Below are 60,948 nucleotides of genomic sequence, written 5' to 3' on the forward strand. Positions count from 1 at the left end.
GGTAAAAATGCAGGGAAAACGCATCAGTGTGAAAGGGCCCTTTGGGTAATAGTGGAAAACTCACTGCACAGCTGCCCCTAAATGTGTGACTGGACGAATGGGTATTCTTCACCTGTTGTAACTGCAATCATAAGTGAACTGTAGAATCACAAAGGCACAGGAAAGCATCAATCATGCACAACTGTGCAGTGCTGCAGTCTTTACTACTCTGCAGTATTGCTCTCTGCTGCTATCTATTTCAATGCTAAAGCTTTAGTAAGGGTCCTTTCACACGGCCGCTCCGTGTGTCCGCAAATCATCCTATTTTTTTGCGGATGATTTGCGGACATAATGTAAGTGAATGGCACTGCGGATGTCAGCGGAATACCATCCGCTGACATCCGATTTTCCTCCTTTCAGTTCTGTTCCGTTTTTTGGAACGGAACAGAACCCTATTTTTTCATCCGTGTAAAAAACGGAAAGGAAGGAAAATCGGATGTCAGCAGTGTCATCCGCTGACATCCGCAATGCCATATACTTACATTATGTCCGCATATCATCCGCAAACGGATGGGATGATATGCGGGCACACGGAGCGGATGACAGAAATGTCATCCGCTCCGTGGAAAAAAATAAAAAGTCCCTCAGCGGACTAAAGAAGTGGAGCGGCCGTGTGAAAGAAGCCTAAGGGATCAATTCGTAGCAGCAGAAACTAAATGTGTGTACCTAAGTCCAAAGTAAGCAAAAGCTATGGAAGATTGATTAAAACAAAAACACAGTGTTAATTTCACAAAAGTAAAAAAATGCAGCAAACCACCGTTCACCAGTGAACTATAATTTACAGCACAGAAGATACTAAGGAGAGCGCTTTAGGGTCACGGTTCACATCGGATACTGTCCCGATCTGTTTTTATTTTCCTGAAAAATAGGAACTAAAAGCTAATGGCTGGCAGTGTGCAGCCAAAATTGGCTATGCTAGTTTTTTTTAGTCAATCCTAATATAGGCGCCAAACTAAGTGCTCAGCACACTATATACAGTGTAAGAATGCATTTATTAACCAGTATTCTGAATTGGCAACATACTTCTGCTTTCATCCATCTGCTTAAAAAAAAAACAATCACATCCTAAAGAAATGTCCAGAGAGGCAACATAGTTCCCACTCACCAGCTGTACTGGTAAATCATTTTCCCAGGCCTTTTAGGTTTTGAGCACTAATTTAATAACATAACAAAATCCTTTAACATAAACCTGTCATTCATTTCAAATGTTGAACGTAAAATCCAAATTCTAAGAACACGCAACACAAAATGAATACTTTAAAGTGGAATTAAACCTAAAACCAAAAATGTAATATATTGCTGCTTAGTAATCAGTTGAGGTAGCTGCATTCATTTTTTTTTTTTTTTTTTTTTTTTTTTTTTTTTTTTTTTTTTTAGGCTTTCCCCCCCAATGTTTTCACCTGGTGATTTGGACATTAAACAAGCCTCCCATATTCGAGTACCCCCACTCCGGATGAATGAGTACAGGAGGCCCCTTTGCACAGCAGCATTATTTATCTAGGGGTTAGAGAGTGTTAGATTTAGATATATTAACAAATTGAAGCTAACACTTTATAAGCAGTTACAGCAAACTGCTTCTTCCTTTTGGGATGAAGGTTTTACATTAATAAGTAAAGGCTGCCCATTGTAATCTCCCCTGTCAGTAGTTAATGGTATGCCTCAATCCTGTAAATGCTGCATTTGCAGGACGGCTTTTTTTGTTAAGAAAAAAAAAAAAACAGACTCACTGGCCAGATCACCAGGTGAAAAAGGAAAGCAAGCTTAAAAAAAGAGAAGGAATGCAGCCATCACATCCACGAATTGGTAAGCTACAATATGATAAATATTTGCTTTTGGGTTTAATACCACTTTACATTTCTCTAAAACTAGCTAATCCTGTTTCAGTGATTTTAGACACTTCTGAAGAACTGACTTGAAAAAAAGTCAGATTAGGATTCCCAACTTTTCTAAACTGGTTACCAGTGTCCCAAACAATAATAAAAGCCAAGCATGATGGGCAACTGCTTCAGAAGTTGTTTGTTTTCTCTCATACAAGTCAATGGGAATGTAAAAACGTAGGAACTATTCAAAAGCACCTCTAAGATCTTAGAAGCATCTCAAATACGCACTGAATGCACCTGTTGCATTTTACCATCTACAAAAGCACTTAGGAGGTAGGACAACAATGGCCGCCCCAACATTTTTGTCACTACAGATTTCCTTTGGGGAACTTTGAAGGTTAACAAGGTGCCCCTTTAGTGAGGAAAAGAATGGTCCAAAATTGCCCAGACATACACAGGACCTCACTCAGTGGTAAAAACTCAAAGCTACAAATGAGATGAAGCTATTCTAGAATAGTTGGCATAAGTACAATTGTACAGATTACAAAAGGTGGACCAGTTCAGAGTTTAATTCTGTAAATCATATAGAAGATTTGGGGGGGGGGGGTATAGTATTAGCCATAATAAATGGTAAGATCTTAAAATTTCTCCCTGTACAGGCTAGAATATGAACGCAAATGTATAATTTGCTGCTATAGTCAACATCACACCTCAATAAATATTACTGAAAAACTAAGATGGCAAGCTTGACCCGACTCGGCCTGTAACTCAGTGTTTACAAAGATATATTTAGGGCAGCCAATCACATCTGATCAATAAAGGAAGCCATTTTCTTGGAATCAATTGGTAAGCATATGGGAATTATAAAACATCACACGTCAAGGCATGTGCGACTCTTGTGGTGATGCTTCTTTTAGTCTTATTATGAAATAGAAAATGACTATTTCAGGTAATCTAATTTACTTTTTTGACCTCTAAACTGCACAGAATACAAGATTTGGCCCAGATTCATCATAAATTTTAGGGCGCTTGTCAGCAGAGAACCACATTTTAGCATTGCAGGCATCAATAGTGCTGTAAATATAAAGAACTGTGTTTATAAATTACATTTTTTGTCACGTGTAAGCTAAAATAAACCAAGATGCTTTTTTTCTAACCCCCAATTACACACATTTTCATGCAGCGAAAAGGAGTTTAATATTCTTTTAAAGAATTATGCAAAGGACTATTTCACACTGTGGCCCAGCCATCATACTACATATTATACATATATATTTTTTTGTATAATCTTTTTTTTTTTTGTTATAACAACCTCTGAGCCATCATGAATGATCCATGGGCTCAGTTACATTGGCTATTTCTGCATCCTGGCTGTCCATCTCTTCTAGATCATCTCTTGAGGCTGATGGTTGAATTTTAGGCCTCACAGCTGATGACGTTGATAGGGAACCTTCCTTGCTACTGTCTGAAGCTACACGACTTGTGTCCACAGTCACAACTGAAGGACCGGTCACAGACGTTGAAGAAAGCCATTCTTTTTTTGGAGAGATTTCAGATGACCCAGTCAATGGCTCTGGATTTTGATCCCGTAAGTGCTTATCCATTGAAGCTTGGATGGAAGAAACCATTTCTTGCAATTTTTTCCGCTGAGCCTCTATTATGCTAGGATCAAGTTGCCTGCTATCTCTCATTGTAACTACACCAGGAGCTACTCGGATCAGTTCGCCGTCACTAGCTGTTGAAGTAAAAGAAGGATCATATATTGGCGTACTGTTGAAGCTTGTTGTAGTGCTAGGCTTAGATGGAGCTCTTGTTCTTTGACTATGTTCTGGACTACCTGAAGCTGTTCCTAGTGAGTGCCCTTTGCCTTGAAAAGCTGTTACATTATGATGCTGCTCAGACTTCTTCTTCACCACACCACCGCTGCCCAGCTTCATTAAGCCATGTGAGGGACTAGATTCTCTGCTTCTAGAAGATGCTTCAGAACGTACTTGGTTCAGTGCTTCTTTGACCAAATCTTCCACTTCAGGACCAATAGGGAAATGCCCTGCTGCATCCACACAAAGTTCCAACCTGTCTTCAGCAGCGTTGTAGACAAAAGTTTTATTAGGCAGGTAGGGAAATGTGCAATGCTTTCCGTCCACCACTCCTAAAAAAAAAAAAAAAAAAAAAAATACTTATATAAGAATAATATAAAATTCACGTTTCCAGAAAGGAGGAGATGAGATTTCACATTTAATTCAGCTGTATAATTAAATTTTTAGTACATCTTATACTTTTTATATTTTGAAATGGTGGATGGTCAGGTACATTTCCTTTGAATTAAAACAGCACTTATGCTGTGAGAAGGTAGCTTTTTTTATTGTAAAAGAATCATGCAATGTCTCTTTTGCAATAAACTACACCTACTTGCCTGCTCACAGCAATCCCCGAAATGTCAATTGAGCTGCACATACACAAGCTCAGCTTACAGCGGCCGGCCTTATCCCTGTGTGCCAGAATGACTAGCTCCTCTGCATGAATGACATTCCCATGCCAGCCAATGAAGATGGGGGGAAACCAGCTACAAGAGAAGATGTCGGCACAGGACAGTTGGAAAGCAGAGCATTGATCCCTTTAGTTCTAATTTAATTGTGTTGTAGGCTTTAATTAAACCATGGCCTCCCATTAAAAAAAATATGCGATGCAACACCTAATATAAGGGCACCTGCATGTGCAGTTTTTTTCTTAGTCCCCCTACAAAGTCCCACAAATGCTTGTTGACCCTGCCAGCGACCATTAATGATTAGAAAGATGCCTGAAGGTTTTGAACAGGGGTTTTCAAACTCTCTAAACAAAGTGCCAGTTTAATATGCTTCAGACTTTAGAGGGGCTTGACTGTGGCCAGTGGGAGTATAAAATGTCCTGGTGTAACAATACCCCATCACTGGTGTCAGAGGGAGGAATAGTGCCTCGTCGTTGGTGCCAGTAGAAGGATTGGTGCCCCATTGGTAATGTCAGTGGGAGGAATATGCCCCAAAAACTGGATAAAGGCAAGCAAACGGTCGCATCTGGCCCCCAGGCCTCAGTTTAGAGACCATTGTTTAGATACCCGACTGTTTTTCTTCAATTGTCTAAGTCTTCATCTACAGCAAGTGTGATGTCAGATGGGCGATTCTGCAGCTGGCAACACATCTGAACAAGCAGAATTACATAGGTAAGGGGGGCACTTCCCCTGATGTAATTGCCTTCTTGCTAGCCCACAAACCTGCTGAATTTTGCTTGCTAGTAGGAAAGGGACATCTTACTTCCCTGGCAAGCTAGGAGGTAACACCCTAGGACAACCTGTTAGTGATCCTGTCACTGGCAAAATGTCACCAGCAAACATGATTGTACATCTGACCACAGTTAGGGAGGTCTGAACCAAAACCTTATGTATGAAAGCAGTACACAATGGACTTTCAGTAGGAATATAATTTTCTGTTAAAGCATTCTTCTCCCATTTTTCTGCATATAAACTGTAATTACATTACCACTCAATTACCTATAGCACATGCTCTATATCCATGACAGCTTTAGTATAATCTAATAGAACCCATGGTACAAGAACTCATCACCTTGTGACTGCTGCATGAGACTCCTGCTGAAACAGGAGAAATATTATTGTCTCGTTTTCCCATTGTAACACAATTTTTTCCTGTTATATAGAATCATTTAGAAAACCAGATGCAGGCTCATTTCAGGTAACTGGATGTGTTCTTAAAGCTAGCATCAATATAAGTTAGAGAGCATACAGCTGCAGCTTTAAAATAATCATTTCCCCAAGCCTAACACATAAAAGTTGCACAGTTGTGCAGGTTTATATGAGTTACAGTGTAAAGTGCTCCTGTCATTGTGGAACAGCCAATACAGTTGTTAACCATAAGAGGCTACCCCGATGGAAGCTTGGTCCTGCAAAAATGACAGTTAAACTTCTGGCATCTAATTTCTATGAATACATAACCAAGAATGAGATGGTTGGCAGATGCAACCACTGCAGGATTCTTCCATAGAACACACATAGTGATATTAACACAGAAAACACTGGCAACAGGTTTAAACCAAGGGAATTAGGTTGCCAACTCCATGAGGGTCTTGAACCAACATGCAGCAGAAGCTGGCATCAGCAGAGGCCTGGACATTCAAGTTAGTAAAATTTCACAAATGCATTAACAGAAAACCAGGTGGCAGCCTTGCAACTCTAGGAGACAGACACCTGGTGCATAGGAGCCCAAGAGGCACCAAGTGAAGAAATCAAGTAAGCCTTAAAGGACAGGAGGATTCCTATCTTCAAGGTGCAAGCCTTAAAAGATAACCTGCTAAATCTATCTAGACATGGTTGAACAAGATGCTGGATGGTCCTTGAGAGAGTCCTCAGGGATGACAAACAGAGAATCCAATATTCAGATGGAAACAGTGGCCAAGAGATAAACACTGTGGGGTTGATTTACTAAAACTGGAGAGAGCACAATTTGGTGCAGCTGTGCATGGTAGCCAATCTTCTAACTTCAGTTTGTTCAATTAAGCTTTGACAAAAAAAAAAAAAACCTGGAAGCAGATTGGTTTTAATGCAGAGTTGCACCAGATTTTGCACTCTCCAGTTTTAGTAAATCAACCCCTGCGTGTACTACATCTAAAATATAGAGGGATCTCCTTGATCTGCTCAGCCGAATCGAGCGGAGAAAGCCCTGGTGACCGGCACATACTGGAATGTGAGGGTAAGCATCCTTGATTTCGATAGAGGAAAGAAAATCACCCTGATGCAGGGATGCCACCACTGTGCGAATGGACTCCATCCTGAACTTCTGCACCTGCACAAAGCAGTTCAGCCCCTTGAGGTCCAAGATTGGATGCACCCTGCCTTCCTTCCTGGGAACTATGAACAGATTTGAGTAAAAACCCTGAAAATGTTCAAAAGTCAGAATCGGAACAATCACTTCTTGAAGGAATAGGTCTTGCACCGCCCCAAACAGACCCTGTAAGCGGTCCGGGACAGGCACAAGTTGGTAGGAAAGAACTTTGCCGGGGGAACAGAGCGAAACTCGATCTTGTAGCTGGACGGAATGACTTTGTGGACCCACTTGTCTTGTACCAGGGAAGTCCACAAATCTGGAAACCAGCAAAGACATCCCCCCACCCCCGATACAGGTGAGGGCGCACCTGCACGCTGAAGGAGCCTTGTCCGCGGGTCTGGAGAAGCCCGCTCTCGGCTTGCTAGACAAGGTTCATTTGGAGCATCCAGAGAAGGCCCTGAAAGGCTTAGAGCCCTTGTCAGTTGACCCTGAGGGACGAAAAAAAACTTCTTTTGAGCCAAGAAGTAGAACCCATGTCTACAATGAGGGTCCTTGCCCTTAGTAGCCTGTGGAAGAAAGGTACTCTTTCCCCCTGTGAGACCTTTAATGAGGTCATCCAGGATAGTTCCAAACAGGTGATCTCCTTGAAAGGGAAGACCAGTCAAGGCCTTTTTTTATTTTTTTTTTATTAAGTCTGGTCCTGCAGACCAGCATTCGAGCCAAAAGACACCCTGAAAGACCACTGCCGAAACAGAGAGCCGAGCAACTAGAGGAGCTTCATCCAAAGAGGCATCACAGATAAACTGCAGCCCCTGGATCAGCTGGTCTGCCAGGTCAGCAAAGGCAGTGGGGAGCTGTTCTCCCTCCAGGTCACGGCGTGAAAGGCTTAGCCCATTCAGTCAGCATTTGCAACACCAGGGCAATGGTGAATACCGGCCTCAGTGCCGAACCAGCCAGAGTGTACATGTTGCGAGCTATAGCCTCCGCCTTCCTGTCAGCCGAATCCTTAAAGGCTGGGGACTCTTCAACCGGAATCATGGTTGCCTTGTTCAATCTTGGAACGGGGGGTACACCACCAGTGGAACAGTCCACTTCTTAAGAAGGGACTTCTCATAGGGGTATCGCCTAGCAAATCGCTTAGAGACTCCAAGGGGACGCTTTGGTCATCCTCACTCTTTAGCGACAATTCTGTCAAAATAGGCAGGGAAAGGAAACACCTTTGCTGCTCTGGATAGCTTGTGAGTGCCAAAAGGAACATGCACCTCCGTCGCAGCTGCCTCCTCCATTTTTACATGGTTGAGGATTCTGGGTGTGTGGTTGCAGACCCAGCAGGGTGACCCATGTCCGCGGCGGGCCGAATCAGATTTAGGATCTGATGAGACAAATGAGGCAGGGGAAGGCGGGGGAGGGGGAAGCTTTTTTCTAGCCTGTCACCCGAAAACCACCTCCACTGGGGACACAAAGGACTCCAGGACCGCCGTCAGTGCATCGATAGGTAGTTGGGACCCGAAGGGCCCTGCAGTCCCAGAGAGGGGATCAGGAGGGGAAGATGTGCTCCAAAGACTCCATGAGTCACCAGGGGGACCCCAAAAAAAGGATAAAGGGACAACCCCACCACGCTGGCAGCACCACCCGGTTGCCAGGCACAAAGCAATCCTCAGCAGAGAGGGAGAGGACCCACCAGACTGCCCACCCAGCAGAAACAGGCACCCGCAGCCACCAGGATATTTTGCACTCCATGTGCGGTGATCAGGAAGTGAAAAGATCAGGAGTCAGCACTAGGCAAACCACCGCAAAATGGGCGTTGGACTACACAAACATGGCCGCCAAGCGTTGAGCACACAGGCTAAAACAAAATGGAGGCCCTGCGCAGCACCAGGAGGGATCCTTAGGCCTTAAGGACAAACAGCCCTGGCAGGAGCCCCCACTAGGTAGCCCCCCCTCCGCACAGCCGATTGTCCATTTGGCAGCGGCGCACCCCCCCCCCCCCCCATCACCAGCAAAGCGCCCTGCCCTCACCGCAGGAGGTGGACCAGAACATCTATACAGCCCCAGCATAAGTGGAGGGGGGTAAAATGGGGAGACAGATGGAGGGTGCCTGACGGGAAGGAGGGGAACACGGGGGTCTGACTGACCCAAGGAGGGGCCCACGTCCACCCCAAAACCCTACAGGGGAGGGGGGGGGGGGGACAGCTAGTCACCATACCAGAACACCGTTCCAGACTCCAGACAGAACCCCTCGCCATCTAAATGGAGGGGCTGTCAGCCAGGAGGAATGCTGCGACTCGGGCCGAGACCTAGTCGAATGCGACCTCACGAGGCGTTTAACTCACAGGCCAGCCCCCGTCTGGTGGGACTATGTCGTAGCTGACCTAGTGCGGAGCTGAGGTCTGCGAGTGCTCGCTGGCCAGACTGGGGTGACCACTGGATCTAGATAATCCAGCCCATCACCCAGACCAGCAGTGGATTGTAGATCTCACAGGAAAAAAACAGGAGAAAAATGTCTAAGAAGAAAAAATTGCCAGGACCAAAGATCCCAACAAGGAACTAGATTTTTACTCCGGACTAGGCAGAGAAAAACTGAGTACCTATAGCAGAGAGAGGGAGTATATCCCCTGGGACTGCCCATAGGCGTAGCCTACTTCTGAAGGGGGCACAATAACCCAATGGTAAAGAATATCAGGAGCTGTGTCTTTCAATGAACGAAAGAGAAAATGAGATTATGTAAATAAGCATCCTTTATGTCGATCAGTGCTAGAAATTCCCCTTGTTGCAACGATACATTTATAGACCACGCCAATGCCATCTGTATTATTTGGATCAGGAAGAAAGTGCCGAGGACCTTCAAGCCTAGGATGGGGCAAACGTCACCACTGAACTTTGGAACCATAAATAGGTTTAAATAAAAGCCCTGAAAACTGGCTCAATCACTCTTGAAGAGCAAAGTTCCTGCAATGCAGTCTGAAGAGTCAGCAATCTTATTAGGGAGGTGGGCAGGTTTGAGGGTATTAAGCAGGGAGGCATTAGGGAGCTCGACTCCAGCCTTTACCCCTTGGACACCACACCCTGGACCATTAAATCTGAAATGCTCAGAGTCAAGGCAGCGGAAAAGGCTGTCCCTGCCCCACAGCCAGAAGATCCTGCACATCTGCATTACAGGAGCTGCAGGTGAGAACTTTAGATGCAGGGTCGAACTGCCTACAAAGTAACACAAAACCACTGAGAGGAGCACCAGTTTTAAAGTACTGAGGCATCCATCAGGATTAATCAAAGGTTGCACATCATGCACTTGGCCCAGACTGCTAGAGTTTGGCAGTTGGCCATATCCACCCTAAATGTTTGCACAGCCAAGCTTAACAGGGCAAAAGTGACTTTGAGGAAGGGTGCAAATCTTTTGTCCACTGGGTCTTTGAAAGCTTGCATTTCCTGAACTTGAAATGTAAGGGAAATGTTGAGGCTGGAATCAGCCACATCCACCCCAAATACTTTCCATTTTTTTTGTAGTAGGCCTCCTCCACTGGGTACTGCTGCACAAACACCCTGGGGAGTGTATACACTCTGGTTGGCCTTGGCCAGTCCAGGTTTAAAACATCTTGTAAGTGATCTGGAAAGGAGGTTACTTGGACTAGTAGGTTACTTGGACTTGAGAAGAGATTCCGTACTGGTGACCTTAGGTTCTGCAGGTGGGGACAGATCTAGTATCACACAGCAGCGCACCTCGTCCACCAGACCTTAATGGTTTGTTTCAGCTTAGGAGAAACCATGGATGACTGCCCATCCTCCCAGGAGTTCTCAGACTCCTAAGATTCACTTTCCACTTCCTTATCCTCTTCCCTGGATTCACTGGGCAGTCGAGCATGTGAATCTAGGGCAAACCAGCATAACAGGTAAGGGAGGCAAAAATAAAAACACAAGCGAAGATTGAAGTTCCTCTTTAGGCACCCCTAGCAGAGCTGCACGATTCTGGCCAAAATGAGAATCACGATTTTTTAGCTTGGAATAAAAATCACGATTCTCTGTGTAACAAAAAAGAAATTGGGATAACTTTACTGTTACGTTTTTTTTTTTATTCATTAGAGTCTATTATTGCGTTTGAAAGACTGCTGCGCAAATACAGTGTGACATAAAATATTACAACAATCGCCATTTTATTCTGTAGGGTCTCTGCTAAAAAAATATATAAAATGTTTGGGGGTTCTAAGTACTTTTCTACAAAAAAAAAAAAATGATTTTAACTTGCAAGCAGCAAGTGTCAGAAAAAGGTCTAGTCTTTAAGAGGTTAAACTTCCTTTCTCCCTGGCAGAGGGAAGGAAAAGATACAATGTAATCATTTTGTTTATAGTTACTGGGAGTTTTCCACAGCGGTTTTCTCTGCTCCCTCAACTATGCAAAGAATCGAGCATATGTCAGGTTTAGATCGTCAGGGGGGGTGAATCGAGATCGCGATTTTCATACGATTAATCGTGCAGCTCTACTAGCAGTGCTTGTTTGTTTTAACCATTTGTTCCGTGAAAAATCCATACCCGTGAGAAAACCATACCCTCGTCACTTCCGGTTCCGCTACGGAGGGTATGGATTTCTCACGGTAGTTAAACTTGCGGCGCTTACATTAAAACAGCTCCTCTGAAACGTAAATCATCTCCGCTCTTCGCCCTGTCACTGCCCTCATCTCCGGTAATAAATATAAAAGCGGATCACGGAGCCGCGATTGCCGTCACATTTACATCTCATACACCCGCCGCCGCTTTTATATTTATTACCGGAGATGAGGGCAGTGACAGGGCGAAGAGCGGAGATGATTTACGTTTCAGAGGAGCTGTTTTAATGTAAGCGCCGCAAGTTTTACATTAGACACAGTGCCGTGAGAATTTCATGCCCACCGAGCATGCGCACTTGTCTAATACTTTAATGTTCAATCACGTATCCGGGGCTCTGAGCATGCGCACTGCTGCGCTGCTCAGCTGTTTCAGCCCGGAAGTGACGAGGGTATGGTTTCTCCACGGGGTATGGTTTTTTAACGTTACACCATTCCCTATCTCACTTTTAGTCGATAGTTTTCTCTACACTAAAGTGTATAATAACCACAAGGAGGGTAAAAAAATAGTTACTGTAAGTATAAGTTACCACGTCTGATCTCTGGATATCTTAGCTGCCTAGCTGTCTCTGGCTTTAAAGCTCAGATACAGTTAAACCATTAAATTATAATAAATATAAAGTAGGTGAAATGTTTTACTTAGCAGAATGTGTCATTTTGTTCAGCTAGTATTGTGATCCTGACACCCCTGCTAGACAGCAGAGACTTGGAACTTACAGAGGATTACCCTGCTGTTAAGCCATTTAGCATGGTCCACGATGCACCATAGCCTGTGATTGAAGAGGCACAAGGATGTCATCACAGTTGTCTTTCCACCTTTGGCATGTTTTACTAAAATTAAAGCACCTTACAAAGCAATAGAGAATGACTGGCTTAGTGTCTCAAGTGCAAGTAAAATATAACTAATGGCAATTTTTTTTTCCATTTTGGATAGAGTGGAGAGGGATTAGAACGCCTTTCAGTTTTTATTGCTGTCTGTGCCCCCATCAGGGAGATTCACCCTCCCTAATTGTCGATTCTACCATTATCATTGAAAGTGAAAGTAAAAGAAAACCCCAAATTTTGGGTTGTCCCAGAAAAGTAACAGAGGGGAAATCTTCCAATGGGGAAACACTAGTTCAGGTGACCTGGGGGTCCCAAGGAATTCCCTTAATTTGCAGGTATTTCTTCTCATTTCCTATTTGGCTATGGGACAAGAAGTGAAGGAAAATATCCGCAATGGGACACAGATGGTGAAAAATAATCTGACAGAGGTTATAACCCTGTCTTGCTCTATCCAAAATATATAAAAAAAAAAAAAATTGCCTATAGTTTTACTTTAAATTTCTAACTGAAATATGTATGCAGCATGTGAGGGCAGAGCTCCTGGTCTGCTCACTTGTTCCAGGTCAGCAGTAACTAAAGAGGCACTGAATCCAAAGGCATAGGATGGCAGCTAGACAACCAGCACTTGGAAGTCTGCAAGAAGGCATCCTGGTTATTTTTATAACAAGTTTCCTTTCAGTAAAGCTAGTATTCATCATTAAAGTGGTAGGATACTCCGCTTTTTAACGTTTACCTACAATAAGCCTATAATAAGGCTAACCTGTAGGTAAAATTAAATATCTCCTAAACCTGCACGGTTTAGGAGATATTCACCCTGCATGCAGCCGCTGACACCAGCGGCGCATGCGCTCTGAAGGTCTGGCAGACCTTCAGAGCTCCTTGCCAGAAAGTGAACTCCTGTGCGTATGCGCGGGAGTGACGTCATCGTGGCTCCGGCCACTCTCAGCACCGGAGCCGCCGAGAGAACATGACAGCTCCCTTAGCGGTGTCTGGGCGACCATGTGGGGGCTTCGTTCTAAGGTAAGTATTTCATAATGTGCTAGTATGCCATGCATACTAGCACATCATGCCATTGTCTTGCAGGGTGTTTTTTTTTGTACTCAGGAAATACTACCGCTTTGATGAACAGAATCCAGAAGCATTATTAAACCCTCAATGTTTTCCCTATCTAAAATGAGTAACATCGCACACTGTAAGAAATATCACCATACCCATGTTTTTCTTCATAATATTGTAAAATACACCTCCCTGCTGGAACAGATGTGGGAGTCCTTTAGCATAAGACCAAACATCTTCCCCTGCAAGAGAAAAAGAAATACAAAAATGAGTAACAGCACTAACACAGCGACCTGTTCACTACCACGCTTAAGTATATAGAAAAGTATTCTTAGAAAAGAAAAAGGTAGACACCACTACCAATATTAACTGACATTTACAATACAATCTCTTTCTCCATATTTTCATTTATATACCTGCCCAATCAGACCATTGAGCAAAACTAGGAACACACAGTATATGCCTTAGGGGAAGAAAAAAAAAATAAAACACTGCGTTTGAAAAAATCACTCTCAGATTTAGAAATATTTGATGACCTGATGCAGTATTTTAGCAGGAAATTATCTAGATTGCTTTGAAGTTACATTTCTGTCATCAAATGACCAGTCAGTCAAAGGGTCATTAGAGAGTACCAAGTCATTTAAAAATGAGCAAAATCCCATTCTGCACAAAGGTAAAAAACTTTCAAACACACTTTCACTGGTCACTTGTTAAATACGCAAAATATTACTACACTGCTCCAAAAAATTAAATGAAGACTTTTTTCAGAGTATAGCATCAAGTCAATTCAACTCTTGGAATATTGATCTGGTCAATAAAATAGCAGAGGGGTTGTTAATCAGTTTCAGCTGCTTTGGTATTAATGAAATGAACAGGTTCACTAGATGGGCAACAATGAGACAACCAAAACAGGAATGGTTTTACAGGTGGAGGCCACGGACATTTTTTTTCCCCTACTAATTTTCTAACTATTTTCCACTAGTTTTGCATTTGGCTAGGGTCTGTGTCAATACTGGTAGCATGTGGCGATACCTGGACCCTATAGGAGTTTGCACAGGTAACATCTCCAGGATGGCACATCAATACGTGCCATTGCCAGGTTTGTTGTGTCTCCCAGCACAGTCTCAAGACCATGGAGGAGATTCCAGGAGACAGGCAGTTACTCTAGGAGAGCTGTATAGGGCTATAGAAGGTCCATCACCTATCAGTAGGACCGGTATCTTGAACAGGATGAGCACTGCCAGAGCCCTACAAAATTACCTCCAGAAGGCCACTGGTGTGAATGTCTCTGACCAAACAATCAAACAGACTTTATGAGGGTGGCCTGAGGGCCCGAAATCCTTTAGTGGGCTTGTGCTCACTGCCCTGCACTGTGGAGCCTGAATGGCATATGGCATTTGCCATTGAACACCAAAATTGGCATGTCTGCCACTGGGGCTCTGTGCCTTCATAGAGGGTAGCAGGTTCACCCTGAGCACATGTGACAGATGTGAAAGGGTCTGGAGAAGCCGCGGAGAATGTTATGCTGCCTGTAACCTCGCTCTGCATGACCAGTTTGGTAGCGGGTCAGTAATGGTCTGGGAAGGCATATCCATGGAGGAACACACAGACCTCTGCAGGCTAGACAATTGCACCCCGACTGCCATTAGGTATCAGGATGAAATCCTTGGACCCATTGTCAGACCCTACGCTGGTGCAGAGGGTTCTGAGTTCCTCCTGGTGCATGACAATGCTCGGCCTCATGTGGCGAGAGCATGCAGCTAGTTCCTGGAGGATGAAGGAAGCGATACCATTCGATGACCCCCACCGTCACCTGACCTAAATCCAATAGAACACATCTGGGAAATAATGATCAGGTCTATCTGATGCCGCCAGGAGCTCAGCGATGCCCTGGGTCTAGATCTGGGAGGGTTTACCCAAGGACACCATCTGTCATGCAATGAAAGTTCAGCAAAATAAACTAGCCTGCTGCATCATTTTCTCACTTTGATTTTCGGGGTGTCTTTGAGTTCAGCCCTCTGTAGGTTGATCATTTCCATCAAACGATGTGGCATCCATTCATTCCTAACACATTACCCAGTCCATATCAGTATAGATATTCAGCAAGATATTTTTCTCCATTGAGATCTGATGTGTTTTAAAGTGTTCCTTTCATTTTTTTTTGAGCAGTGTAAAAGAGATACTCATTTATCCCACTGGTTAAAGCAATACCAAGGACAAAAGTGAAACATGCCAGTGGCTGTGCCAATCTCCATCCACCTACATACACATATATTTCTGTCACTATGTCCTCATGGCACAATCCCTGCAGTAGCTGAGCCAACCTCACAACTGCAATGCAGACATCTCACCACCAGAGTTTGAGAGAAGCAAGAAACCTTTACATAAATTACCATTCTAGTTTCTACCAAAAATGACATCAGTTTTTAGTTGACTGAAGATTTAGGTTGCTAGACAAAACAATCTTTTATTGCTAACCAAAGAATGTTTAGTAACAGCTTTACTGATTTTTTTTTTTTTTATCCTTAAAGAGGTTGTAAACCCATACATTTTTTTTTCTTCAACCTGAAAGAGAAACACATAATGAGCTAGTATGCATCGCATACTAGCTCATTATGAAATACTTACCTTAGAACAAGCCCCCGCCGTGCCGCCCGCTTACCTGTATGACGGGCGACATGTGCAGTCGCCCGTTTTCCGGGATCGCGGCATCCGGCCATCTGATTGGCCAGAGCCGCGGTGACGTCACTCCCGCGCACGGGAGTCGATGGTCACGGCACGGGGCTCTGAAGGAACGGCACCAGCGGCCGTTCCTTCAGAGCACATGCGCCAGCGATGTCACTGGCTGCATGTAAGGTAAATATCTCCTAAACGGTACATGTTTAGGAGATATTTACAGTACCTATAGGTAAGCCTGATCATAGGCTTACCTATAGGTACAACTTGCAGAGGAGGGTTTACTTCCTCTTTGAGGGCCGGTTTCCACTAGTGCGACTTGCTGTGCGACTTGACACGTGTCAAGTCGCACAGGCAAGTCAAAAGCCATTCGTTTCAATCGGGTCCATTTTCACTGCCGCGACTTCCGTTGCGGCGACTTCAAAAGTAGTTTGTGCAATACTTTTGAGCCGACTTCCCTCTATAATGAGGGACAAGTCGCACTGAAAGCCGCAGTTTACTTTCACTACGAAGTCGCGCTAGAAGTAGCACGACTTCGTAACCGTGGTAGTGGAAACGGAGACTGAGTGAACTATCCAGCTTTTGAAAATTGCTCAGGCCTAGAAATACAGCTGCTACTTTGCAAAACAAGAAAAAAAACTTTAGATATTTATTGAATAAAAAGAAATAAACCAACATCTTTAATTCCATTGAGACTTTGCCTACAGAATTTAAAGTGTGCACAGCAGTTTCCAGAAAGGCATAATTATTTAATGTAATATAAAACAGGGAGATTGTCGGCAGATGATGTACATTATACTGATGGATTACTCTACATAAAACTGTACAGTCATCATCAAGACACTTAATGTGGCTGTGTTCTAAGACACTTTTGGAATAGAATCTGTACTTTGGTTTTCTCCAAATAGAATACACAGATTTCTGAATACTGTGGCACTGGGAAGATTATGCTCACGTGGTAGGTGCTTTTTCAAGGGGGCCTCCATTATGCCCCACCACGTAAATGAGTACCCCTACTCAATCACCCAAAAAAAAAAAAAGTTTTTGAAAATTCCTTTTATATAGGTAAGGATGTGGCCACCTGGCAATGTCACCTGGTGACCCTAGCCCCCTTGTGACATCACAATGGGCGGGGCCACCTGACGATGTCACCTTTTGGCACCGCTCCTTGCCTATATAAGAACTGTCAAACGGCAAGCCATGCATTCGGGGGTTTGCCTTACTAGAGGGCAGAGCGATTTTTTTTTTCAGCGGTGTGGCGGTATTGACGATAGATTTACATCAGGAGGCACAGTTTTTTTATTTTTAAATAAATTGTCAAAAACAGTTTTTTTTTAATTTGACATGTTTTTGGTGAATAGGTACTCCTTCACATGGGGGGGGAAGAATCTGGGGGCCCCCCTTGTTAAAAGGGGCTTCCAGATTCTAATAAGCCCCTTGCCTGCAGACCCCCACAACCACCACCCAGAGTTGTGAGGATGAGGCCCTTGGGGGACAAGGTGCTTTGGGGTGGGGGTGCCCTCCCCCCCCCTTCCCGACCTGCTGGGCTGCATGCCCCTAAAATCCATACCGGACCCAAAGGGTCCATACCGGACCCAAAGGACCCTGGTGGTAAATATTGCATTATTTTTACCTTTTAGGAATTGGACTTAAGAGCTTACCGTATGGTTTTTATTCAATATTTACTGGCATGTTTTTCATTTTGCAGTAAATACCCCATTATTATTTTTTTTTTAATTGGACTTAACCACTTTACTACCAGTCACGTAACCTCTACGTGATCAGACTTTGCGGGGTTATACCGGGATGATGCCTCTAGCTAGAGGCATCATCCCGGTACCGTTGTTTGAAGCCGACGGTCGGCTTTCCGTCGGTAACGATCGATGCGGCTCGGGAGCCGCTCGATCGTTACCCGGGGGGGCGGGAGGGGACGTCCCCCCCCTCCCGCCGCCTTCCGCGGCTTTGCTCGGGGCTACCGTCCCACCGGGAGCCCCGAGCACCCAGCCGGCACGTCCGCCGGCTGGATGGAGTCCCGATGAATGCCGGAAACGGCATCGATCGGGTCTCCGATGACGTAACCCGGAGGCGGCGTCCATGACGTCACGTCCGGGTTACTGTGCTGCAAAAGGCGGCAGATTTGAAAAACGGCTGTATGCAAAAATGCCGTTTTCGGCGTTTTGCATACAGGGAAGTGTAGTGGAGGGGTCCAGGGTCTTTTAGACCCTCGATCCCTCCATAAAGAGTACCTGTCACGACATATTGCTGTCACCAGGGATGTTTACATTGCTTGTGACAGCAATAAAAGTGATCAGATTTTTTTTTTTTTAAAAACCTGTAATAAAGTTTAAAAAAAAAGAAAAAATAAATAGGAAAAAAAAAAAAAAAAAAAATTTAGCCGTCCCCGTCACCGTTAGCTCGCGCACAAAAAAAAACGTATACGCAAGTCGAGCCGCAAATGAAATCGCTGTTCAAACCACACATGTGAGGTATCGCCGCGATCGCCAGAGCGTGGGCAATAATTAAAAAAAAGAGCTACACTCTAACTCTAAACTGGTAACCGTTAAATAAATTTAAAGCGTCGCAGATTGAGATCTCTATTGACCGTAGTTTGTCGCCATCCCACGGGGGGGCGCAATTTTAAACCGTAACATGTTTGGTATCTATTTACTCGGCGTGACATCATCTTTCACAATATACAAAATGGGCTAACTTTACTGTTTAGTATTTTTTAAATGCAGTGAAATGTGATTTTTCAAATTTTTTCCAAAAAAATGGCGTTTTAAAGACCGCTGCGCAAATACCGCGTGACAAAAAATTTTGCAATGACCGACATTTTATTCTCCAGAGTCTTTGCTAAAAAAATATATATAATGTTTGGGGGTTCTAAGTAGTTTTCTAGGAAAAAATACTGGTTTTAACTTGTGAACAAAAAGTGTCCGAAATAGGGCTGGGGCTAAAGTGGTTAATTTACCACATGCAATAATTTATGCAAATGAGTCACGTGACCACATTATCACATGCAGTAAAGGTTTATGGACCACAATATGTCTAATCTGTTCACAAGGGGGTCTCTGAAGAACAAAGATCACCAGTTTAAGATCCCAAGGTGACACAGGAGGTAAAATCAGGGGAATTGAATGAGAAACTCCATGTAGAAAAGTTTTATAAGGGATTGAGAGGCAAAAGGATAGATGAGGCAAAAAGCTGTCCCTTGAGGGAACTTAAGGCCAGATGTTGGTCAAGACTAAACTGAAGAAATGCCAAAACACGAGTAATAAGAGTATTCCTTAGGGTTAAGCCTTCTGTCCTCGCAATATGCAAAGAAAGCCTTCCATGTGTGATGGTAAATCTTGTGGTAGTTGCATTTCCTTACTCTGAGTAAGATGGGAATAACCAAGCTAGCGATACTTCTATCTTTGAGGACTTGGTTATCAACAGCCATGCTGTTAAAGCCAGTGACTGAGAAGCGGGATGGAACAAGGGGCCATGGACCAGTAAGTCCAGTCATTGTCACATTCCAAGTACTGTGAGGAAAGAACTTTTCAAATCACAGGTCAGGATTGGAGATCCACAACGCTTGAGAGATATTTGGCTGGATAGAAACAAAGTGTTGTGACCGGAGGGTCCAAGAGCTAGACCTGTAGAAGGCAGTCTTCTCTTAAAAAGGAAGGAAGATTATGGCTTGGGCTGTGTCCAATATTAGACCCAGGTACTCCAGTTTTCATAATGGCTGGAGAGCAGGCTTTGGAAAGTTAAATTATCCATTCAAAGGTTTGAAGGAACTAGGTGGTCCTTTGGGCATGGACAGAAAGCCAGGCCTGAGGAGTCCTCCGACCGGAAGTGCTGGTCTCCCACAGCAAAATGCAGAAAGCTTTTGTGTCATGGTAAATAGAAATATGAAGTTAGGCAACATGTATGTCTACCAAAGCAAACAATTCCCCTTGTCTGAAGGAAGCAATGACACATCTTGTAGATTCCATGCAGAAAACGGTTTAGTTTTGTAAAGAAACTCAACCACACCTTTAGCCTGAAGTTGGTGCAAAGGGGTCAATAAATCAGCCTTCCTTTGGTCTGAAGCTGGCAGAATGGAAAGAAAAAAAAGGGGGCAGGGATAGATTATATTTTGTACCCCTTTAAAATATGACAGGCTGGACCCTCAGGTCCAGGATGTCTTGGATCCAGAATAGTGCAAATGCGTTACGACTTGCAACAAAAAGAGGTTGTTATCCTTGGTTTTCAGGTTGATGCCCAGAAAGAACAAAAAGAGCCCTTTATTTGAATAAAAGTAGAAGCCAAGAAGGAGAAGAAAACCTAGGCTGGCCATAGATGGTTTGAATCTCGGCCGGAGTAGCAGGAGCATTCAAACCATGTATGTGCAAGGCTGATTGTACCCAAGTCAATTCATCGGTCGACTTGGGCACAGCCAGCATGTCCAATTTTTGCATGAGATTGCCAGTCGCTATAGCTCCCCCGCCGGGAGAACACATTACCTCAGTGGGAGGTATTTTTCTATCAACACTGCCTACATTGATGGGGGAATCGAGCAATTTTCTTTCCTGCAGGTTGAGCTGCACTGTGCGTCAATGAATGCACACAGCCCAACTCTGTAGCGAGTCGCAGGTGTGTGACAATATAAGAAGCGGCTTCCTATTGGTAGTACACCGATTAGAGGAGGAGACAGGAGCGTCGGCAGAGGACCCCAGAAGGAGGTTTTGGGGTGTTCTGTGCAATAAAACTACACAAAGCATGTAAGTATACCCTGTTTATTATTTTTTGTGGTTCAATATATTTTTAGAATAAAAAAAATTAAAAAAATAAAATAATAAATATATATTTATATACACACATATACATACATACATACACGGTATCTCATAAAAGTGAGTACACCTCTTACATTTTTGTAAATATTTTATTATATCTTTTCATGTGACAACATTGAACAAATGACTCTTGCTACAATGTAAAGGAGTGTACAGCTTGTATAACAGTGTAAATTTGCTGTCCCCTCAAAATATCTCAACACAGCCATTAATGTCTAAACCGCTGGCAACAAAAGTGAGTACACCCCTAAGTTAAAATGTCCAAATTGGGCCCAACTAGCCATTTTCCCTCCCTGGTGTCATGTGACTCGTTAGTGTTACAAGGTCTCAAGTGTGAATAGGGAGCAGGTGTAAAATTTGATGTCATCGCTGTCACTCTCTCATACCAGTCACTGGAAGTTCAACATGGTACCTCATGGCAAAAGACTCTCTGAGGAACTAAAAAAAATAATTGTTGCTTTACATAAATATGGCCTAGGCTATAAGAAGATTGCCAAGACCCTGAAACTGAGCTGCAGCTCGGTGGCCAAGACCATACAGTGGTTTAACAGGACATGTTCCACTCAGAACAGGCCTCACCATGGTCGACCAAAGAAGTGGAGTGCACGTGCTCATTGTCATATCCAGAGGTTGTCTTTGGGAAACAGATGTATGAGTGGTGGCAGCATTCCCGTGTTTCCCAGCCTGTCAGTGCTCAGACCATATGCCACACACTGCATAAAATTGGTCTGCATGGCTGTCATCCCAGAAGGAAGCCTCTTCTAAAGATGATGCACAAGAAAGCCCACAAACCGTTTGCTGAAGACAAGTACAGTGAGGACATGGATTACTGCAACCACGTCCTGTGGTCTGATGAGATCAAGATAAACTTATTTGGTTCAAATGGTTTCAGGCATGTGTGGCAACAACCAGGTGAGGAGTACAGACACAAGTGTGTCTTGCCTACAGTCAAGCATGGTTTGGGGCTGCATGAGTGCTGCCATCACTGGGGAGCTACAGTTCATTGAGGGAACTATGAATGCCAACATGTACTGTGACATACTGAAGCCCAGCATGATCCCCTCCCTTCGGAGACTGGGCCACAGTGCAGTATTCCAACATGACAACGACCCCAAAGGCAGCTCCAAGATGACCACTGCCTTGCTAAAGAATCTGAGGGTAAAGGTGATGGATTGGCCAAGCATGTCTTCAGTAGGGATGATCGAACTTTTGAAAAGTTCGGTTCGACCAGAACACCCGAACTTCCCGAAAGTTCGGCCCGGATTTCAGAACCCCATTGAAATCAATCGGACCCGAACTTTGGTAATCAAAAAACACCATTTTGAAGCCCTAAAACCCAATAAATGCCCCTAAAAAGTGCCTAGGGTTCTGGGTCATGCCCCAGGGACTATTAATCACACAAAAAAAAGTTCTTAAAAATTGTCATTTTTGATAGAGAGCCAATTATTGAAAAAAAAAATGAGATTTTTGGATTTAATGTCTAGGGGGTCTAAAAATCGTACCTGTGAAGTTTCAGCTCTGTAGCATGTCCAGAACCAGAAAAAAAAGTTTGTTTGTATTAGAATTGCAGTAGAACAGGATAGTGGCTTTGCTATTTTCACACCCGGCATTTTGTTGCAGGCGTTTATAGGGCTTTTTTGTGGACGAGTTTGGAGGCAGGCATGACATCTGAACTTGTGTATAGGGGTATATATACACACACATATGTATTTATACACATACACACATATAGGTGTGAAAGGAGCGAAGTCCTATGGCTGTTAATAATTTCATTAGCGCAGCCATAGGGTTCTGCTACTTTCACACCTATATATGTGTATGTATATATACATACATAAATACATACATACATACATGTGTGTGTGTATATATACCCCTAAACAGAAGTTCAGATGTCATGCCTGCCTCCAAACACGTCCACATAAAAGCCCAATAAAACGCCTGCAACAAAAACGGCCAGGTGTGAAAGGAGCGAAGCCACTATCCTGTTCTATTGCAATTCTAATAGAAACAATCTTTTTTTCTATGGCTTTCTATGGCGGTCACCCTGACATGGAAGGGTTTGGTCACCCTGCCATAGCAGTCAGAGTCAGTTAACCCTACACTACACTCCCCTGACACTTAACACTTTCCCTACAGAAACTAGATTATTAAATCTAACTATAGTGGAAAATAGTACCCTAACTACACTAGATATCCCTTTCCTCACACTAATAATTGCTAAATGACACTTTGAAGCAGGAGTAACAGAACTGCTTCCACTCTCTTCCACAGCCCTGTATTACAATGCTAGAGATTTGGCGGGGCTATCTTATATACTGGGGGGCGTATTCACTACTGATTGGCCTCTGGACCCCCTAGTCACTCCAATCACATTTTACTGATGGTTCTGGTCCAATCACGGGCTTTTAAAGCACAGTTCCTGTCCCATTGCATTTTGGTCAGTTCTGGTTGCCGAATTCCGAACTTTTTCAGCAAAAAGTTTGAAATTCGGCCGAATTTCGAATAGTCAATGTTTAGGTCGAACCGATGGTCGACCCGAACCGTTCGATCATCCCTAGTCTTCAGACCTAAACCTTATTAAACATCTGTATGTCATCCTCAAACGAAAAGTGGAGGAGCGCAAGGTCTCTAACATCCACCAGCTCCTTGATGTTGTCACGGAGGAGTGGAAGAGGACTTCAATGGCAACCTGTGAAGGTCTGTTAAACTCCATGCCCAAGAGGGTTAAGGCATTGCTGGAAAATGATGGTGGCCACAGAAAATATTGGCACTTTGGGCCCAATTTGGACATTTTAATTTAGGGGTGTACTCACTTTTGTATCCAGCGGTTTAGACATTAATGGCTGTGTGTTGAGTTATTTTGAGGGGACAGCAACTTTACACTGGGGTCTTGGCAATCTTCTTATAGCCTAGGCCATATTTATGTAGAGCAACAATTCTTTTTTTCAGATCCTCAGAGAGTTCTTTGCCATGAGGTGCCATGTTGAACTTCCAGTGACCAATATGACAGAGTGAGAGCGATACCACCAAATATAACACACCTGCTCCCCATTCACACCTGAGACCTTATAAGACTAACGAGTCACATGACCCCGGGGAGGGAAAGTGGCAAATTGGGCCCAATTGGGACATTTTAACTTGGGGGTGTACTCACTTTTATTGCCAGTGGTTTGGACATTAATGGCTGTGTGTTGTGTTATTTTAAGGGGACAGCAAATTTACACTGTTTTACAAGCTGTACACTCAATGCTTTACATTGTAGCAAAGTGTAATTTCTTTAATGTGTTGTCACATTTAGGCCCCGTTCACACTGGGGCGATCCGACTTGCCGGGGCGACCTCACAGGTCGCGGCGCGCAGCTCGCACCGTGACCTCAGAGCGGCCGGCATGGTCTTCATAACATTGAAGTCAATGCAGGTCGCTCCAGGTCCCCTCAAAGAAGCTCCGGACCCTTTTTCTAAGTCGGAGCGACTTGTGTCGCTCCTATTAGAACGGGTCCACAGCTTCTCTATGGCAGGCGACCTGTCAGGCGACCAGGTCGCCTGACAGGTCGCCCCAGTGTGAACGGGGACGAAAAGATATAATAAAATATTTACAAAAATGTCAGGGGTGTTACTCACTTTTGTGAGATACAGTATATACATTTATACAATAAAAAGGTATTGATATTTAGACATATTGGGCAGAAATCAATTCTGTGAGGTGCTGGCCAAATGTCATGAAGAAACTGCAGTGATGCAAATACATAAAGATAACAGAGAAAAAGGAGAACCAAGAAGATCATTGAGCCCACGTTCAAACCCGCATTACAGTGTGAGTTCTGGGGCGATTTCAAAGACATCTGTGCGTGTTCATGCATAGACGTCTATTGAAATCTCCCCTGAAGACAACAAAAGTAGTGCAGAAACTACTTTTGGGAATCGGTGCGGCGCCACAAAGTCCGTGGCGCACTGATTCGGGTGGTGCCGTTGCCGGCAATAAGCTCCAATTTGGCATGCAATTTGACATGTCAAATCGGCCTGATGCGAACAGGGGCTGAAAGACAGACCAAAATATCAAACAGGTTCATCAGAGTACAGAATGAATCAACAACTTTTAATCACTCAGCAAACATCCGGCCTTGTAGCAGTAAGTTGAGAGATCGCAACGTCAGACTTTACTCAATACAGCCTGCAACCTTCATCTAGAACAGCCAGACCTTCAAGTCAACTTGAATAATGAATACAAACCTATGCTGCACTGATCAAACATTTTGTCAATATCATCTTAATCTATTCCAAGTTTACAATGTTTGAGACCCACTCTTATAGTGGTCAAAATATCTAGTGAGATGTTGTGTGCTTGGACTTCCAGCTATGGCTATTGCGTTAGGTGGTGAGCACAATGAAGCTGTTGTGAAGCACATTATACAATATTGATATGAGCGAGGGACTTGACCGTATGCCATTTTAAACTGCTGATATGGTACACTAGGGATACTGTTTGGAGCACTGGACACACTTGCTATTCTGCTTATTTGGAGCGCTGGACACTATTGTTGATGTGAAGCGCTGTACACTTGGTTATATCGTGTTATTTAAAAAATGTATACTAGCAGCCTGTCCAACAGAAGCCAGTCGAATGACCAGCTTTTATCGAAAGAACATGCTGGAAAAGCAGCATCTGATCAGCGCTGGTAGCCAATGGTTGCGACGGGAAAAAGGAGAACACAATAGCACAGCAAGGAGATGGCTGTACTTACACTGCTTTTGTGTTGGTAAAGTGATCGGTTAGATTTTTTTTTTTTTAACCCAGCGGGCTGAACAAAAATAAATGCCCCATGTGTGCCAGGCATTAGATTAATTTAAGTAGTGCTGTGTTTATTCGGTTGGGTGAAAACACATTTGGACTGACAGCCCTAAAGACAAAAACAGGCTTCAAATGGCCCACTGTACCAGTCTTCCCATGTCAATCTGAGTTTGGTGTGCAAGAACCATGGAACGCTAATATAGAACACATTTGAGGTAGTTGCACTATATCATAGAATTACCTTACATTTTAAAACCCCACAACTGGAATAAAGGGTGTTTTTGTGTAGCGCTTTGATTAACACAGGAGCCCGCAAGCTTTAAATCACGAGCAGGTGATGGGTTGAACACAAAACCCCCCTGCCTTGCTGACCCTCCAGTGCTTTCCCCCAGAGCTACAGAGCGGTGCAGGCTCAGCCAATCATAGACTGCAGAGGCATTCCCCATAACACAGTTGAACATATGGAAGGGGCTTATGCAAGCTTGTGGAATAGCTTGGACGGCTTCAGGCCCTTCTCCAAACACACCTGAGCTCTGTAGTATACTCAACCCACCAGTTTAGCATAGTATACTCAAACCCACCAGCCCTCCTCTCCAATTCATCCAAGGCGCTTGTGGGTGATATCATGTGGGATGGACAAGAGAGGAGGCCGGAGGGGATCAGCATCAGAAAAGGTAGATCTGCCACAACCACTTCCCTGTACCACTCTGCAAAAGAAATCAACTTCTCTGACCACCCGACACCCTCCCCCCCTCCCCCCGGTACCGTGCTCTCCTGACTTGCCCATACTGGGCCCTCCTGATCCCCCTGCAACCTACTCTCCTGACCCTTTCCTTGACTGGGTCAAAAAAGAAAGCCCTATAGCTAAAAGCAATTGAAACTGGGAAGCTCAATTACACAAAAATGTTATGAAGTCTTAGAATAAAAAGATACACATAGTGGCGCAAAAAAAAGTCATAAGGAAACTAATGAATGTCCATAGGGCAGTCTTACAAACTACCCTTAATGTCCATGTTGTATATGGGGAACAGTTTTTAGCTCAGGGCCAGCCTGGAAGGGATCGGAAGCAGCCTCCAAACAAGTAAAGAAAAACAGAGAAAAGACAGGTGCCTCTGAGTTAGGACTGTAAAAGTTTAATGTCGCAAAGTACATTAAAAACTTATAGAAGTGGATACAGATGCACAGATGATCCGGTGTCAGAGGTCTGCATGGGGACACTTCTGGGGTGCGCTGTAGTCGCTCGTCTTGCTCGTCTCATGTTTGTTCAAGCTTGACAAAGGAACGAGCATTGGTATGCAATCGTAGTGCGCATGCTCCGAAACGTGTTGCAAGCACGCGTGGTGGTTCCCAGACGGCAGACACTGCAGCTCATCTTGCGGTCCAGCCCTCTGACTCATTCTTCCACCTCATTGCCACTTCCTGCTGGACAGTAACACGAGACGAGCGACTACAGCAGACCCCGGACACCGGATCACCTGTGCATCTGTATCCACTTCTATAAGTTTTTAATGTACTCTGCAACATTAAACTTTTACAGTCCTAACTCAGAGGGCCCGGTCCTTTCTCTGTTTTTCTTATGAAGTCTTAGAGGCTGTGGGTGAAGTCGGGAAATTGTGATGCAATCATCAGAACTGAGCTTGTGTCAGGAGGTCTGAAGACAACTAAAAAAATCAGACCAAATATTCAATTTCTTGGCTAGTTAATGCACAGTTTACAGTTTTAACAGTTGGAAAAAAGAAATCATAAAAAGAGAAATATAATGCCCTAATGCCCACTGCAATCACAAATCCACACACGGGTATGCTAGTTATTTTTTTAAAAACCAAATATAACGAGTTTATCTGGGATTTCGATTTAAAGTGCCTAGCCAAAAGTCTGTGCCACAGAAGCCAAACATTAAGACTTGATGTACACATTAGCCCATTACGACCGCCAGCCGCAGGAAACCATAAAACGCAACAAAATTGAGCCGCGATATTACCACGTTTGCGATCAAAACTTTCCTATACTTAACGCAATTCTTTTGCATTCAGGAGACGGAGGTTAAACCTCCCCTAACCATAGCAGCTCCTTAACATCCTCAAAGCCTATGTATACTGTACATGGACACAAAGGTTTTTATGGAGTTGAGTTTAGGAGCTTTAGAAAAAAAAATGCCAAAAGCGTTTACAAGTTTACAAGTCTAACAAACTAATACGGTGTTCAATGTGAAGAGTCAACAGAGACTTGCAAATATGCTGCACATTTTCTTAGACTTATGTAACGTACTGCCCTAAGAAACCTCTTAACATCTGCAAAATAAACAAAAGCCAAGAACTCCTAAAGTACTGCAAGGATAAACACACAGGACAGCCAGCATTTCTGCACGCTTATGATCCGCTGACTCATAACTAGAAGAGGCTGCCTGAATCTCTCAGCGGTGGCCCGAGCCTGTTTAGATATGGCCACCCATGACAAGAACAGTCCAGGTGGGTACTGATCACGCAGTAGGAAAGCAATGTTACAAGAGCCAAACATCATATTATTGAACCACCAGAAAGCGATCCTAAAATCTAATTTTTTCTTTTCTTATTGCAATCTCTGCATTAGCACAAAAAACTTCCCACAACTTATCCTAACCATCCCCATCCCTAAACATTTACTAGATTCCCCTCACCCTTCCAGGGGTGTCCTGGCTGCAACACCACTCCTCTCACTTTTTGATCTCACTGGAGACATAGGCTATTGCTGCTGTCAGTCAAACTCCTGTGAGGAGGGAGCAGGGGCGTGGCTTACCAGCACTGTGTGTGTCTATAAACGCACACAGTCCGATTCAGAGGTGAGAGACGAGTGCATTCTTAGCATCTGGCTAAGGAAGCACCCAGAAGCAATGGCAGGGGAATGCCAAAGAGGTTACAGAACAGGAAAAAGTGTAGCCTTTATTATCACTTTAAAAAGGATGTGCATTGAGAATGCATTTATATTTAACAGTCCAGGCAAAGCAAGCTGTCTACTTTCTAAACACCCAGCACTGAAAAGCCTTTAATTCCTTAAGGTGGGCAAATGTTTGTTGAAAAGGGTTGCCTTTAACACCAGAAACACAAAGTAAAAAAAAAAAAAAAAAAACACAATTGGGGAATTACCAGTGTCACAGGTATAAAGCCTGCACAACTCTTCTGATCTGAGAAAATGGACAAGGTCCTGCTCCTAAATAACAAAGGGGGAGCAAGCCCCTTTGCTAAAGTGTCACTAAAGGCAAAGCTTTTTTTTTTTTCACATTGAATAGAGAAGGGGAGGTTTTTTTTGCCATCTGTGCCCTACTGGAGAGACTTCCCTTCATTTCCTGTCCCACAGCCAAAACAGGAAGTCAGAGCAAATCCCTCTAAAGTGAGGGATCCCGGAATGTCACCAGAACTAGTGTACCCAGTAAAGGATTTTCCTGTTCCGACGTCAACCTAAAATTTGGGATATACTTTCACTTTGGATGAGAACAGCAAACAGGACAAATAGAGAGGGTATATCTCCCACAGACCACAATAAAACCTGACAAAAGTTTCCAATTCCCCTCCGCTCTACCAAAAATAGAAAAAAAAAAAAAAAAAATAATAATAATTTTGCCTTTACTGGCACTTTAGGAGTGATCTGCTCTGCTTTCTATGCCATGTCTGCACCCTCTTACCAGATAAGCTGACGAGAGGGAGGAGGAAGGCTCTTTAGCCTAAATTTGCCAGGGAAAACAGTCAAGCGTATAGGTAAAGGGCTTTTCCCCTGTCTATATGCAGGCTCTGCCCATATAATAAAACAAACAGACAGGCATGCTGTCTTACAGGTTACTGGCAGACAGTTCACACCCTGCATGCCAGGTACAATCTGGCGGGGATCTGCAGCAGTTTTCTATATTGGCAACTGCTGGGATTCCTATGTTAACTAGGTGCAGAGCACGTGCCAGTTTCTTTACTTTTTCACAGGTAGACCAGAGTAGGTCTCTCTAATCTGGTAATGTGGAGCACACCACTTGCAGAAGTTTCCAGCATCATTATAATAGCACAGGAACCTTTAATCCCCCCCTAATGTGTGCGCAAAAATTGTTCATTTGGACACATTGTATTGCAAAACAGATTAGGGATAGGCAACCTTCGAGAGGTGGAAATCTACAATGACAACATGGAAGAGATCACAGATCACTGGGGTGTCGGCCTTTTTTTTTTTTTAATAACTATTCAACCCCCAAAGGTCCCACAGACGTTGGTAAGATCTAATGCAGTGTACAGAGGTCAGTAGGTCAGATGATGGGGGGGGGGGGGGGGTGAGCAGGAGACTAGCAAGGCAGAGAACAGGGCATCTACGGGGAAAAGGACAGGGGGTCAGCAAGGCAGTGTGTGTGTGTGTACCTGGAGCCGCACATGAAAGGGGCGTCCCGCGGGGCAGGGAATGTCTCTGCCTAGAACTGGCTATGCTTCCTGGCTTGAGACCTCATGTGGCAAGACGCCTTAGCTCTCTATGTCTGCGCTGCCAATCGGTGTAGGGAGGGGGAGGAGCACTTGCAGGTTGGCAGAAACTAGATGGGGATCTACCTGTCACCTGCTTGCAGTCAACAGGTAGATTGTGATGATGGGTTAGCAACCCTCGTTATAGAGTATATATATATATATATATATATATATATATATATATATATATATATAGAAAAAAAAAAAAAGGCAGTGTTCACATCTGAGCATTTTGTCGCCTGAAGCAAAACGCCTGAAGCTCAAAAAAGTACAAAAAAAAAAGCTTTTTTTTTGGCAGATTACAAGCGTTTTTGTTAGATGTGAATGCCTGCCTCCAAACACCTGCAAAAAAACACCTAAAAAAAAAAAAAAAAAAAAAAAGCCTGAAAAATGCCCAAAAAACGCCTGAAAATGATACACTCAGTGTGAATGGAACCGAAGTGCCGGTTCACATATGTGCGGCTGCGGAGATCGCATGTAATTCGGAGTGCACTGCTCCTTCATTACATGCGATCTCCTGTGCGGATGCGAATTCAGCCATACACTTTGTATGGCTGAAATTCGCACTGCACCCGCACCAAAGACGCACAGGAGGCATTTTTTCAGCCGCATCAGGATCACTTGTGTGATCCGATCCTGTGCGAACTGTCACATCGCACTGCGATATGCGATCAAAACTGGGGGTGTCGTTAACATTTAATTGACACACCCCCTGCGTATCGCATATGGCAGTGTGAACTGCCTCTTGTGCGGATGCGATGCGGTAACAAGCTGCGAATTTGCAGCCTTCCCGCATCGCACCAATGGGGTTAAATGTTGAATGGGATGTTAATTGTTTTATTGACACTAGGTGAGTTGTGTGTGGATAATTGACATCACATTCTAATTATTTCCCTTTTGTGACATGTAAATAATTGGCCCACATTTGTATCTCACATTCTTGTATTAAAAAAAAAAAAAAAAATCCCCATATACAGCTAGTTATTTTAAATATTTTTTGTAGAATATATGCTTTTTTTATATTTTATCTATAGTTTTCTATTCCATATTCTTTAGTCCAACTATTTTTATGCAATCTCAATCCGATTATTCTGGCTCGGATGCGAGTAGATGTCATTTTATTAAATAAACGGGTGTTTTTTTTTTCTTTCCTGGTCTCCTTTAAAATGGCGTCCAGATCACTTCCTGCTCCTTGATTTTTTTTATTCTAGGCGCCGCACAGGAAGCGATATATTAGACTACAAAAAAATGGTGGCAGCACCAGAAATGACATCACATACTTAAAAAAAATATTGTTGGGACAGGAAGTGATGTTCTGCTGTCCATGCTGTCCCCATACGATGGAATCTGAACATCCTGTGAGGATTATTTATAAAAAGAAGTATAGTGAATGATATTGTCATGCAATGATGTCTGATGATGCGAGTGGCACGAAACGGCCGAAGAGCTTCACCTATATGCCAGAGGTCCTGCCACCATTCTGACCTCTGTTAGGTGGCATACTATGTAAGTTTATGTGCCCGATGTTTTCCTATGCACTTTATATGGACTGCTTGCACCATTAGTTGTACAGTCCAAACACCCTGTTTGTGGCTTGGTGGTATTTTTAATTTGTTTTTTTTTTTTTACATATTTTAATAAATGCTACACTATGAGCAATTTTTTATGGTGTCAGTGATCCTTCTGTCTGGCTTGATGAGATTTAACAGTTTCCCTGATGACTTTACCTGTGAGGTTGGAAGATCCACCACATCCATAGAGTATGAGATGTATCTTCATAAGGAAGACCATTGAATACTGAATGCGCTTTTTCTGTCCTATAACCAAGACAGCAACTGGTTCTGGTTAGTGCGCACTTCTTATATTTGGTGGAGGCAGCACACAGATGGCGATTCACTGAGATTGGGGAGTAATAACACTGGAACTATTTCATTTACACTTATGGACTTTATTCACATAAGGCCTCTTGTACAATGCAGCTTAACCGATTCCGGTCCGCGCTATAGCCGAAGTACGGCTGCAGCGCGGACTCGAATTTCTGGGAGGCCGTCTTTAAACGGCCTCCCAGTAACAGGCTCTCCGCGCGCTGCCGCGAGCGCGCATCGGGGAAAATCTGTGTCGGCCGTGTCCCTTGGACACAGCCAATCACAGATCGTGGTAAATGGCCAGTCACAGCGGCTATTTACCACGTGATCGGACCATGCAATGAGAGATGATCTCATATGTAAATATATGAGATCATCTCTCATCGCCAGCTCTCCTTCCTCACACAGAGACTGCGTGTGAGGAAGGAGCAGAGCCGATCACCGGTAAGGGGACAAAGAAAAATGTAATCAGGCCACTGATCACCAGTGCCCTGATTACACAAGGTAAATAAAATACACTAAGTGCCCACCATCAGTGCCCACAATCAGTGCCCACAACCAGTGCCCATAGTGCTGCCAGTCAGTGCCCATCAGTGCCTGCTCATCTAGGCACTGATGGGCACTGATTAGCAGCACTATGGGCACTGAGTGTGGGCACTGATGGTGCCACCCATCAGTGCTCATCAGTGCCACCCATCAGTGCCCAGCAGTGCCACCCCTCAGTGCCCAGCAGTGCCACCCCTCAGTGCCCAGCAGTGCCACCTCTCAGTGCCCAGCAGTGCCACCTCTCAGTGCCCAGCAGTGCCACCTCTCAGTGCCCAGCAGTGCGGCATATTAGTGCCTCCTCATCAGTGCCCATCAGTGCAGCCTTTCAGTGCCGCCTCATCAGCGCACATCAGTGAAGGAGAAACATTTATTCATTTTCAAAATTTACTCGCAGAAAATAAGAAAAACTTTTATTTTTTCAAAATTTTCTGTCTTTTCTTTTTTTTGTAAGAAATAAAAAACCCAGAGATGATTAGATACCACCAAAAGAAAACTATTTGTGTGAATAAAAAATGATAAAAATTTCATATGGGTACAGTGTAGCATGACCGCAAAATTGTCATTCAAAGTGTGAGAGCGCTGAAAGCTGAAAATTGGCCTGGGCAGGAAGGGGGTGAAAGTGCCCGGTAGGCAAGTGGTTAAAAAAGGTCAGCACAGCTTTTTTTTTTTTTTCCTGAGCTAAAATACAGCCCATTCATTGTAATGCACAGGCGCGTAAATGTGCAGTGCATTCTTCAGTAAGACCAAAATAGGAAAATCTGCATTTTTGGACAGTTATTTACGCCTAATGCGCGCGATTACGCACAAATGAACGCACACAAACATACTGTTGAGCTGAAAAATGCTAATTGCACGGAAAGACGCGAATTTGCGTGAATGCATATGCGCAAAAATGCGCGCATTTCAATAAGACAAATACTCCTGAAATCTACGGCTGAAAAAGGAGATGCTCAAACTGGAGGATCGTTTGTAAGGGTCCTTTCACACGGCCCGCATCTGCCGACGGAGCCTTTCTGCTAAACGGGGGGGGGGGGGGGAAATCGATCCTCCGAGCAGGCAGATGACCGCTCCGTCTCCACTCTGTGTGCAGAGATGGAGGTGTCAGATCCCTGCTGCCCTCTATGGGGGAATCGAATGACAACGGACCGCCTGTCCGTTCTCATCCAATCCGATCCGCTGGACGGTTGGAAAATAGGGTTTACATCCATCCGGATTTCACGGATAGGATCAGAAGCGGATAGCAGCGGGATGCATGGAGCATCCAATCAGGTCCTCCTGAAAACTGACAAACGGATCTGATAGGATCGTTCGTGTGAAAGGACCCTAAGAGGCCTTAATGTGATCCATTGTATTTGATTTAAAACTCCGTTGTGTTTATGCACATTTGTATAGTTGTTGGAGAGTATCACTATTATTCATACAGCGCTGATTTTTTTTCTTTTTATGGTCAAGAACATGCTAGCACAACAGTAAATATTTCATAAATAATCAGAAGCAAAAAACAGCAGTGTGTGTGTGTGTGTGTGTGTGTGTGTGTGTGTGTGTGTGTGTGTGTGTGTGTGTGTGTGTGTGTGTGTGTGTTAGAAAACAGTCACCAGGCAGTTTCAATAATGCATGCTGACTGTAATATGGACCCATGAGCCCCCACATATACAATAAAGGAGTTGTAAAGTCAGAAGGTTTTTTTTATCTTAATACATTCTATGCATTAAAAAATAAAACCTGTGTGCAGCAGCCTCTCCAGCACCCCTAATAACAGGGTCGTCAAACTATGGCCCTCCAGTTGTTCAGGAACTACAATTTCCATCATGCCTAGTCATGTCTGTGATTGTCAAATTTTTACAATACCTCATGGGATATGTAGTTCTGCAACATCTGGAGGGCCATAGTTTGAGGACCCCTGCCCTAATACTTACCTGAACCCAATCACTGTCCAGCGAAGTCCACAAGTCCCTTGGCCATACAGGACTCTCCCTCCTAATTGGCTGAGACACAGCAGCAGTATCATTGGCCCCCTTGGCTGTCAATCAAGGTCAGACAGCCAGTCGGGGGAGAGAGGGGGCGGGGCCGAACAGCGGCTCCGTGTCTGAATGAACAGACGGAACTGCAGCTCAGCTCGGGTGCCCCCATAGCAAGTGGTTTGCTGTGCGGGGGGAACTCAATAGGAGGGAGGTGCCAGAAGCAGGAATGAGGGTCCAGAGAAGAGGAGGATCTGGGCTGCTCTGTGCAAACCCACTGTTTTAAAAAAAAAAAAAAAAATCTTTACAATCCCTTTAACTTATGATCACCTGCATGGCAGCTTAGTGAGAAGTATGCAGAAACACATGCAAGCAACAAAGGTCCATACCCTACTCTGCACTTTCCATACCATTAGTTTTACACATGAATGAGATAACTGCACAAATTACCTTAGGAAATATTTATATTTCCATTTCACTCTTATCTAGCTAGAACAAGAGAACACAAACCAGCTGCAATGGCTTCAACACTATCCAGGAAAACTGAACAGAAAACCAGATTGAAGTCCGATATCCTTATCTGTATACTTGTTCAACATCAGTTACATTACTAATGCCCCGTACACACGTGCAGATTATCTGCAGACTTACCTTTTCTATGTAGTGCAAGGGCCTGCCGGATTGCATACAAATTGAAAGTGTTTAGGTTTGACCTCATATTATATGGTTTTGGTAAGTCTGCAGATAATCTGCACGTGTGTATGGGGCATAAAGCAAGAGGAGCAACACAACAGCCTGAAATCTAGCATTTTCAGGTTAGCTCAGCAACTGAAACCTGTTTTCCTAACCACCTTCCCTACCTGCTATTGTACTAAAAAGGCTGCTGGAGAGGGTGGTGTTCAAAGTCAGCATTCAGAAGTATCCTTTAGCTTGCTGTTGGTGTTTAATTACAGTGCATCCTGTGGTCATAAGAGATCACAGGCTTTTTTTGCACATTTCTATAGTGGCACCATTCATTTGAATGAGCCTCCCTCTGCTCCATAAATGCACTAAAACAGCTCATGTACCAAATTTTGGCAAGGAGCAGAGTTTTCCGACGGTCCTTTTAGCAAATTTTTCATGCACAACTGCTACCCACGTTTGGGGTGCCATTAAGATAATAAAATGGCACCACAAGCATGTCACATGGGCAGAGACCTGCATTTTTGCTATGCCCAGATGTTAACAGGGACTTTATTTTTAATCATAGTGACAGGGTCACTTTCCAATCTGATTGCTGCAGTCCCAGACACTAATCAATGTAAAAAATATATCATAACTGCCTTCAGAGCATGGTTCATTTTTATTTATTTTTTTACTTCACTAAGACCCGATTCACACTAGCGCGACTCCCTCGCGGTCCATTGACTGCTACAGGACCCGTTCTAATAGGAGTGACACAAGTCGCTCCGACTTAGAAAAAGGGTCCTGTACTACTTCGGGGCGACCTCGGAGCGACTTGCATAGACTTCAATTATGTGAAGTCCCTGCAAGTCGCTCTGAAGTCGTGGTGCATGGGAATGCACAAGTCGCCCCCGAAGTAGTACAGAGTCGTGCCGCCCCAGTGTGAACCGACTCTAAAGCACACATAACCTTGGACAGGAAGGGTAAAACACATCTGAAGGGGCAAACACAAAATTGAGAAAACGCTCTCCAAAATTTTTATGCTAGTAATCTACGGCTTGAATTTTCGCTGACACCTGCTAAATCAGCTAAAATTTGAGCGGTGGGTGACCTTGTCAGTACCACCAGGCTTGACAAAGGCCGGCCCTACACTGTGCAAATTTATTTCCTGCAACCACGTGTTGCAGGAAGAAGTTTGCATGATTCCCCCATCAACAGACAGTGCAGACAATGGAATCAATCCTGCAGAGCCAATGTCTTCTCCCAGCAGGGGGCGGCAGAAGCTGCCTCCCCACTGGGAGAAGACCGTGATTATCACTAGCGGCTTTATCAGCTACTAGTGACAACTGCAAATTAATCCGGCAGGCTAGTTGTACCCAAGTTGATCGAGCAGCCTGCCCATTAACGGTTCAATTCTCAGTCAGGTTCTGCTAAACCGGCTGAGATTTGAACCATGTAGGACCAGCCAAACGTTAAAAATGAAGAAACCGGGTGGAAATCAGATGCAGTCACCGTTCACATACTCAGACTGCTGCATGTGCTATGGCTTTCTGAATAAACAGCTGACGGGAGATTCTTCCATTCACAATTTTCCTAGAAGAATGGAGGAAATCGAGTGATCTCTCTCATTCAGCCTGCAGAGCTGTGTATGGCCAACCCTAAAGTAGAAATAAAAAGGAAAACTTTTTTTTTTTTCTGTTTTGGACAGAGTGGAGATGGATTAGAACAGCTATTAGGTTTTTATTGTTGTCGGTGTCCCCGTTAGGGACCATTATCATAAGAAGAAGAAAATCCCAAATGTGGGGTTGTCCACAGAATAGTAATAGGGGGAAATTTCCAATGGGGACCCAGACTAGTAATAGGGGAAATTTTCCAATGGGGACACTAGGTCCGGTGTCCTGGGGGTCCCCAAGGAATTCTCTTAATTAGCAGGGATTTTCTCTCACTTGTTTGGCTATGGGACAGGAACTGAAATCTTCACCATGGGACACAGATGGTAAAAATAAACTGACAAAAGGTTAAAACCCTCTCTAAAGCCACGTACGCACGATCTGATTATCGAACGATCTGTCGTCCGTTTTTGTGGCATGCTAGTCTGATGTGGAAAGTGAAGAGGTTATTTTCATACGAATTTTCCCGTACGACAGAATTCTACTTCAGAAGTGATGTCATGTGCTGGATTGCTTTGTATGTGTTCTTTCGTCTCGGAGCATACCTAGTCTTGCTCTTAAGATCTTTTTCCATCTAAATCTGTACTAATGAGATGAAAATCGGACTTTGTTTTGACGGACGACAAAAATTATATAGCCTGCACATCATGATTGTCGGCCGAAAAGTTGGAGTCGGCTGTCCAAAGCACCATACTAACAATCCGAAAATCGGCAGATCGGTCGTCGGACGAAATTTCCCTTCAGATTTTCTTATCGTGTGTAATACGGGCCTTTACTCTATCCAAAATGAAAAAAAAAAAAAAAGTTTTGCCTATAGTTCTATTTTTATCTAAAAACAAGGTTGGAAAAAGATGTATAGAAAGAAAAAAAACACTACAGAGAATACATGCAGCCATGTCTTTCCAGCTGGATGCCATAGCTCTGCTTTTATGGAAATGATCTGTGACAGCAGTTGCTGGGATGTTTTCAAATTTCAACCTCCTACCAAACCCCCAAATACTGGGAAGTGCTCATCAGGGGACCCATTTTTTAATTTTGTAACCTACATGTACCAGTCAAAGCTCACCTCTCTCCTCTATTTAAAATTGTTTAGGTCCCAGGCCTTGTTCAGGGCTATGACCTCAACATATGAAAGTGTAACTGAACAAAAAAAAGGCAGAAAGTAACTTTGTCTGGAGTTCTGCCTTAACATATGAATGGGCCCAGTGTTATAAAATAAGTGAAAAACTGCTAGGAAAAACAGCAAGGCAATCACATGGGCAGGAAATGGGATTTATCAAGGTGCTCTGTATACGACTGGTGAAGATTGCCCGCAGTGTTGCCATGGTCACAAGGAAACAAAATGTGATTATCTGGCAATTTAAGAGAATCAGATGGCTGCAGACTGAAATAGAAAAGTTGCTTGTGAAATAATTCTGTTCTATCCCTTTCCTCAGCAGACAGGCTAAATAAAATCTCTTTCACCACCTCTAATCCTCCACAAATAACCTTTAAAACAGAATGCACCTTATTCAGTACTGATTTCACTGATGCAGAATACCTTGGGTGGCACCAAAACAAAAGGGTGCCTTTTGGCAAGAAAAAAAAAAAAAAAAAAAGTTTCTTGTTTAAAAACTGTCAGCACTAAAACAAATGCGATGCAGGAAAGGCACAAGAGTCGCTGCATTTCCTCACATCGCACTGAATAGAAAACGCAGGGCGTCCATGCGATTTGCTGCGGTTGTCAATGTTGAATTGTTGACACCCCGAAACAGATCGCAGAGAATCCATGCGATGTGATTCAGGTGCTGTGGGGAAAAAAAACGGAATTTTTGTAAAATCTTACCTGTAAAATTCCTTTCTCTGAGTCCTCCGACAGTCGCCGCCTCTTCATATTCGTCACATATGGGGTATTAGACTTTGCTCCGAAGGAGTAGCTAGGCAACAGAATATGTTAACAATAAAGCTTTAACATATCCCACCCTCAAGGGGTGGTCCCCTCAGTCAATACCCTCCTACTTCCTGCAACCATATCTCAGTTTTAGTGGAACAGCAGTAGAGTATACACATTCAAACCCCAAAAGAGGGGCGGGGACTGTCGGAGGACTCAGAGAAAGGAATTTTACAGGTAAGATTTTACAAAAATTCAGTTTTCTCTTACGTCCTCCGACAGTCGCCGCCTCTTCATATTCGTCACATATGGGGACGTCCCAAAGCAGTGCAAACATGAGGGGTGGGAAACGCATCCGCGCCGAAAGGCAACGCAGTCTCCACATCAAAGAAAGGAACCTTACCAAAGGAGGGAAACCAGCTGGGCAACAGCAAAAAAAGTGCTCAACAGGAGCAACAACCCAGGAAAAGACAAAAAACCCAGGGAATACAAAAAACTATCCCAACAGCCAGGAGTCCCCAACAAGGGACCCTAGGGAACAGCCGCACTAAGAACCTTGCGGCCAAAGGAAGCATCCGCCGATGCCTGAACATCTACTTTGTAGAATTTTGTGAAAGTGTGCACGGTCGACCAAGTCGCCGCCTTACACACCTGGGCTACAGAAGCCCCATGACGGCAGGCCCAAGACGTACTCAGAGATCTAGTAGAGTGCGCCTTCACAGGCACAGGGGGAACCTTCCCCTGCAAGGCATAGGCCTGTTCAATGGTCTGCCTGATCCATTTGGTGATGGTAGAGGCCGAAGCCGCCATGCCCTTCCGAGGACCCTCTGGAAGAACAAACAAGGAGTCCGTCTTACGAAAAGACTCAGTCGATTTAAGGTAAACCCTTATCGCCCGAACAACATCCAGAGAGTGCAATCTCATCTCCTTTGGATGTTTAGGCTTCGTGCACAACGAAGGCAAAACAATATCCTCGTTAAGATGGAATTCCGAAACTCGTTTCGGCAGAAAAGAAGGATTAGGTCGCAAGACCACCTTATCCAAATGAACAACCAGGTACGGAGACTTGCAGGACAAAGCCGCCAGTTCCGACACTCTGCGAGCCGAAGTGATCGCCACCAAAAAGGCGACCTTTTTGGACAACATAGACAACGAGATCTCCCTGATCTGTTCAAAAGGAGCACGTTGTAACACAGATAGAACGAGATTCAAGTCCCAAGGGGGCAAAGGATCCCTCCTAGGAGGAACCAGATGCCGCACACCCTGAATAAAGGTGCCAACCAAGGAGTTGGAAGCCACGGGACGTTGAAACAGAACGGCCAGCGCAGACACCTGACCCTTTATCGTAGCCAGCGCCAAACGCTGATCGACACCCGTCTGAAGGAAAGACAGCACACGGGAAACCGAGTACGTGCGGGGTGAAAACCCCCTGGACTCACACCAGGCAAAATAGGCCTTCCAAGTACGGTAATAAACCTTCCCCGAGGAAGACTTCCTCGCGTTGATCAAAGTATGAACGACCTCTGGAGAGAGACCCTTCTCCTTCAGGACCTCGGTCTCAACAGCCAGGCCGTCAAAGCCAGCGACTGTAAAGCAGGATGGTAAATCGGTCCTTGAGACAGTAGATCGTCTCGAAGAGGCAGACGCCAAGGGGCGTCGACCGCCAGATTCACGAGGTCTGCGTACCAGGACCGGCGAGGCCAGTCCGGTGCCACAAGAATCACCGTGCTGCGTTCCGAGTGTAACCTGCGAAGGAACCTGGACAGCAACTGAATCGGTGGAAACGCGTACATCAGCCCGTACTGATGCCACGGGGCCACTAACGCGTCCGACGCGTCTGCCCGAGGGTCGCGCGTCCTTGCCACGAACCTCTTCACCTTGTAGTTGAGGCGAGACGCGAACAGGTCCACATCTGGAAGACCCCACTTCGCGCACAACATCTGGAAGACAGCCGGGTGGAGAGACCATTCCCCCTGATCCAGGGTCTGGCGACTCAGATAGTCCGCCTGCCAGTTCTCCACTCCCGGAATGTGAACCGCCGTTATCGCCGGGACATGAGTCTCGGCCCAAGATAGAATGTCGGCCACTTCTCGAGCCGCTCGGGCACTCCTGGTGCCCCCTTGGTGGTTGATGTAGGCCACCGCCGTGGCATTGTCCGTCTGCACCCGAACCGGGCAGCCCTGCAGTCGGTCCGTCCAGCGATGAAGACAGAGCCTTATCGCACGCAATTCCAGAATGTTGATCGGGAGGGAAGACTCCCCCTCCGACCAGGTCCCCTGGGAGGACAGAACGCCCAGAACACCACCCCAGCCCGACAGGCTGGCATCCGTGGTGATTACCGTCCACGAGATCGGACGAAACGACTTGCCCCCGGACACCAACGGGGACTGGAGCCACCACAGAAGGTTTTCCCTGGTGCGATGACTCAACGAGATCTGAAGATCCAGAGATTGAGGTCGCCCGTCCCACCTGGACAGGATCTCCGCTTGGAGACCCCGCGTGTGAAACTGCGCGAAAGGAATCGCCTCGAAGGCCGAGACCATCAATCCCAGACATCTCATACACGTCCGCAGAGACGAGTGCGGAACGTCCCTGAGGGACCTGACTTCCTCCTGAAGAGTCCTGAGTTTGTCTTCCGGCAGGAAGACCTTCGCCTGCACCGAGTCCAGTATCATTCCCAGATAGGGGAGACGAACCGACGGACTCAGTGTCGACTTTGGAACATTTATCGTCCAACCAAACTCCTGTAGAGTTTCCATTGTGACAGACAGGTCCTCCTCCAGACCCTGTCTGGTCGCAGACCGAACCAGAATGTCGTCCAGATACCCCAGGACAGAAATGCCCTGGGCCCTCAATAATGCCAGAACCGGTGCAAGCACCTTGGTGAAGACCCGCGGAGCCGAGGCGAGACCAAAGGGCAAAGCCACGAACTGGTAGTGATCCTCCGCAATGGCAAATCGAAGGTATCTCTGATGACCCTCGAATATGGGGATGTGAAGGTACGCATCCTTCAAATCGATGGAGGCCATGAATTCCCCCGGAACGAGGGCAGCCACCACCGAGCGCAGGGATTCCATGCGGAACTTGCGAACCCGCACAGAGCGGTTCAGAGCCTTCAAGTCCAGAATCGGACGAACCTTGCCCTCCTTCCTGGGCACGGTGAACAGATTGGAATAAAACCCCCGAAATCTGTCCCGATGAGGCACCGGAACCACCACTCCCTGGGCCCTTAGGTCCCGCACCGCCAGGTGCAGATCCCGCAGGCGCTCTGGAGACAGTTGAAGATTTGAGGGAAAAAATCTGCTCTCCGGCCGAGAGAGAAACTCGATCTTGTAACCAGATCGAACGATTTCCAGAACCCATCTGTCCCGCACACGGGCCAACCAGGGCTGAAGAAAACCGAGCAAGCGTCCCCCCACCCCAAAACTGGGTGAGGGCGCCCCTTCAGGCCGAACTGTTATGGGCTGCAGGTCCGGATTGGCCGGACTTCTGTTTCCCAGACCAGGGCTTCTTCTGAGAGCCTTGGCCTTTGAACGGTTTGCCCTTGTAGTGCGGCCGAAAGGCACGAAAGGACCCCTGAGGGGGCCGAAAATTAGCATGCTTCTTCCCAGAAGCCCCCTTAGCCTTGGGGAAATGGGGCAAGAGAGTGCTCTTACCCCCGGTGATCCCCTTAATCAACACATCCAGGGACTCCCCAAAAAGGCGAGACCCATCATAAGGCAGATTGGCTAAGGTCTTACGGGAAGATTGGTCTACCGACCAACATTTCAACCAAACCAGGCGGCGAGACAACACCGCCACGCTGTGCACACGTGCAGCCAACGGAATCAGGTCCAGGTCCGCATCACACAGATACATGACACCCTGGTGGATCTGATCCACCATATCCAGGGTCGCCGCCGAGGCCGAATCGGCCACTAGGACGCGCCTAAGCATCTGCGTCCAACTTGCGATCGCCTGGGCCGCCATGAGAGAAGCAAACAGAGCCTTAAGCATAGAACCCGTAACAGAATAAGTATGACGGGCAAGAGACTCCAGTCTCCTATCCGTGGCATCACGGAAAACAGGGGAACCCTCTGCAGGAATCGCAGTGGCTTTGTTCAAAACCGCAATTGCATGATCCACTGGCGGAGGCACACACCACCGTTCATCAGTGGCAGGCGAGAAAGGATAACGCAGCTTGAATTTACTTGGTACCGCAAAAGGCTTGCGCAGATCGCGCCATTGATCCTTAACAGCGCGCTGAAAATCAGCATTGCAGGGAAAAACCTGCGGCGTCCTGCGTTTCCTCTGCGTCCCATAAGCCGCCAAGGCAGCGGGGGGACACACTTCGTCTTGCAAACGTAGCGTCTGCTTAATGGAAGCAATCAACTCATCCATGATTGCAAGCTCTTCAGGCGAGCCAGGGGGAGAATTATCAACCCCTTCAACTTCAGCCTCTACCTCAGACCCCACTAGATCAAGAGAGGAGCGGGACCCCGATAAGGAGGTCCCTGCCAGAACAGCCCCATCACCTTCACCCTCAGAATCAGAGGACAGAGCAACTCTGGGCCGTTTAGTAGATTGAGCAGCCACCAGCATTTGCACCTGGGCAGCAAGGCCAGCCACAATAGTGGCTAAATCCCCCCCTGGGGGGGAAACAGCGGTCCCCTGGCTTTCCACCAATACTGTAGGAAACTTGCCCTCCTGAGAATCCATTGCCCCTGTAATGCCAGACAACCAAGGGTTAACTGTCCCCTTTTAGCAAGCGCGGCAAGCGCAGCCCACCGCACCACACTCAGGCACAATGAGACCCCCACAGGGAATATACAAACTGAATACAGGCAATGGATAGCAAGAACAGAAGGATAAAACCTGAGGAGACCCCGCTGCTGCCTCGATCGGTGTTCCTGGAAAGAGGAAGTGATGCTGCCAGGGCGCTCTATGTAAGCCTATGGAGGCTACAAGAAAATGGCCGCCGTGCATGTAAACCATGCGGCCGGAGCGGGCGCCGGTAAAATGGCGTCGTTTGGCGCCGAAAACGCCGCTCCACAGTGCATAAAAACACACACATTACATCCCAATATAAGGATACATGTTAGATCGCCGCAGCGATCGCTGTATATGCCCAAACATGCCAAGAAAAAACATGCCCCACAGCACACAGCTTCTCACACTGCCCAGCCTGACACACACAGTGTCATACAGCTCCCCCCCCCCCCCCTTACAGCCCACAGCATGCAGCCGAGAGATAGGGAGACAAGCAGTGTGATTAAAGGCAGGTTACACAGTCCCAGACTGAGACCCCCCCCAGACAGACAGGTCCCCACATAAATACACTTACCTCACATGGCGTGGGGAACCCGCACAGGCGAACAAGCCGCTGCACATGAGGCAGGGAGAGTCGCAATTCAAGACGCACACAATGGAGGTTAAGAAACCGCACAGCGTCCAGTGAGGTAGCCACCTCACCAATCATCCCTGCACCGAACAGGGATGGGTCGTTCACTGTGCCAGGAGCGTTACCTGGCTGAACGCTCGATGGCAGACTGGGAAGCCACTGACCCGCGACCAGGGGGATCAGCCCGAGACCCAGTCCGCATGATCCTCTTCGTCCGAAGAACTAACTAATGCTGACAAAAATAACAGCTAAGTAAAGATAGAGAGAAAACTCAAACAAAATATTAAAAAGAAGAAAGAGTCTGGGACAGAAAGTCCCAGCACAGAGAGAGCCAGCCACTCCTGACAAGCTAGACATTAAAACTGAGATATGGTTGCAGGAAGTAGGAGGGTATTGACTGAGGGGACCACCCCTTGAGGGTGGGATATGTTAAAGCTTTATTGTTAACATATTCTGTTGCCTAGCTACTCCTTCGGAGCAAAGTCTAATACCCCATATGTGACGAATATGAAGAGGCGGCGACTGTCGGAGGACGTAAGAGAAAAGGGCTCTGCAACATTTCGGTGTGGATGAGATGCAATTTAAGCCATACAAAATGTATGGCTCAAATCACCCCGCAGACATCGCACGTGATGTCCACATTAATGCAGTTCGATTCCTGTGCAAATCACATACAGTGTTCCGCATGCACCAGTGTGAACCCAGGCTCAGTCCCTGGTCACACCGGTACAACTTGTCATTCGATTTGATAGTTTTGAATCACATGACAAGTTGCACCCTATTGTCTGCAATAGAAGTGATCAAATCGGTACTCGCCGATTTTGAAAGTAGTTCCTGCACTACTTTTTGAAAGCAGAGGAGCAACTTGTCTAGATATCTGTGCATTAAGTCGCACAGATGTCTTCCAACACATACCTGAAGTCGTACTGACATGCGACTTTGAAACTGTGCAGCTGCAAGCGAAGTTGCACAATTTCAAAGTCGGATTCAGTGTGGAGGAAGACTTAAGGTTTGTGTTCCTGGCATTGCTCAAAATTATCTTATTAAAAAAATGATTGAAGCTTCTATTGTTAAAGGCCAACTCCACCTTTAGCAACATGTTACATCTGTAATTAGGGTGTAACATGTTGCTGATGCCTCCCCCACCCCATGACAGCATGCAGGGGTTCTCTCCCCCACAGCTGACACTTTTAAATTTGGTGCAGCTGTGCCAAGCTCTGCCCACGCAGCAGCGTCATTCATTCACAGAGATCTGCGGCAGACAAACTTGTATTTCCTAATAAACTATGAATGCAGTAATTGGATCTTCCTCCAGCTATCAACTGAAATCCTGTACCGGGGTACGGGCAGAGAGCTGGAGGAAGTTTGCAAGAGTGACATTGCACCAGTGGGAAAAAATAATAAATGCATTTTTCCCTTGAAAAAATATTTGCTTTTTTTCCCTAAAAACATGTTTTTGTGAACTTCGAAAAGTTTATTTCCTTCCATAACACATGCAGCTGTGTATGCTTTATGAACTGTATGTAGCCTAAGCTACAAGTGTTTTTTCCAGAAACAGGACAGAAGTCCCCATCCCGCTGCCAAAACACAGCGCTGTATACGGTATGTAGTTTAGGGTATATACAGTTCAGAATTCGCTGACAGCGGCTGCTTGTGTTATTTAGCCACTGTTCACACTTCTCCAAATTCTATGCAGATCAGATGCCATCCAGAAAGCATAGATTCGCACGTCATGTAAAAAAGAATTATTTTCCAATGAAGGCTGTTCACATGGGTATATGTGGCGCAAATTTGATACGTTTCAAAAAAAGTTTCCTGTGCGAGTTTAGTGCGGTGCAATTTTCAGCACCATAGACTTCTATGGGACCGGATTGAAATTGCAGTCCAGTGTTAGACTTTAGAAAAAAAAAAAAAAAAAATCGCAGATGTGACCACTCCCTTAAATTCGCTGTAGAAACTGCATGGAAAGCACACATGCCAAGCACAATTCACATTGCGATGTAAAAAAAAATAAAAATGCTTTAAATTCGCACCGCATCAGTGTGAACCAGGGCTTAAAGTATAGGTAAAGGCAAAACTTAGTGCCAGTTCACACACATGCGATGCGGGAACCCAGCAAATCCACTGCAGGATCCCGCATCGCATTCAAATCGCAGGCAGTTCACACTGCCATATGCAAATTGCTAAGGGTGTCAATACAAAGTTAACGACACCCCCAGATCAGTTTGCATATCGCAGTGCGAACTGACAGTTCAGACATTGGTGTGAACCACCATGCGATCCAATTCTGCTGCGGACCCAAAAAAGGGTCCTGAATCGGATGCAAATTCAGCCATACAATCTGTATGGCTGAATTTGCATCGCACAGACATCGCATGTGATTTTCAGAGCAGTGCGATTCTAATCACATGCAATGTCTGACATAGCTATAGAGTGAACAGGGACGTAAGCTCCATTCACAACTGAGTGTATCGTTTTTCAGGTGTTTTTTTGGGCTTTTTACGGGCGTTTTTTGCAGGTGTTTGGAGGCAGGCATTTGACGTCTAACAAAAATGCTTGTAATCAGCCACAAATGAAGCTCGTGTACTTTGAGCTTCAGGCGTTTTTCTTCTGGAGACAAAACGCTGAGATGTGAACAGGAGCCATTGAAATGAATGGGATTTTGCTTTTTGGGGGGCGTTTTGAGACTTCCAAGATGAGTGTTTTACGAGCCGAAATAAGCTCAGGTGTGAACAGGGCCTTAAAGTTTTAGATAGAATGGAGAGAGATTAGAACACCTGTCATGTGTGTATTGCTCTGTGCACCCTTTAGATCGATTCCCACTCTCCGTTTGTCCTGGTTACGGTTATCATCGAAAGTGAAAGCAAAAGAAAAAGAAAATCCCACATTTTTGGTTCTCCCCAGAACAGAAATAGTACTGGGAAATCATCCAATACAGCCACTAGTTCTGGTGAACATGGTGACAACCACAGATTCCCTCTCAATTCCTGTTCTGGCTATGGGACAGGAAGTGAAGAGAAATCCCTCCCCTAATAGGACACAAATGGCAATAAAACTGACAGGGGTCATAATCCTCCCTTACTCTATCCAAAAAGAAGAAAAGTTTAGCTCACAGTTCTACTTTAAAGCTCACAAAAAAAAGGTTTAACCACTTGCCAACCGCCCGCAGTATATAGAAGTCATTAAAAGAACAAAATATGCAGCACTATAATAAATTAAATCTATTAATGGTGCTTTAAAACAATATAGAAAAAGGCTATAAAATAGTCCAAAGTGAAAGTCTGTGTGTTATACAGTCAATATCAAAAAAATAACTTCCAGTGTTCCAAACCCACAGATGAAAATTCTGATAAAAAAGCAGGGATATTTCTCCAGATAACCGGATCCGAGGCTAACCAGAGGACTTGGCTGCTCAATAAGGCAGTCTGACTGCTTGGATGACCAGTGATTTAGATGTGAAGAACGAGGTAGAACCAGGCTATAGGTGCCAAGGCTCCCCTCTGAGTAAGAGCAGTCTCCTAGTGTGCCAGTGTTCTGTAGATTACGGCAGATTGTCAGATAATGGCTCTGACGATCTTATGCATGCGCAGATTGTCGGAGGCATTATCCGATGATCAGCAAAGTGCAGAGGCAGAATCTAAATGTCAGATTCTGCCTCGCTCTCTCTGCGCATGTGTGAGACTTCTGTGCTTGGCTGATCATCGGATAATGCCTGCGCAGTGTTTACATCAAGCCAGCTGATCGGCAGATCATCTGAAGTGATGTCACTAATGTGGATGCGCAGATCATCGGAGGCATTATCCGACGACCTGCAGTAATTGACAGAACACTGGCTTTATCTCTGACAGCTTGGTCTGAAGACCTGGATCTCCACTGTGCTCTGTCTTCTCCATGGAGCTTTGGAGAAGGAACTTTCTTATGCTGAGATCTACATTGTGAGTCACTACCCTTGGAAGGGAGAATTACTCAGGAGGAGTTTGTTTACCCATGCCTGCCCATGCCTGCAGTTGTTATCCAAGTCATCCCTATTGCTGTAATAAGACTTATTTGGCGGGGAGTGCGCACTCCATAGGGGTGAAGGTCGGTGATGTGTGATTGCGCATACGTCATTTCTGCATGGAGTGATATTGTTTTTCACCTGGGTGTGTGTTTCTTGTCAAAACATTATCACTTTATAGAAGTTTTCTTTCTTGGGATAGACCTGGAATTCCGGAATTGTGTAAAGAGTGATGAGTAGAGATACAAAGCCCCTCGGGACTGGCGTACCTATGCGTGTTTGCTGCAATTGATTGAGCAGCCAAATCCTCTAGTAAGCCTCTAATCCGGTTATCTGGAGGAATATCCCTGCTTTTTTATCTGAATTTTCATCTGAGGTTTTGGTTAGTTTTTTGATATTGACTGTATAACACACAGAAAGACTTTAACTTTGGACTGTTTTATAGCACTTTACTATATTGGTTTAAAACCCCATTAACAGATTTCATTTATTACAGTGCTGCATACTTTATCACTTTGAAGTATATAGTATATTGCCTGTTGGCTAGCAGCTGTACTATAGGGTGTTTAGCACCTACTATGTTTATTTCACATATATACGTCATTACTTTGACGTTTAATACCGGGGTTATGGCAGCAGCTAGCTGCCATAACCCTGGTATCATTTTTACTGTGGGCAATTTGGCATGTTCTAAAAGTAATCACGTTGGCAGGTTCGCCACAGGATCACTTTTAGAGGCAGCGAAAGAGGTGCCCCCCCCCCCTCCACCCAGCACTTTATGGTCATTTACGGGTAAACTAGCTCATTATTCCTTTGTCTTACAGGTTTTTTTTTCCTCTTCAGGATTTACAACCTCTTTAAAGTGATTTTTTTTTCCAAGTGTCAACTATTTTTTTTCCTTTGCTTTTAAAAAAGGTAAATGAGAGATCTGGGGTCTTTTTGACTCCAGATTTCTCAATAGAGTACCTATTATGCTTATTTCGATTATAAGGGAGGTTTACATTCCTTGTATTAGAATAAAAAGTGATAAAATAACAAAAAATAGTGTAAAAATATAAAGTAAAAGAAAAGAGGGAAAAACAAAACAAATGTAAAAAGCACCCCATCCCTCCGTGCTTGCGCGCTGAATCGAACGCATTTTTAAGTCCTGCCCGCGTATGTAAAAGATGTTTAAACCACACGTGTGGTATCACCGTGATCATTCGAGCAAGAGCAATAATTCTAGCACTAGACCTCCTCTGTAACTCTATAATCGCCTATGGAGATTTTTAGATGTCACAGTTTGTCGCCATTCTACGAGCGTGCGCAATTTTAAAGCATTAGCATGTTAGGTGTGTTTTTACTCGGCATAACATCTTTCACATTATATCAAGAAATTAGGCTAACTTTACGGTTTTGTTTTTTTAATTCATTAAGGCCCCTTTCACACTTGCGGACCGTTCAGATCCGCCTGTCAGTTATTTTTAGGCGGATCCGAACGGATGCCCCATGCATCTCTATGGGGCATCGGATGTCAGCGGAGACATGTCCGCTGACATCCGATCCTGTCCGTCAAATCCATTCTTATCCGAATTCCCCCATAGAGGACACCAGGAATCTGACACCTCCGTCCCCGCACAGAGTCGAGACGGAGCTGTCATCTGCCTGCTCAGCGGATCGATCCCCCGCTGAACAGCACGGCTCCTTCGACGGAACGGAGCGGCGTGAAAGGGGCCTAAAGTGTATTTTTTAAAAAATAAATAAAAAAATGGTGTTTAAAAGACCGCTGTGCAAACAAACACAGTGCGACATAAAATATAGCAACAATCGCCATTTTATTCTCTAGTCTCTCCAAAAAAAAAAAAAAAAAAAAAGAAATTATATTATAAACACATACACATATATATATATATATATATATATATATATATATAATGTTTGGGGGTTCCAAGTCATTTTCTAGCAAAAAATACTAATTGAAACTTGTAAACAAAAACTTCCAGAAAAAGCCTGGTCAGCAAGTGGTTAAAAAGGTTAACAGCCTTTAGTCTCATAGAAATGCTATTTTCCTGGCTATAAAACCAGACTTAACGTAAAAATTGCTTAATTGGCGCATATTTGCAGACCTGGAAATTCAGAATTCCTTATCTGCATTCGTGTTCCGAGACAGCGACTTAAAACAACCAATATTTTTTGAAGCGATCATAGCCTCCATGTTTGTCCTGAAAAAGGTTTACCTGATAAATCACAAACTGGCCTTTGTAATTATCTAAAGCTCCATTCTTGAATAGTTTTAGCAGTGCAGCCTTTCCTATCCGAGACAGAAAATGTTTGATAGTTTTGTTCTCTCCCCCAAAACATTGCAGCTCAGGCTGTAAGACCTCTTTACAGGCGATCTAATCCCATTCCTCAGCTCAGAAAAGGTATGCATAGGATTAAATGAAAAGGAAGTAAAGGTTTTGTTAGGATACAGACAGTGTTACCCTCTGTCAGCAGCCCAGCTTGTCAGTTTTAGCACTAAGCTGAGGCAGGCCACCAGGCTGCTCCGGGGCCTTAGACTCAGACTCTTCTGTTCAGGGAAGGAGAAAATACATGAAAATAACTGAACACACATCTATATCTAGTTGTTCTTTGAGGACAGAAAACGATTACTACATTTGTTTTCCAAAAAGAAAGCTCAACGTCCATTTTGTTGTAGCCCATGTCCTGGAAATAAGCCAGGATATAAGAAGGTAAACACTGAGTATTTCCACCAGGCCTCATGGGTGACAGACAAGGCCTGCAGGTTAACCTTTGCATTAAAAAATATTTTTACCAACAGCATTGTGTATTTAAAACTACTGGGACCCCTCGTCTGCATGGGCTACTTTATGCAAAAGGTGACTAAGCCTTAAAGCGGAGTTCCAGCCTAACACACTCACCTGTCCAACGGTCCAGCGATGCGGCCGCCCGAAGCCTCGCTCTTCTCCCTCTCTGCTCTCCGGCATCACTGGTGTGGGCACCCGGCTGTGACAGTTTGCGGCTTCACAGCCGGGTACGCACTGCGCATGCGCGAGTTGCGCTACACGTCGTGATTGGCCGGCAATCTTCTGGGACCTCTGGCATGTCCCAGAAGATTGCAGGGAGGGAGGGGGAAGAGGAGAACTTCCGCTCAGGGCTCCGAGCGGAAGTGGGAGCGGGTACCTGTCAAAACTATGTACCCGCACCCCCCCCAAAAATGACATGCCAAAAGTGGCATGTCAAGGGTTTAGCACTACCTAAAGCGGAAGTTCCACTTTTGGGTGGAACTCCGCTTTAAGGCTACGTTTCCACTATTGCGGCTACAAAGTCGCGCTACTTCTAGCGCGACTTTGTAGTGTGACTTGTTTGCGGCTACTTCTGGGGACTTCAGTGCGACCTTCCTTCTATGAGGGACAAGTCTCACTGAAGTCGGCCCAAAAGTAGTGCAAAAACTATTTTTTCAAGTCGCAGCAGTTAGAACGGGCCAAATTGAAATTATTGACTTTTGACTTGCTGTGCGACTTGACATGTGTCAAGCCGCACAACAAGTCGCAATAGTGGAAATGGAGCCTAAAAGCTGAAAGTGGTTCTAAAGGCTGAAGGTTTTTTACCTTCATGCATTCATTCTACATAGCAGCCTCCTTAAATGCCGGTTCACATCTATGCGATGCAGAAACCCTGCCAATCCCACATCGCATTCAAATCACAGGCAGTTCACACTGCCATATGCGAATCGCTGGGGGTGTCAATACAAGGTTAATGACACCCCAGATCAGTTTGCATATCACAGTGCGAACTGACAATTTAGACATGAATCGATTCACATTGGTGTGAACCACCATGCGATCCAATTCTGCTGCGGACCCAAAAAAGGGTCCTATGCGTGTTCTGTCCGAATCCGATGCAAATTCAGCCATATAATCTGTATGGCTGAATTCGCATCACACAGACAACACATGTGATTTTCAGAGCAGTGCGCTCCGAATCACATGCAATGTATAGTGTGAACCGGGACTAATACTTACCTGAGCCTTATCTGGATTCAGCGATGTGCGTGACAGGCTCAGCTCTTCGGGGACTCTCGTTGCTCATTGGCTCCTGTTTCTGCCAATTACAGACAGTGAGCCAATGAGGGGAGAGAGAGGGGGTGGAGCTGAGCAACAGTTGTAAGCGTAAATGGACACACAGAGCAGCGGGGCACCCCCAAAGCAAGCTGCATGCTACTGGGCTGGAGGGAGGGGCCTTAAGCACCGGCGGAGGACCGGGGCTGCTCTGTGCAAAACCATGACACAGAGCAGGTAAGTATGACATGTTATTTAAAAAAATAAATAAATGAAACACAAGCCCTAAACCACTTGCTGATCAGCCGCCGTGTGTATACTGCGGCAAAGTGGCGCTATAGTGTAAAATGACATACCTTTACGTCCTTTCATTCCATAGCCACTAGATGGCGCAGTGATGTCAATCAACAGGTCCGGCAGGCCCGATGTCTGCTGGCCACCTGCGATCATCCCCGGGAGAGGCAGAACAGCGATCTGCCTATGTAAACAATGCAGACTGCCATTCTGCAAGGGGGCAAGGAGGAAATCTTGTGTTCCTGCAAAGCAGGAAACTGGATCTCTGTCGTCCCCCAATCAGTGCATCCCCCCCCACAGTTAGTAGGCAGGGACACACCCTTTTGATGTTAACCCCTTCCCTGCCAGTTTCATTAGTACAGTAACAGTGCATTTTTTTTTAGCACTGATCACTGTATTAGTGTCACTGGTCCTTATAAAGTGTCAGATTTGTCAACCACAATGTTGCAGTCCCGCAAAAAAAAAAAAAAAAAAAAAAAAAAAAAAAAAATCGCTGAACGCCACCATTACCAGTAAAATATTCCATCGTTTGTAGACACTAACTTTTGCACAAACCAATCAATATACACTTACTTGGATTTTTTTACCAAAAATATGTAGCAGAATACATATTGGCCTAAATTGATCATTAAGAAAGTAAAAAATGTTTTTTTCAAAATTGTTGCATTTTTTTGTTAATAGCACAAAAAATAAAAACCGCACAGGTGATCAAATACCACCAAAAGAAAGCTCTAGTTGTGGGGGGTTTGGGAACAGCGTCCGACGACCGTGCAATTGTAAGTTAAAATAACAGTGCTGTATCACAAAAATTGGCCTGGTCATTAAGGGGGGTGAAACCTTCCGGTCCAGAAGTGGTTAATATTGCTTAAAGTTTAGGCATGGACTAGGTTGCATAGTTATATTGGTCCGCCTTGGGCCAAGGTAAGCAAGCATGTATTATAACTGGACAGTTCCCATAGAACCGACAAATCACTGCAGTAGGCACTGCTACTATGGTGATTGCCGTCTTCCAAGATTCTTTGCCGAGGGGCTGCCCTACTACATAGTGAACATGGAAGGTTGCTTGCTTGGCACAGGCGCCATTCAAAGAACACTTTGTATTTTTTCAATGAATAAAAAGCATTATCTAATCGGATGAGGTGGAGATGTCGCTGCCCCACCCCTTCAACTCATTCAATCAGAGAACTCCTTGCACAAGACAGCAGCATTCCCTGTAGTAGCAGTGCCTACTTTACAGATTTCAAGCTTCCACGGGGATCAGTCAGGTATGACACATGCATTCCTACACTATTCCAAGCTGGACCAATGTTACTATGAAAAATAATTTATACCTAAATTTCAGCTTTATATGGACTAAACGTCAGTACCAGAACCTGTGGGTGTTTCCAAACTACATTTACCCAAACCATCTTCTATGAGAGGAGTTCTCCTTTAAGTGGAGATGTTAAGTAGAACTATAGACAAAAGTGTTTTTTTTAGGGATGCACCGAAATGAAAATTCTGGGCCGAAAACGAAAATGCAGGATGCCCTTGGCCGAAAACCGAAAGTTACTTTTTTTCCCCCAAATAATTTTAAAATAGATAGAACAGGGGCATACACCAAAACAGGCAGGCGTACACTTGTAGCTGCCACCCTGTCGCAGTATAGTGGTTAATTTAATTACCAATGGTATTTGTATTATGCGGCATGAGGGGGTTAATGTATTGCCACTGCTGGTCACTGATGAATTAGTGACCGACCAGTGGCGGTTAATTAACCCCTTTGTGCTGCATTAGTGCAACCAGTGTCACTGTTAATTAACACTGGTTGCACTGATACTGGTTGCACTAATGCAGCACAAAGGGGTTAATTAACCGCCACTGGTCGGTCACTAATTCATCAGTGACCAGCAGTGGCAATACATTAACCCCCCTCATGCTGCATAATACAAATACCATTGGTAACCTCGCCTCAGCATCCCTCCCCCCGCCTCATCGTCCCTCACAATCCCAATGTAATCTCCTTACTCTCAGCTCCAGTCCTCCTGTGTCCTTCCTTTCAAAATACCCGACTCTGGCCGGCGGCCCGCCTCCCGGTGATGTCACTACTACTGCGATCTGTGCATGAATGAATTAACACTCCGTGCGGGTGACCGCTAATAGCTATAACTATGTGCGCGCTTCACTTCCCTGTCAGCGGAGATACCCGCCTGACAGGGAAGTGAAGCGCTCACATAGTTACAGCTATTAGTGGCCGCACGCTCGCCCACCCGGTGAGTTAATTCATTCATGCACAGATCGCAGTAGTAGTGACATCACCGGGAGGTGGGTTTTTTTAAACCTGCGCTGCGCCCGCGGCGGCCATCTTTAGTATCGGCATATTTAACCCATTTTCGGCCGAAATGCAATAAGCCCATTTTCAGCCGAAATTTCGGTGCATCGCTAGTTTTTTTTTTATTCATTTGGATAGAGTAAGGGAGGGTTATAACCCCTGTCACATTGGGGAGGTTTACCTTCACTTCCTGTGCCATAGCCAAAACAGGAAGTGAGGAAATCTCTGCAAATTAAAGGATAAGATCACCTTTGGGAACATGTTTTTTTTACCTACAAAAACAAAATGCATTTATTTTTTAAATATGAACTTATCCTTTAGGGGAATTCCATAGGACCCCTCAAGTCACCAGAACTAGTGTCCCCATTTGAATATTTCCCCTCTATTACTTTTCTGGGACAACCCACATTTTAGGATTTTCTTTTACTTTCACTTTCAATGATGATGGTAAACAGGACAAATGGAGAGAATAAATCTCCTTAACAGGGCACAGAAATAAAAACCAAATGGTAGTTCTAATCCAAAGCTAGAAAAAAAAAAAAACGTTGCCTTTAGTTATACTTTAAAATCCGTACACATGAGCCTCAAAATTATTCAAGATAGAAGATAAAGAATAATATAAATTATATATATATATATATATATATATATATATATATATATATATATATACACACACACACACACACACACACACACACACAGTAAACCCCCGCTCCATCGCGGTTCAGTTTTTGCGGTCCCGGTATATTGCGTTTTTTTTGTAATGTTATTTTACTATATAAATCATTAAAAATGAAATATTTTTGTGTTTTGCATAGCTCTTGCTATGTCTCTCAGTATCTTTTATGTGTTTAAATTACTTTCTATTGTTTTAAAAGTGTGTTTAAAGACCTTAAAATGCTTTTACAAGTACAGTGACAGTAAAATAAATACATGCCTACAATGCATTTTAATAGGGTTTTTCTATTTTGCGGATTTTCACTTTTCGCGGCTGGGTCCGGAATGTAACCCCCGCAATGGAGGGGGGTTTACTGCACACACACACACATATATATATATATGATAGAATCTATATAGAAGATAAAATCTACAGAAAGCAACTTCTATTATAAAGAATCAAATCTGGAAAAAGGGTGTTCACAAAACAAGTGAGGCTGTTTTTTTCTTACCCATAAGGGTTGCCAGCAAACACAAGGAGTACATCTCTTTGTCAATTTGGTCTTGAAGCTCCTTTGAAACGGCTTTTGTAGACAGGGCAGAATCCTCATCGGAAACAGCATGAGCGGAGTGCGATGGCATCTGTGGTACTGGTTTGTCTTTGGCTTTCAAAATCTCAACTGTAACTCTGTCTCCATGTTGTAAAGGTACAGGCTCATTTTCAAAGCCATCCTTGGGGGGCAGAAGCTCTTTCGGGGGAAACCCATAGCGAATGCACTGTAAATAAGGAGGAATATCTAACTCTTTGGCTATTCCCTCTTGAAGCTCAGAAAACGTAGTTGAGAACTTTAAGGTGAGCATTGCCTGTCGTCCATCATTGGTTGTAATGCGGATTTTCTTCTCTTTAGAGGAGGTAGGGGAGTAAGGTGTTTTGGTGGGAGTTGAAGGGCCAGATGATGGGCTGTCTTTCATAGCCCCAGGGGAGGAGGATCTAACTTGTCCTTTCTGTTCTTGTTTTATCTGGTCCGATTTGCGTTTCTGCATAACTGATGCCTGTTCTGCAATGTTCTGCTGAATCTTCCTCTCCGTTTTACTCATATTTAATTCCTCTTTGTGCAAAGTTTTGGCTTTCTGGCCGGTGAGAATGATTTTTGTTGGTAAGTGTGAATCAGAGTCCTGCTCGTGTTTAATATCTTCCACTCTCTGTACATGAGCTCCATCTATGGAGACTGGAGTGTAGTCATCGGGGTTCTTTTTGGCAGTCTGATGTAATATGGTGTTTACAACTTTCTGCACAAGAATTTCACTCCCAAATTCTCCAGGGAAATGCTTGGTCACCAATTTAATTGCAACGTCATACACATTGCTGTTCAAACCTGCATCACTTTCATACTGGAACCAGTATACAGTTTCTCTCACGACTCTTCCACCCCATTCCAAAGTAATAGGAAATGCTTCGGGTAAGTTGTCGTATTCCTTACCATCCCAGTAATGCTTAAAGCCGCAGCCACATTTGCCTCCATAAGACCTGGTGTTAGTTCTGTCGCCATCCAAATAAACTATGGAGGCGTCGCTTCTCACTCTGCGGACTGAATTACCGCGGCACCAATTGCAACTGGTCAAGTTGCTCAAGTTAAAATCAGGGACTAACACATCGTTCACTGCATCGTAGGAACAAACTATGTTATTAAGTGGGAAGCTGTAGTTTTTATCTGGCTTCAGCTGACCATGGGTAGATTTGGCCAAGTTATACAATTTCCCCCCTGGGGCCAGCCAATCTGGAGCGACCAGGAGTTCCGACAAAGCACCGCACACAAGGCATTTGTGAAGGCGGTTTTCAGACACTGCCTTCTTGGCAGCAGCAGTCACTTCTTCAGGCTGAACTCCTATAACTCCAGTTCGTCTATAAAAGTACTGATGCACATCCGCTACTAAGCTGGGATGGATACCATGCTTATCCATGAACACCTCCTCCATTGCAGCCACCAGCCTCAGCAAGTATTTGTCTTGCAGGCTTCTATCTCCTCCAATGACGCAGCCTCCGTCGTCTTCTAATTTGATGTATTTTCTTAGTAAATCCTGTGGGACACCCCAGGCCTTGGGAAGCAGTTTTAAGGGCAATTTTGGCAGAGAAGAGCCTTTGATGCCCACTAACGGTATGTAATGATTGCGACCTGAGCTACTCCAGGCTATGCATATTGGCTTGTTGAGCTGTCCATCTTTGCCTTTGCAGGTCTCCACCGGTATCAAACCTGGAAGAAACGTAGCCGAGTAATCCCCAGAACTTCTCATGCCGCTTAAGGAATCCAGCAAAACGATAGGACGGTGAAGGACATTGGCGAGCCCGAAGATGTGGATGTTCCTCAGACCCAGGGGTACGCCTTCAGGGGGCACAAACAAAGGGTCGCACTCGTTGATGATGTCTTCCCATTCCGCCGAATCAATGAAGTCGTGGAAGAGGGCCTTGTACCTGTCCAAGTTCTCCTTCAGGTGCTTCTTGAGGTTCTCCCGTAAAGCGTGCCAGAAGAGTTCTCGTCCCACCAGGGCTCGGGACACGGCGTGCACCAGGCAATGCCCGTCTCCATCCACGTGGACGGGGATTAGCGACTCCTGGCTGTTGTTGGCCTTCTTGATGTCGTCCAGAGTGTCGTGCAGGTAGAGGAGGCTGCCGGAGCGGTCCTTGCCGTAGCCCACCGTGTCAATATGTTCGGGTTCAATGAGGAAGGCCCGGTCCCCCAACAAGGAGCAGTCAAAGACGTCCCCCTGGTTCATCTCCCTCAGAAGCTTGGCCTTGCCAGTCTGCTTGTCCATGCCATAGCGGGCCAGGATGGGGGAGAGCAGCTTGCAGTGGTAGTTGGAGAGCCCCATGACTTTTACCATATCGGTGGTGGTGTTCCTGCGGGGGGGCCCGGCCACACCGAGCAGGGCGTTCCTCAGCAGGTTGTGCAGCACCACGTCGGGCTCGGTCACCTCCTCCACCTCCAGCAGCTGCCTCTGCTCGTGTCTCTGGCCGCAGTCCGTGCATTCGATGCTGGCCGAGCCCTGAGCCGGGAAGAAGAGCCGTGCCCGGCACTGGGGGTCCGGACAAGTACCGGAGAAGATGCGCCGATCCCCCCTCCTCCTCTGCTGCTGCGCCTGAGCTGGGGATTGGGGAGGCTGAGACATGGCGCCCGCACTCACCGTCCTCTCATCCTCGCTTACCGCCACAACAACAACAACAGCCGCAGCAAAGCTCGCCGCAGCCGGTCTCCAATGCGGAAGCACAACCCCCGCTCGCCGCCAGCTATAGCTCCGCCCCCTACCCCTAGTCTACAGCCGTTGACAGACGTTACCGCCCCATTCTGAAAAAACACACCCCCTTCCGAAGCGGGTGGTTATGGGTAGTGTAGTTCTCACAGCGCCTCGTTCCACCTTTCGCAGGGTGCTGGAAAACTATACGCCCCGTCATGCACCGTGAGGCACACCCGGAAGTGGATGGTCGCGTTGCCCAGAGAATTCTAAGCAATGCGGCGCTGTTGATAGGCTGGCACTGGGCTGGATGACAGCAGGGGGAGGGACTGAGTGCTTCCTGTTTTCTGCTGGGTTAGGCTGTGTCATCTACAGGTGCCTTTTATGAGGAGCAATGACTAGGAGGATTGTGTGCACAGTGTCCAGTGTATACAGAGGGGGCAGTCATGTGCAGGGAGGAGCACACAACCTGATATTAGGAAACCACAGATCTTAGCATCTGTTCAGCATGCCTGGGGCTCTCCAGGTTTAATGCCTCGTACACACGCAACGATTATCAGCCATCTTTTGTCCAGAGTGGTGTTTTGTTGGTTGGAATGTGCCTAGACTGCACACAAATTTTTTCGGCCAACAAAATTCTACTGCAGAAGTGATGTCATGTGCTGGTTGACTTTCCGTGTGTTTTTTCTTCTCTGAGCATGCCCAGTCTTGCTCATCAGATTTTTGTCTGCCGAAATCTGTACTGACTGACGGAAAATCAGCCGTTGTGTTGATGGCCAACAAAAATTTTATAGCCTGCACACCAGATTTTATTCGGCCGAAAAGTCGGAGTCGGTTGTCGAAAGCATCATACTAACAAGCCGAAAATTGGCCGATCGGACGTTGGCCGAAAATTCACGGCCAACTATCGACGAGTGTGTACGGGGCATTAGGCTGACTATGTGTATTACCATGGGATCATACAGTCTGCTTTTTGGTTAAAGGAGAAGTGTGGGATTATAGAAAAAAACACATTTACATAGGCAAGCATTGGTTGTGAAGCTGCAGCTGTCTCATGTTTGCTCTGACACTGAGAACTGAGCAATCACATGGTTGCTGATTTCTTAGTTCTCGGTCCCCTTCGCTCTGCCTTTCCACCAATCCAGCATTGGGCTGAAGAGAAGGTGGGCCCAGCTGGCTGCAGCTCTCAAGCAGACAGCGAGGTAGATCTTGACAATATTGTCGGGATCCTTCCAGAGCCTGAAGCAGCTCTGTGAAGTCAGCTGCTGTAGCCCCCTATCATAATACAAAGCCCAACACAGAGCACAGCACTATACACTTTGTCAGTGTCTGTCCCTGAATCTGGGACCTCTGCTGTGTCTGGCAATTACTCGCTGAGATGCTGGACAGCACTCTGTCTGATCAATTGGATCCAAATTACAATATCTGGTTCATAAGGAAAGATATGGACCAGAAGAAAATTCTTGGGAGCCTGAGCAGAATGTTCATGCCCATAGATTAACAAGAGAATTCCACCAAAGGTTTCCTCACAAATCTGGCCCTAAGACATCCAGGGGGTGTCCTGGGAGGAGGGAGGTACTGTCAAGGCCTGGACTTGAACCTGGGACCTCTACTGTATCCAGCTATGACACTATTCACTGAGCTACCTGGGATGCTGGACAGCACCCTGTTTGACCCATTGGACAACCCTGCCCTGTGCCTTGACTTCTGCTGAACCTTGACCTCTTTTCTCCTCCCATGATCTGCCTGATTTAAGCCATGTCTCTGCACTGACTGTTTACAAGATTATTGTGCTCTCTTCAGCCAGTATCTTGCTCTTGTCTCTCCTACTGCCATCCATATTGTGCTAACACTCGTTATCGACCCTTGCCTTGTTCTCCAACTATGCTTTTGGCTGATCCCAACTTGCAACTACTCGTTACTGACCTTTGGCTTGTTTTACTGACTACATTTTTGTTTGATAGTTACTTGCTTATCTACTTCTGGACCCTGGCTTGTTCACCTTCTGGTGGGGTGACCTGAGGACCGTGACCTGGTAGTAACATGCATCTATCTCCGCCATTAGGAGCTCTGGTGAACACCGGTTAGTACTTAGACTCCACACCCCAGGTGAGCCTGCATCATCCGCCAGGGTGACTGCTTTCTGTATCTATCCCGCTGGTCAGTGCTAGTCCCGCTACTGCTATAGCAACTGGTCTTCCAGCCTAACTCCTGGTCGTGACAGAATAATCTGGCCCAAACATGGAGGCCACTTTAGCAAATGTTGTGGCTCCTTTTAGGCAGCAAATTGGTGAGCTGCAGGAATTCGGTGTTACCCACCAAGAAAAAATTGCCAAATTAGAAAGTATGGTGGAAAGGCAACATGGGGAGATTCATACCCTGCAGAGGCAAATGCTGGACTGAAATGATACAAACACACTAATGCCTCAGCCTCAACCATCTACATTTAATGGAGATTGCCGCCATTACAGGGGGTTTATTAATCAGTGTTGTTTATATTTCCAAATGCACCCCTCTGCATTTCCTTATGAGAAAAGTATTATGTTTATTCTCGAACTTCTG

At 45.2% G+C, this 60,948-nt stretch overlaps 1 protein-coding gene across 1 annotated transcript; it reads right to left on the bottom strand.

Annotated features, from left to right (window-relative positions):
* Positions 1 to 2,837: 2,837 nt before the first annotated feature.
* Positions 2,838 to 58,446, bottom strand: VCPIP1 (valosin containing protein interacting protein 1). The gene is made up of 3 exons (XM_082258109.1): positions 55,671 to 58,446; positions 13,301 to 13,387; positions 2,838 to 4,008 (listed from the first exon to the last, which is right to left on the bottom strand). Exons 1-3 carry the CDS (start codon positions 58,321 to 58,323, stop codon positions 3,182 to 3,184), a joined length of 3,567 nt encoding a protein of 1,188 aa, XP_082114235.1. The 5' UTR covers positions 58,324 to 58,446; the 3' UTR covers positions 2,838 to 3,181.
* Positions 58,447 to 60,948: the final 2,502 nt, after the last annotated feature.

This window comes from Pelophylax lessonae, assembly GCF_965119305.1.
Source record: "Pelophylax lessonae genome assembly, chromosome: 5".
NCBI classification, from domain to species: domain Eukaryota; kingdom Metazoa; phylum Chordata; class Amphibia; order Anura; family Ranidae; genus Pelophylax; species Pelophylax lessonae.

Bases quoted from the DNA above. Each gene is read 5' to 3' on its own strand.
- VCPIP1 (XM_082258109.1), bottom strand. From the start codon at position 58,323: ATGTCTCAGCCTCCCCAATCCCCAGCTCAGGCGCAGCAGCAGAGGAGG. The intron at 13,388-55,670 runs GTAAGAAAAAAA...TTTCTCTTGCAG, and splicing joins TTTGCTGGCAACCCTTATGG to GGGAAGATGTTTGGTCTTAT. The intron at 4,009-13,300 runs GTATGGTGATAT...TTTTTTTTTTAG, and splicing joins TATTATGAAGAAAAACATGG to GAGTGGTGGACGGAAAGCAT.